This window comes from Lagopus muta, chromosome 2, assembly GCF_023343835.1.
Source record: "Lagopus muta isolate bLagMut1 chromosome 2, bLagMut1 primary, whole genome shotgun sequence".
Classification (NCBI taxonomy): Eukaryota; Metazoa; Chordata; class Aves; order Galliformes; family Phasianidae; genus Lagopus; species Lagopus muta.
This window is the reverse complement of record NC_064434.1, coordinates 46,267,679-46,339,767: the sequence shown is the minus strand read 5'-3', so window position 1 is coordinate 46,339,767 and position 72,089 is coordinate 46,267,679. Positions and strand designations below refer to the sequence as shown.

General features: G+C 36.0%; 1 long non-coding RNA gene across 1 annotated transcript; it reads right to left on the bottom strand.

Annotated features, from left to right (window-relative positions):
- Nucleotides 1-25,149: 25,149 nt before the first annotated feature.
- On the bottom strand, nucleotides 25,150-40,647 carry LOC125689333 (uncharacterized). The gene is made up of 3 exons (XR_007375206.1): nucleotides 40,490-40,647; nucleotides 26,343-26,426; nucleotides 25,150-25,168 (listed from the first exon to the last, which is right to left on the bottom strand). It is a non-coding gene; the product is annotated as an uncharacterized LOC125689333 (long non-coding RNA).
- Between the last annotated feature and the right edge of the window lie 31,442 nt (nucleotides 40,648-72,089).

The following is a 72,089-nucleotide window of genomic DNA, read 5'->3' as shown; positions in this document are numbered from 1 at the left end:
AGCATGTCAAATCTGACTGATTGCATGATCACTTTGTGAAGCTAACTTATTACTGTCACTTTACTAAATTCCCTCATACAGCACTGAAGATCAAGAGAAACATTTGGAAAAATATATATACTATTCTCTAAACAACTGATATGTATGCTTGATTTTGTAGAGCTGGGTTAGCATGTAAACTGACATTTCATGTATGGTAAGACCATTCCATATTTCTACCCAGCAGGCTGAAATAACTAGCTGTTGGCCATAGTTTTACATCTATGAACATTTTCTGCACACAGGTTTTGAAATGCTACACTGTGCTCATAACTAGAACAGTCACAGTGACAGAATCACAGCAATATGAATCGTAATGTTTCAGAAGAAAGGAGTTTAGGAAAATTGTCTGGTAAACCAGAAACACTTTTTAGAAATTTTGTCATAGTGCAAAATTAAATCATAGTAGTATCAATTTTCCAGCACTGCAAATCCCCAAACTATTCAAGAGGTGTCCTCTGCTGCCCTTTTGTGATTATTGTTGCCACTTTCTCCAGCCCCCCATTCACAATGGGCTAACACTCTAATGAAATCAACTTTCACAACCTTTCACAAGGCCAAGCCCTGCCCCTCCTTGAAGACAGATTCTCTCACTGATAGTGTATAGCTTCATTCATCATTAACATATCTGAGATCTGGTTTACATTCTTTAAATCACACCTCAGCTTCTATATAGACTCCCCAAAACAAAGAACTTTGCTGAGTTAAGTAGAAAAGATATTTTGTATTAAAAAAAAAATAAAAATAAAGGTGCTTTAATAAAAAAAAAAAGTGCATTAATTGAAAGACAGATTCACGTTGAGGTCAAAATTACTAATAGAAATAAAATGTATTTATAACTTCATAGAAATAACAAAACTCATCTTTTAGAATAATTAATAAGAACCCTCCTGAGTAGTTTCAGTGCTCTGGCTATTTTGATGTTAGTTAATTGACCTAATTAACAGTCACTTAAAATAGAAGAAGAGTATCAGCATACTTTTCTTCTGTCTTGCTAGCATTGCTTCTAGTTAAATATGAACAAAACTGATTTGGTTTATGCAAAGTTTGTGGATATCAGTACATAATAAGCATGGGCAAGTAAACATACCATACTGAACCTTTCTAAAAGAACCTAAGTAGGGAAGCACTGAGTTTGGGAGTGGAAAGAAGAAAGAAACGGGAATGCAGCTCCTCAGCCCTTCAAAAATGACAGATGGCCTTTTACAGTGGCACTTCTGTATGAACTTGGAGATAATTTTTTGTAAGATCTTAATCACTAAAGAGGATAGGCAATGAGGTGAAGTTTTCTCTTGGGCATTTAAAATCAGATTTATTTATGTGTATGTACTAGAAATTATATGATTGCATTAGCCAAAAAAAAAAAAAAAAAAAAAAAAAGTTAATTTCAGTTGCCTTCCTTCTACTGAATTGTGAAAACAGCGTTTTTGAGAAGAAAACTTGGTTTTCTGAATTCTGAACCAGAGTAGTTTTCTCACTTCATACTGCAGCCTATCAATACCTGAAGGGAACCTACACCCAGGAGGGGAGTAAACTCTTCAAAAGGGCTGACAATAGCAGGACTAGGGGAAATGGTTTTAAGTTGAAGGAGGGAAGATTTAGGTTGGATGAACCCGGGTGATTCTGTGATTCTGTGATTCTGTGATTATGTATAAGGCCTAAAGAGTTAACTAATTCCTTTGTTATGATTGAAACTCCATTCACACAAATGGTAAACTAATTTAAGCATGAGGAAACTTAAATTCTGTATGAATGTAGGTTTGGGTACACCAAGGTCACCAGTACTTTTTAGTCCACAAGGAGTTTTCTACCTCAGGATTCCTAAAGATTTAAGACAGAGCACAGAAGCAAGAAGAAATGGAAGCAGAATCCCTCTTATTCTATTAACATCAATCATGTTGCTTCTCATTCCCTTATCAGTAAATTGTTTTTGTCAGCATGAATGAATGCACTCAGGCATAAGAGAAATATGTTTTTATTGCATTCATTATGAATAGACAAGATTTCTGGCATGATACCATAACTGAGAAACATGTAATAAATACAAATGGCAATGCTTACTTAAGCTGAAAAGGCATTTGCTGATGCTGAATCCTAGCCCCTTTCTGTTTCTCACTTAAATGGTCTGTGAATTGCTCACTTTAACAGAGTTTTAGAAGTAATTCTTCAGAGAAATTTAAGACACAGGATTTCCACTGTACAAACCAACCAATTAAATTAAGAAACTAACTCAGAGCATTGCAATATTTAATTCAGAAAGGAAGATCTGAAACTCTTTTGGGCAGACGAAGGGCGTGCTACAAGGTTGCAGATAATCTGTCATTATCAAAGAAGCAATGAACAGCCCCCCAAACATGCAGAAGTACTACTTGTAGACAGTAGAATGTGTGTGGTTGATCAAAGCACACTGAACATTTTTAAATGAGCTCTGAGGTGTCAGAGTAATCAGGAGTGGCAAATAGAGACAGGAAATGTGGATTTGAGTTTATAATTATGTCCATAAAATTGTGTGGCCAATATGGAGCAGTTTCTGCTGAAGATGATGGGGTTTGTAAGGTGCTTTGTTCAGAACGTTTTCCAAATCTTGCGTAAAAGTTGAGCAGCAAAAAACATCTGGACACTTCTGTGCTGACATTTTCCATTTTAATATTTCTTACGCCAGACTATAACAGGTATCTTTTTCAAGAAACTGTTATTTTTTTTTTTTTTAATTATTCTCCTACTTGTCCCTGTAGTTCGCTATACCTTGACTCTGACAAGTTCTAATGATTTAAGTGATCTGCACTATTTTTACAAGTGCACATCAGAGTCTTAAACTACTTATGTTCAGCAGAAGTGACTTCTATCCTACTGAGCTTAATTAAAGAGGGAAAAATACATCATAAAACTTTCAATTGCTTTCAACTGAACAACAGTTTAAGAACCTAGGGATTAGCAGGACAATCCTTTAAAATCAAACAAAACAAAGCAGTGGAAAATCTATGAAAGTCAATTGCTGCAAATGCTGCAAGAGTAGAGCTACTCATTATGGTAATACATACTTAGCTTCTCTTAAAAAAAAAAAAATAAAGAAAGAAAGAAAGGAAGAAAGAAAAGAAAAAGAAAAAGAAAAAAAGAATGGGAGCAGAGAGGCAGTGTGAAACCATTCCTGTATTTGCTGATATCTACATCATCATATCTACATCATATCTATATCATACATATCTGTGCAGTTAAAGCAATATTCTTTGTGTAAAATAATTTAATAATTGTCTTTTATTCTCAGTAGGCTGGAAGCATAGATGTTAATTTCTTTCTTTCATGCATGGGATATTTATGGAATCTCAAGCTGTTTTATCAGTGCAATGTTCTCAACTGTGACTTCATATGGGCTGAAATCTTCCACTATATTCACATAAAAGTTTTTTGATTCTGTTACACGCAAATCCCATTGCACAAGACTTAGGTCCTGTTTCTAACATGCATAAATTGATAATGCAACTGAGAATCTGAAAAAGTGTCACATAAGTACCAAACTATTGAAACTGAACAGATTATCACAAAGAAGTTCTCTCACTTAGCAAGCTGAAGGAAGTTCATGATCAGTCCCCCAGCCCTGAGTAATCAATAAAAGAAGAAATAACTACATCAAATATATATTTAGATGTCCACACAGAATACTTAGAGTACAACAATAAAGTGATCAACAACACCTGGAAAATTATTTGCTATTGTTGACAAAATTTAAGATGTAGTATTTTTAAAGATAAAATCTCTTGTTACAGCAATTGTTGGGAAACCTGTCAACAGCAAAGTGTGCACTGTGCTTTTACACATTCAAGTGTGTACAGTAACATAACCTCAGCCATAGACCTGTCCCAATATAATTTAAGTCAAGGCCCAACAGATAGGTGTAATCACTAAGAAATTAAGGTAAAAGCAACAATTGGAATGTTATTAGACAGCCATCTTACAATATTTGGATCCGCTTTTTTCCTGTAGGCAAAGTTTTTTAGGCATGTTTTTGTATGACACTAATTTCTGTGTTTTTATGGTGGTGTTCAATGCATGCACTGATCATAGCATGTACTTATGTGATCTCTGTGGAAGTTTCTGTTTTATTTACCTGTGACGACCTCTGAGAATCTGCCACATAGGTAGAAAAACAATGTTACATGACTTCATAAGCTTAAACTAGTTTTAAGTAGGGAAAAGATTTTATCTCTGAAAAGTGGATTTTGTTTACTTACAGTGTAGAAATTAAAAAAAAATGCTAAGTTTGGTAGGAAGGAAGCATGAATGGAAACATACGGGTAAGCAGGAAAGGGAAAACAGAAAAAAGACTTAAAGGAATGGCTGGATGACAAGCAACACTCTTCCCAGGGCACTGATTTCATCAGTAAAATTGGGGAAGGCGGTTCTGATATCCAAAGCAAAGAGCCTGAAATCGGAAGAGCAGATGACTAACCAGAAAAAAAGACAGTGCCCTGGCACTGGCGTAATGGCAGCAAGGCTGAAGCATGTGATCTGTACCAGTTCTTTTCCCTGGATAGGATGTCACACATATTCTGAAAGAGAAAACCAGACAATGGGGAACAGCGTGTCTTAAGGTTTGTGTCATATGATGTAAGCAAGATCTGAAGCGAAGTTCTACCTCAAAATACCTGACAGCTCCTGAGGGATGTGAAAAGTCTGCTTAAAGACTTGTTTGTCATCAGCAGACAAGAGAAGCTCCAGCAACACAGTGAGGACTAGACAGATGGCATGTGTTTTCATCTGCATTACACAAAGTGATCTCGATCTGACCACTTGGGCACATGTGTATTGCTGCCTGTGGATATGTGAGTGAAAGAACATGAAAGAGTGAAAACAGAAAATGTTGAAAATTAATAACGTCTTTCTTATTCACAAGATCTTCCGTTGAGTTCAATTAAGCTAACACCACTACAATATAGTTTTCAATATCATGAGTAAAATCAACACACAGAAAAACAAGCAATATACTTGACCACATGTGCTCTGGCAATCAAATTTTGAATAATACTATAAAAGTATTTCTGTGGTAACTCTCAAACAAAAAGCAGGTTACCAGGTGGTTTTGAAGGGAAGGATCTTTTACTGAAGGCACCTGTTGGGAATTTTAATATCAAGCTTTCCAGCCTTTCTATTCCCCTAGGAAGAAGTGCATTGCACTATTTTCAGCAACTTATCACCACCATTTTCATCTTAAATCTGAAACACAGCACCATGCCAGCTACTACATATTAAGAAAACTAACTCTGTCCCAGTTAAAACCAGGACAGAACTGCACCAAGGAGTTTGTCCAAAGAGTTTGAAAAGTACAATATATTATTAGATGGATTCTAATTGAGAAACACCATAGACAACAGCCAAGTACTGTTAATGATGTTGGACCTGTTATAGTGGCTGAGCTGCTATACGATCACTTGAATTTGTAGCCCAGTACCTTAGTACACAAAGTATTGGTATTTCCAGTAAGAGGCCACTGCCTTTGTGCTAAATTTATGCAGTCTCAGGATTTAATCATGTCAGGTTTTCTTGTTCTGATCTTGTGCTGACTTGTCTGGAACTTTGTTTTAGTTCATTTGACTGTAAAAACAATGTTTCTAATGACCAAGTGACTATGCCTAACTTGTTTTATTTTTGCTTATCTTAGTGATTTCTAACAATATTTTCTATATAAAAAGTAGAAACAAGTGGTTATTCTGCGAAGTATAAATTTTTATGTCCTTAGCTTGATGATGTACTGTAGAGATTTCTGGTGTGATGGCAGAGACCTTGAAGCTGGGAATGCAAGATGCATTGTAGAAGAGTGGAAGGATGAGATGGAAAAGGACAAACATAACACTCAAGGTCTCAGGTCTATAAACAACTCAGTTCTGTTCAGGTTAAGAAATGCAAATCTTAGAGAAGAAAAGGGGTGGGAAATCAGAGATTGAAACCACATAATCATTGCAACATTTTGCACTCTTTAATTCCATTCTTTCCTCTAGTTTCTTTTCCTGTAATAATAACATTTGGAATAATAACATTTTTTGGAATATACTCTGAATATTTTATTACACTTCCAATACATTCTTAGCTTTAAAAGTTAGATGTGTTCTGTTTTTCCAGTGACAACTCTTTGAGCATAACAATATCTTCATTTGTTCCCAATTTGCATAGCATGTGTATTTATGCCAATTAAAACTGGATTTTCCTAAAAAGAAGACATGAAAGAGTGTGTTCACTCTACAATGTAAGTGAAATTTCATAAATTCTGCTCTGGGTGGTGGGATTTAATTTTTGGCTGTCTACACGTAAAAAAACCTAAAAATACTGGGCAAAGTTAAGTCTATAATAATTTAATTGAGCTATCTACTTCACTGAAAAACACTGGATTTAGACTGACAAAACAAGATCAGAAACTGTCTTGATAATTTAGCATTTCTATCTAAAGAATGATATCAGTGATAGTGAAAAGGTAAAGGGCAAAGAATATGTTTCTGATCTGTTTGTATGGATTAGCAAGGGTGAGACTGAGATCGAAGGGCTTAATTTTTCTCAGTACAGAACAGAATTGCCTCTTAGTCGTCAGATAGCATCCTGTAAATAAAAAGAGTTGAAGAGCATAGCTTAAAGAAAATCTTGTTCAAGTATTATTAATTTTCCTGTCTGATGTGGAAATTGATATTATATTCTACTTCAGTTGTATGCCTAGATTTTGCAGACTTCCTACAGAGGTTTGGAAGAGCAAGAAGGTTTCTACAAAATTCGCCTGAAATTGTCAGGAGTCTACATTTGTTTTTCAAAATAAAAAAGATTTTTCAGTGTATATTCTTTGGTATAGCCTGAGTTTCCAGCTTCTGATAATGCCTTCAACCACAAAAGCTTAAATACATCTGTTAAATCACTTATCTAAATACAAATCAAAGACTATTTTATGAAAATAAACTGTTCTCTATTTTAGTTGAAGCCATTATAATATTAAAAAAAAAACATTAAAGTATTTTTATTGCAATTTGTCTACTAGCAGTGCCAGCACACAATAGTAAGCTAACATTCAATATAGCTAAAGTGACTAGTATCCTCTCTGGACCGGAGCTTTTCATGGCAGAACTGTTCTGGCTCTTACATTAACACTTTCTTTGCTTTTCTTATGTGAAAAGTAGACTTGACTATAGACAATAAGTAATATTATATACAAAATAGTCTTGGTAATTCCTCCATGGGTTGCAGATGTACCTCTCTATATACACACTTCTCCCTCTGAGAATGCCTGCCTGACAGGATCAGTAGCCATCTCAGATTTCCTGGGTAGGTCTTTCTTCTTGCAGAGTTCTTCAATGATTTGGTTTGTTGTTGTTGTTTTCTGCTTTTTCCTTCCTGGAAAATTCCAGAGAAGCAGTGATTACAGACATCCTTCAACCTTCCAGAGGTCTGTGAAAAGTAAAACAGTCCCACTTCAATGATTTCTGCTAGATATATATACTCACTGTGAGACTTCAAACATGTGCATTTTTGTTTGTTCTTTGTTTTGCTCTTTTCTTGTGTGTGTCAAGAAGGATATTGTTTAACATATTCTGCTTCAATTTAAGAAGTGGTCACACATTAAAACTATGTAGTGTTTTATTTTCGTAAGTTTGCTGTTAGCAGTGACATAAGTACCATCTCTATCTCTGACAGATCATATCTCAAACATACTCACATGAAATAGAGGTTATTTAAGTATTAAAAGCTATCTTTTTGACACAGTGTAATTTGCTACACTACAATGTTGGTCAGCTCTAATCTAATGCATTTGACATTTCTTTTGCATATATCCCGGTCACCAAATTACTTGCAAATCTATCACTATTAAGCTTTTATTCAAGTCTAAAATATTTAAATTAAAAGTATCACTAACAGGTTAAAAAATACCATCTCCAGTATATGCACATGTTATGAAATTTGATGGAAAAGTATTGGACAGTAAAGAGTAATATGCAGACTCATTTTCAACTCTTTTTTTTCCTCAACAGGGATGTGGGTTCTAGAAATATTCAGCTGATTGAATGGCTAATGACAAACAGCTAAAACAGATAAAAATTAAGAAAACAATAATATATATTATATTTTTGTGAGAAAGTTAAATAAGTACAAATAATATGTCCTACTTTATCACATCACATAATAATATGAATTAAAGAAAACGCAATGTTAAAGAAAATTGTGTCAATACTGTAAGATTCATAAGAGCACCATGTTGGGTTTTCAGTATCAGAAACCTTCAATAAAATGTTTTAACTATAGAAGTGAAATAGCTGTCTTTGAATGCTTCCCGATGTTCCAACTACTCTTATCAATTCTATAATATATTCTCCATTTCTACTTTCAGAGACTTTAAACTTACCAAGACTTGTGTGCTTGCCACACCTGCAGCTGAAAGTAGTCCAACATACTCTCAGAGCTATAAACAATGGACAGCATCTACTTACAATAATCTACTAAAGATAATGAAGAAATGTGAAAAGAGCGTAAAAATTAGAATGAACAAGAAACTCGAGTTTTTAACTTCCTCAGTAATTGCCATTATGGAGTGCTGAGAACTGAACTCTTCTCTGAAGATTTTCACAAAAAAATGGATTTCACAAGATGGAACCCACCTGCTGGCTTGTGGCCGCCAGTTGTGTCCCAGACTTGCAAAGCTCAGGTTCTGACAACTTGATCGATTCCTCCCAAGCTACAGAAGCATTCCTCCTCATAAGTTCCTTACTTCTACTCACCAGTCAGGAAGTAAAACCTTTGACCCTTCCTGTTGAAGGGAATGGCAAGGGTAAACTGTCTTCCTGGGGTCAAATACTTTTATGGAGGAAGGAGAAGTGGCAAGGTTGAAGGAGTCAACAAAGCCCAGAGCCATTGGTTCTGAATGAGAACTCAAGGACATCATCTGTCAGTTAGGTGGGAAATGAAAATTTTATTAAAATATTCTAGGGAGCCCAGTTTAAGGTCTTCTCCCCACTTTTAAGAGTGCCAGTGATAAATGTCCGAGAAAGCACAGATTCAGAAACCGAGGGACCAGAATTTCACTCCATCAGCATAACAGCTACATATAGGCTAAATAGCATTCAGAAAAAGGAAGAGGGTTCCTTCAGTTTTCCTTCTCAGGACAGTAGTTCTGATACATTTAGTAGCAGAAAACTAGGCAGGAAAACCCCTTACATGTAATGAAGCCCCAATCTGAACTGCAAGCCAGCTGTTCAGTGCACTGCCCACAGCTATATTTAGTTCAGGGCTTTGTTGTACCAAGCCTTCCTGAGCCAATTAAACATGACATTTTGCTCACTCTCTAATTAAAATGGAAATTAAGAAATGATTTATGTTTAAAAAAAAAAACAAAACATTATGCAGGTTAATTAAGATGAAAACATACCTAGACCCCAAGTTTACTGTTAAGTGGATTTTAAACATAACCTGCTGACACTGCTGAATGTGGAGTCTGAACGCAGTAGGGTGCTTCAGTGGAAAGGCCTTTTATCTACAGCAAATGTTGGAAGGTCCCCAAGGGAGCTCTCTTATAATTATTAATCTGCTTTTAGAAGTTTGAGATAAATTAGCAAAGATGCAGGTTTCATTCCCGCCTTTAAAATTCTGTCTCATTCCTCTAATTCTAACACACACAATATCTCAAAGCAGCTGTCTACATACTGGTCCTGGAATAACAATTCATAGTAACTGTATTTGTTATAGCATCCAGTGTACCCATCCCATTTATAATTTTCAGTGCTGGTAATCAGAGCTGACTTACTGGACACTTGGGAGACTGCTCCTCAGAGTACTTACATGATCTCTCCTCCACAAAACAAAGGGGGAAAAAAAAATGAAGAAGAAAAAAAGGAGGTAAGCACATTAGAATCACCTTATCTATATGTACTTACCAATATATATGTATATACATACACTCATGGGAAAGTAGAGATGATATGAAGGTATATATTGAAAATTTGGAGAGGAATCAGGGAAGAATAACATTCGTGTGAAATAAAGTTTACTCAGCTCTTTTCCAAGGTAGAATTTTCCAGACTTTGAAGTAATCCGTTTATGAGCACTGTGTCATGTTTAATTTTTAAATGTGCGTTTGGAATTATAATGGTGTTTCTGATGTGCTCCCAGTAAGTAAATGAAATTAGACCTTTTTAAAACGAGTTGCAACAAAACCAGCACTCCAGAATTCATGCAAATGAACTTCCACTTCCTGTTTTGTGGGCGGAAAAGAAATAGAAGCTTAAAAAGGATTAGACAAGGCAGGGGGAAAAGTGCAGTTTGCAGGAAACTTTGAGAAAGGAATTCAGGGTTCCAGGAGGAAAGATCTGGTGAAATATTCCAGCACTTCAGCGTGTCTGAATGTTAGCTTGTTAGCTTTAATTGAGAAACTGTTCACAGATATCCTCATAAACAGACTGTTTGCTGAAGGGGCAATTCATGTACTTTTATTTGTTACATTAAAAAAAAAAAAAAAAAAAAAAAAAAAAAGTAGGAGAAGATCATTATTAAAATACCTGATTTAGAACATGATTCCTGGATTTTCTGCAGATTTAGTATATAAGTGGGACAAGCAATTCCTATGCAGATTTTTAATGCCAGTTAACATGCAGCTGTATTAATGCACAGACAGGTGCTTTTGAACACACAAAGGCACCATCTGCATCTTTAGGTTGTTAAATGCTTGAAAATCTGGCTCACCATTACACTGAGCTTCAGAACCATCTGTAAAATGGGAAATAATCAGTTTCCCTTTTTCCTAGCTTTTGTCCATTTAGATCTGTTCTTTTATTCGGCCTGCCTTTTCTGTATATATTTTTTTCTCTGGAATGAGAGTGATTTTATTTTAACTGTGGCAAGTAGTCACTGTGTAGAAAAATATATATTCTCAATGAGGATTCACAGAGGAAAATTGACTGTTACCTCACCCCATCATTCTAATATATTGCATAAAAAATTCAAAAGCACAGCCAAGTGATGTTCTTATATAATGAAAAAAATGAAAGGGAATAATGTGAATCTAATACTTCCTATTGACATTGCAGTTTCAGCCCAAACTCACTGGAAAAAAAGTGGTGTGGGAGCATAGGTCAATAATTAACAGTAATTAGATTTACTCATACCATTTATCCCGTAGATTACTTAGAAAAGTACTTCTTATTGAGCAAATAACTCCTTTAGCAAGGGAAAAGGAAGAGTTCTTAAATAAAGAGGAAAGCTATTTTTCACCTTCCCAGCAGCGTAGTTTAATAAGCAGAATTTAACTTTCTTTCAGTAACTTCTAATACTCTACTCTTCTGCAACAGTAAGAACTTAGACCACCAGTCTGAAAACTATTCTTACATTTGAAACAAAAACTTTTAGATATCATGGAGTTTCTATGCATATGTATATCTGTATATCTGCATATATGCATTTACGTATAGCTTAGTGATCTTTTATACATCTTTGTGGAGATTGTGTGTATGTCTTAGTGGTCTCTTTTCCAGCCTTGATGATTCTACGGTATGAGTATCTAAATCCTCTTAATTGTTTTCAGGCTAAAATTTCAAGAGCCACCACCAGGGATTCTCAATGTGTATTGGTTTTATGTAATAATTACAAATTACGCAACACAAAATATATAGGAAAACTCATTTGAATGGTTGAAGGAATCGAAAGACCATATTCCTTAAGAAAATTCAGATCAACTGTTGATAAAAATCAAAGGTATTTTATTTTTTTTTATTTGGAACTGCTTTGTATGTTTGCCATCTTACAACAGCTGCAGTTTCTTTTTTACCCACTGCTTGTATTTGGGTGCAGGGAGGGTGTGGCAAAGAAGGCCGAGTGCTACTAGCAAGAACATTTCTGAATAAAATGGCTGAAATTTGCAAGAAAATAGGTTTCCCCAAATTATTGGAGTTGAGAGTAGTACACACATAGGATGGTAAGGGGACTCGCATATTAACAAAGCAATCCAAATCTTATATGATATAAGAGAATGATAGGACAAAGTAGATCTTTAAGAACAAAGATCATCCAGAAGCCAGATAAAGGATGCCACTGAATATGGGGAACAAAGTCTATTTCATAATGCAATTTATATGAAGATATAGCTACCTATGCCTACAGTGGATATACATATAAAGTGAGAAAATAATTACTTAGCTAATGAGCACACTGGATTAAAAAATAAATATTTAAAGTGCTCCTAGATAAACTTATTCCTCAATTTAGGGCATTTATATTCAGGACAAGTATCATTTTCTAACATATTTTTCTTGGTAGATTTCAGAATGGCCTTTAAGTGATTTTAAGCTGGGATGCAACTTGTCTGTCATCAGAAAACTGCTTCAGTCCTCACCCCTGTATATTGTGGCATCTGTGATTCCACGATACATTTGAATTGCATCCTAAAGGGCACTCAATAATGGGCAGAAAATTGCAGTAAGATATCATTTGATATTTCCCGTTTCGCTTAGATCTGTATTTTTCTTACACTGCTTAATGTGAGAAACAATTGGCTTTGGATATTGTTTTGCAAACCACATTCATATTTTTTCAGCTGTTACATGTCACCAGATGATAAACTAGAGCTCCTGGAGGTCTGAAGAATAATAAGCAAAGCAGATTTTTTGTCTGAACTTCAGCTGGCAGAATTAATCCAAAATCTGAAGTTATAAAACGCATCAAGCAGATTACCACTGAGTGCTTGTAAATTAGAGTAGCATGCATGAGCTCAAAGGTAAATCACTGATCAGTTCAGCAATGCAAGTTGCAAGGCCTCTAGCAATCAGTTTTCTCAATAGGCTGCGCTTTCTGAGTAGCAGATAGATACTGGAGTTGTGTAAGAGCCAAAACAAGAATTTGCGATTTTTCAGGTAATTTAATATGATGGACTTTTGAAAACAACAAAATCTTCGTGTGTTGTATGGGAATTTGCTTGAATTCTGCTGGTGAAAGGCCAGCAGTAAAGCTGGAAGGCACTGTCCCAGCATGCTCACACAGTCTGAGGTACTCCTTACCAACAACCGCATGTTGCTGAACAAAGATTGCATCTTCTCAGATGTCTGTGCATTTTCTGCTGTCAGAGGGTATAATGTCTCTACTCTATCCAAACATTAATTCTGGGAAAAGGGAGCTGGGTTTACTGGCTTTCTTATTTTTTTCATTATTTGTGTTAATGAAAATAATAAGTAGACATTTTCTCAGGAGAAGTAAGCTTTGGTAAGTTTCTTCACTAGAAACATCCCATTAGATATGTTCTTCATTAATAAGAGCATAAATTGTAGGCAATTTGAAGACTCCTAATAAATCTGTGTATCACAGCACAAATAACATACAACAAATAACAATCCTAGTCACTAGGATTTTTCGTACAAATACAGCTTCCCAACAGCATCACCCTATTTCTAGATTCCATATTTCTCACAGAATCATAGAATCATAGAAGTGTTTGAGTTGGGAGGGACATTTAAAGGTCATATAGTCTAACTCCCCCGCAATGAACAGGGATGCCTGTGGCTAGATCAGGTTGCTCAGAGACCCCTCCAGCCTGAATGTCTCCAAGGATGAGTCTTCCACCACCTCCCTGGGCAACCTGTTCCAGTGCTTTACCACTCAAAAAACTTCTCCCCTACACCCAGTCTAAATCTTTTCTTCTTTACTTTAAAACCATTTCCCCTTGTCCTGTCACAGCAGATTCTACTAAAGACTGTCCCTTTCTTTCCTATAGTCCATCTTTAGATATTGAAGGATTGCTATCAGGACTCCTTGAAGCCTTCTCCTCTGCCCCAGATGCCTCATAGGGGAGGTGCTACATCCCGAGATTGGTCAGTACATTGACATGTTATTCCAGTCATTTCTAGCCAGTGCCGTATCAGACATACTAGAAGAATGTCTTTCATCAGGAAAATAATATTTGTGACTTTATTAATATTCTGGGTACTGCTGACGTAGTAAGAATAGGTTTCTGATAAGAACTGCAAGAAGATGACTGCATTAATAAATCCATTCAGAGCCAACACAGAGCCTGGCCCTGTGCTGTAATTAAATGTAAATCATCTCACAGTTCTTCAGAAGATTCACTTCTTCATGCTAAAATATTTTCTAACCATGTCCAGATTTTATTTTTGCTTCATTGAAAGCATGAAAAAAGGATACTTAATAGAAGAGAACAATCTATTAAATGATTATATTCAGTACAAGAAAATGATATGAATGTCAACCCACTAATAGTCTAGTTTGCAACAGAGACTCTCAGGTTTGTGGAAATCCTTTGTTCTGGAATTTTAGCAGTCATTAAGTGACTTTTGTCCACAGAATACACAGATATTTACCAACTGTTAGCACTTCATTAAGCTTGCTGGCTGGAAGGCCTATTTATTTCTCAGTTTCCTGCAGTCTTGCACAGTAATGACATATTACATGCAAATAAATCCAAGATCAAATATAAGTATATAATGCACACAGAAATGTTATACTAAAAGAACTAAAAGAAAAGAAAAAAAAAAAAGAAATGGAATTAAGGATACATATTCAAGATTTTATTCAGGCCTTCTTCCTTCTGAGACACAAATATAATTGATTTAGTTAAGATTTCATCAGTATGGGATGGACTCTCAGCTAATGACTAATGGATTCCTTTTTACAGTTGCCGTAGCAGTTGCTACGGCAGGGCACAATGTGTTCCCTGATTAACTGAGTCTGCTCATTAAGGAAGACCATATTCTGAAAGTTCTTAGCTCATGGAACTCTTCATAACTTCCTTTCCTTTCACTTGTATCTGGGAACCCGTAATTCTTTGCCAATGGTTTGTTTTTTATGTAAACATATATACAAGCATCTCCATCTTATTAAACAAGAAAATTCAAATTAAAAATTGTAATGCAAAGACTTACTTAAAAAAATCCATCAATCAAGTGATCAGTCAATGAACAAAAAAGAAAGCGAAAACCACACAGTGAAAGGAAATTCAAAACCACACTGATAAAGAGAGCAATTTTTGTTGAAGAAGGAATCTAATGTTTTCTGTATTCATCCTCATACAAAGGCCAGTAATAGTGAACCAGCCCTGAGAACTTGGATTAGAATGTGTCTGCACAGTAGAAAGAATCAGAAATTCTTACTGCTTATAGTCCTGCGTTGTAGTGAGCATACTTTTGCTACTTCTTGATATAGTAACTGTCCTCAGTACTAGCATTGCTGAACAACTAGAGAACATTAACATTCTTTATTTAGTATTACAACATTCACATGAAGAGGGACAATAATTTTTCTCCCACTTAATGGCACATATTAAAAGGAAAATAATCTCACATGAAGATAACATATTCACATTTGACACCTTAACCTAGTCATTAAATCTAGAAACGTCACCAATGTTATACATGAAGGCAGCTTATGATGGGACTTTACCCATGTGAGTACCTTAAAAAAAGTAGTTCCCACATGTTCTCAGATGATTGTTAAAAAGCCAGCACCTTCACACATTCACCATCCTTTCTTTCCCTAAAAAGACAGTCTGTACAGATTATACATTTAATTGGTGGTAAAAGAGGTACCCTATATTTAAACAATGTCACAAACATAATGACTAATTTGATGTCAGAGAGACTCTGAAAGTTTCTTTTTGATTTTCTAAGCCTCTTCACTTCTGTGGGAACCTCCAGTTCTACAGAAAAATGTATGTAGGGTAGTACTCCCTGGTCTGAAAGTACTATTGAAGAACTCATTGTACACTAATATATCAAGTGGCTTGGGAACATCAGTTGCAACATTCACAAATGCTGAATAGACAGAAATGAACCACATCTGTGACAGACTGTCAGTAAATATTGCATTGTATTTGAGTCAGCTTTGGGTTGACAAAGTCATGTAACACAACAAGAGTGGATGTAAACATGAACAAAAGCACATGCTTAAAAACCATTCCCCACACCTTCATTTTTTTTAATTTGCTGTACACTCTTAAAGCGTGGCTTACCTAATCAAAATGTAAGATTTAATAAAAGCTGCAGCTGAACAGAGCAAAATTACAGCACTCTCTAATATAGCAAACATAATTAACTTTGAATTATGTGAATTAACCATGCCTGACAAATTATCATTCAGCTCTGAAATTAAATTCTTTCTTACCATTAGATTTGTTTGTTGAGCTCAAGTAGGCAAAAGTAGTATTTAATAAAGTAATAACGATGCTTTGCTGAGAATGTTTTCGAGATATATGGATTTATCCAAAATAAATCATAGGAGTGTTATTATTAGTTCATTTGCAAATACTGTGTAATGCTACAATAGAATTACAGAAAAGTTTTATGTCACTACAGGTTACTCTATATGCATTAAAACTTTTTTCTAATTACTTCTAAGTTGATCTAGTAATATCATTATTGGCTGAATAATTCTCCAATAGATAACTGTTAGCAAAGATAAAGTGTAATTTTGCTTTTTTTTTTTCTTCTTCAATTACATCAACTGGCACCCATATTGAACCTTGGAAAACACCACTTTTGACTGGCCATCAAAATGATTTGCTTCCACTCACAATGATCCTTTGGAACCTGCCACCCAGCCAGTTTTTTACTGAGTGAAGAGTGCATCAATCCAAGCCATGAGTGGCTGGTTTCTCTGGGAGAATGCTATGGGAAACAGTATCAAATATTTTGCTAAAGTCCAAGGAAACAAAATCCACAGCCTTTCTCTCATTCAGCAAGCAGATCACTGTCATAGAAGGAGATGTGGTTAATCAAGCAGGACCTGCTTTTCATAATCCCATTCTAACTTCTGTTCACGTGATTGTATTGTACATGTTAAGTAATGGCACTCGATCTGTTCCATGACATCGAGGTCAGATTGACAGGCCTGTAATTCCCAGACCTTCCTTCTTACCCCACTTGCTGCATTTGCTAACCTCCAATCACTTTGGAGGTTAGCAAACTGGGACCTACCCTGTTAACCAGACTTCCAGAAAAGAGCTGCGTAGTTCCCAAAAGTTTCAGTAGGCTTTCTAAAATTCATGTATGGTAAATTTTTGGGGGGGGATATTTTGTGTACAAACAGGTACTAAAAGCTGAGAGTAGCGTTCAAAGCACTGGCCTTGTTTTCTCCTGTTGATGAGGCATTTCAGAATGAATGCACAATATTACACCTCAGAAGAATAGTAAGGGGTTAAACCTTCCTATCAGTTTGTAATCTGGAAATAGCAACTGTGAAGTCTGAAGCACATGGAGGAGGAACAACCTATTTTCACCCATTCAGATTTCTATTTTCAGAATTCAGTGGATTGGAAGAAATAAATATTCACCAACATCTTAGATAATGTAATACTTTAGTCGTAAATAACTGGAGTGTAATAGTAAGAACTTACCTATTTGGATGAATGCAAATAGAATGGCTTATATAGCAGAAAATATTGTTGTGCCTTTTAAAGTTTCACACTTGTTGGTTCTTCCTGAATGTAAGGACAGTTTATGCTCACAACAGCAAAATAACATATGCAACTTTTTTCTGCTCTTGCTCATTTCAAGTAAAACCCACATACACTAACACTCCCACTCCCATCTGAATTAAAAAAAAATAAGATATATGCTAGAAGGAAGATAGGGAACTATAATTTGGGATGATCATCCAATAAAACTAATACCAGTAGATTAAGTTAAAATGGCCAATACTGGGATTCTGAGATTTTGTTATTTGACTCAGTTTTTTTCTTATGGATAATATCAGTACTAAAATAACGTCAGTGTAAATCTAAGACATAGAATTTAAATCTGAAGAAGATCAATGGATTAAAGTCCTTACTAACTTAATGTGCTTTAGTGTCACGGTTTTATGATTTTTGGCTGTTGGTATTCCACCTCATAACATCATATAATGCACTGGGAGTTAAAGAGCTAATGCTCTAGTTCTGGGCACCTTTCTGGAAGAGAAAAAGAACTACATAACCAGGAAGACTTTGCATTCAAGAGAGAAGATATAACCCCTGGCAAGATCACGAGATCTTCCCTTCTTTTTCAGCTCTCCTCCCTGCTGCTCTTCCCAATCGCACACATCACTTAAGCACTAGTGTAAGGCCTACAGCTTTCAACTCTCTCATTATATTTGATTTATTAGTTTCAATTCTAATTATATTGTATTATAGTATGTTATTGTGCATTCTGATTCCATATTTTGTAAATTATTTTATTTCTGCTCAGATCATTGCTGCTGTTTTTAATTATTTGAGATCCCTTCTTTCCCTTTTCTGGAGGCGTGGATCTGCGGATCCCTCTGTCCCACTGGTCATGGAACCAAGCCAAACCAGTCCATATACCATTGGCATTTAGGTAAAAAAGGAAGAAAGATGACTACCTAGTTGAAGGAGTGTTGGCCAGTGTTACAACTGAAGGAAAACACTGATAGTGGAGTATCTCAGAGCACAGAGGTCAATAGAGGTATTTTCTGACTTCTACATAAGACAACCAATAACAAATCCATATGACATTTCAAAAAAAGCAGATTAATAGACTGTCCTATATCATAATATGAATTTACCTATTGCACACTTTTTTAATATCTTACTGGTAACTGGAAATATATTTCTAACATGAATATATAAATAGCACATGGGCTTTTTCTTATAGAGTAACAGAGGAATATCAACTTTTTATCTCTGTTTCTCAAACATTTCATTTAATTCTTTAAAAAAACTTCCTTGTGACTGGAAAAATGAAGATAGTTTGTAAAGTTTTATACAGAGAGCATAGAGCTTATATATTCTTAAAACAAAACAAAACAAAAAAACAGCAAGCAAGAACAAAATCTTTGTTAAACATGTTTTCCTACAACTACTTGCATCCTTAACATCTATTTCTTGGTAAACAAAAGAACAAACAAAATAACAAACCAAATACGGTCAAAAAATAGAATTCATGCATTGACTATGCAAAGATTACAACAGGGGGGTCGTGTGGAAATATTTTAGTATTTCCCTCTATAACCTCAGGAGTGAGTCAGGAATTTTTCAGGCATGCATCAAGCAATTTGATAATACTGGCCTGAAATTAATTGTTCACGAGGAATCCTTGTTATTTGTGAACTTTTTTTCCACTTCAAATTCTGTCATGGAAAACTCAGTTTCTTCAAGTTTTTCATGGTTAAAACACCAGCAGTTTCTGTGTAGAACAACTAATCTCTTTTGGAGGTGTTGGTGTAGAAGATTGAGAGACAAAAAAAAACAGTCTCTTCTGGTTGTTAGGATTAGTAGGCGGTTCCTTGCGAAAATGTATTTCCAGTCTTTTGAAATACAGACCTCATTTGCAATGAATGATAGAATCATAGAATCATTAAAGTTGGGAAAGACCTCTAAAATCATCTAGTCCAACTGTCCACTTACCACCAGTATTTCCTCACTAAACCATATTCCTTAGTACAACACCTAGATGTTTCTTGAACATCGCCAGGGATGGTGACTCTACCACCTACTTTGGCAGCCTGTTCAAGTGCCTGAACACTCTTTAGTGGATGAAATTTTTCCTAATATCCAACTTGAAACTCCCCTGGGGCAACTTGAGGCCATTCCCTCTAGTCCTAACAGTAATGATACAGGAAAAGAGGCTGACCTCCACCTTGCCACAACCTCTTTTCAGGTAGTTGTAGAGAGTAATAAGGTCTCTCTTAAGCCTTCTCTTCTCCAGACTAAACAATCCTAGCCTCCTCAGCTTCTCCCCATAAGACCCTTCACAGTTTCATTGCCCTTCTCTGGACACACTCCAGGGCCTCCATGTCTTCCTTGTAGTGAGGGGCCCAAAACTGAGTACAGTATTTAAGGTATGACCTCAACAGGTCTGAGTACAGACAGAATCACAAGGTTGGAAACGACCTGCAAGATCATCCAGTCCAAGACAGATGATCACCACCCTGGTCCTGCTGGCTGTGCTGTTTTTGAAACAAATGGGCCCAGCACAAGTACCATAAAACCATAATTGCTTGTGCCTGATGGTTTCTGGCCCACATACTCCACTGTGAGACTGGAGTACTTTTATTCACACCATGTTACGCACATGCGCTCTTCGGAAACTATTTTCCTGGGCAGAGAACGAAGACAAACTGGATTGTATTTTGGGAGCTGTGTAAACTTTGAATGTTTAACTTTAAAAAAAAAAAAAAAAAAAAAAAAAAAAAAAAAAAAAAGATAAATTTTACAAATAATATAACAAAAGCCAAATAATTAAACATCCTAAGGCTATAAAAAATTGAGATTAGAAAGACTTATTGGAATAATTCTGGAACATCTTAAAGGTTTCCAGTCAAAATTGACTCAATCAATGTGGTCTTGCAGAAGTGCTATAGATCTTCTCTTTTCTCACAAGAAATGGTTAAATCCAAAATTTTGAATCAGAGGTAGAGAGCATCTTGTAATTAATGGTGTACAAGTTGTGCTAAGCACACACGAGTTCAACTTGCATCTCACTGCTGAATGGCATTTTTTGAATACTTTCCTAGTTATATTCAGAGCAAGACAGTTCACAAAAAATGCTCAGATCAGAGAGCATTGACACAAATAAAGCAATAGCAAATTGGAGCCAATAGTCTATTAAACAGCAGCTAAACCCCATCCAAGACAAATTTTGAGTATTCTGTTCCGAATAGAGCTCGTCACACATAACTGGCATCTTGTTCAATGAGGGTTTATTTTTAAATTATCTTCCAAACAGTAGTGAGTCTTATATACGCCAGGCCACAAATCAGAACAAAACAGCATGTGCATGTGCATGCTAATGAACTATAATTACAAAATTATTAGTATTACGCAAAACAGAAAAGCAGATGTCTTTTTTCTTTTCTTTTTTTTTTAATAAGCATGCGTTTTGGAAAGCAACTATGATCTAACCTTGTATGAAATTTACAAGGCACCTCATACATAACTGCTTCCTGCAGAGCACAACTGAAAGGGCTGCTCTGCAAATAGATTTCTGAATTTTCTTTTAAGAAAAGTAATACATAAAGGAAACCTGTGCCTGGCTATGAAGTCTCAAACTCCATGTTTGAAAAAAAAGTTCAGAACTGAGGCAGGACACTGGTCCGTGAATCATGTTGCCATGAATGTAAGCACAAATGCTATTGAATGAGTTCTAAAAAAGTCTACAGAACTGAAAAATATGGTGTGATGGCATTTATCATAATAGAATATTTCAACTACAACCTTCTCTCAGTTGTCCAAACAGACAAAAATCTCTTCTCTTACCTCCTTACTATTTACTTTTATGAAATTTAGGTTCTACAGAACATCCTAAATCCATTCTTTTCAGGCTGAGCATTTTGTCATATTTTTGTAAGGATGTATCAGGGAAAATTAGACAAGAGAACTAAAAAGCTTGCATAGTTATTGATGTACTGGTCTTGAATGAAGTCTTGAGCAATCTTGAACATAAGAAGTCTTTTATTGTATATTACTTGATCTCCAATTTTTCTTATCACCTATTAGAGAATTTATAGGGTGATTTTTTGTTATATGTGGACATCTTGAATTTGCAATATAAGCAGATAAATATCACAGATCCACAACTTGTATAAATATCAAATATTTCACTATTGTTAAAGTAGCTGCACACATTAGGGCAAAGCAAGACTATTGTCACTGATTTTCTAATTTTTATGTAGACCTGAGAGATTAAATCCGAAGGCCTGACTATTCTAAGACTGCCTTTTTAATGTTCTCTCTTCATTTAAAAAATTAAGGTTTCCTATTTACAGATGATTTCAACTGTAAACAAACAGAGGTTTCCCAAAGGACTGCTTGTGCAGTATTTCAAATGTGAAGCATTATTTGGCCTAGCAATAATCACCATAACCATTATCAGTAATGTACTGTCTCATTGAATAATGTAAAAAATTCCAGTTTTATACATTTGCCTCATATTATTAAAATCTGCAGTCTTAGAAACCAAAAATAAAAAATGAATATTCATTTTTCCTCCAAAAGAGCATTTTAAACTTCTGGGAAATCATAAGCTCACACCAGAAGATATACATATTTATCTCAAAATAAATATGTCAGTATAAATCATACAGTTTGATATTAGAACAATAGTTGGAGAACAGAGCAGGGAGAGGATATTCTTTCTGTATTGCCTCAAATCACAGTGATTTTTATGAAAAATATTACATACAGGAATGTAACAGCACATCTAGATCACATTTAAGACGAAATGGTTTGAGAATCACCTTATAAATGTATCAAGTTCCGTGATCCAGTTAGTTATACACGAAAATGCCACATTTGCAATTATTATGGCCTACTCAAAAAATTACAAAATATGCAAAACTATATTTTAAAAATGTTAAAAAAAAAAGCTGTTTAGTGCTTAATATATGTACTTTTTAATGTTAACAATATTTAGAAGGCATGCCTGGAAAATCCTACTCCTTCCATCTTTTCAATTTCTCATGAATGTGTCTAATATGTCTTATTGTGCCTGAAATAAAAGATTAAAGAAGAAGGAAGAAGAGGGGCATCTTGGCTTTTTTTTTTTTTTTTTTTTAATTTGTCAACAAGTAAATGTCAGACCCCAGATGTCTGGGCTAATATTTATACACACTTCCCAGTCATTTAAAAAGTTAAAATCTTGAAGTGTTTCCATAATTTTTGATATAAAGGTCAAGACTAAATTAACATAATGCTTCACTTATGTCAAAAATCTAAAACTGGCATTCATGACTTCCTTCTAGTTTCCCTAATTGAAACTAACTGAAATTCATTCATTTCTTTTAAACATTTTACTAAACTCTAAAAGTAAATTAGTCCATCAACTAACTGATTAGTTGCATTAGAAAAAGTACTCCATACCCTTAATAAAGATATGGTAATATTTTAAGAGTATTTTTTTTTTCACTTAAATTACTTTTTTTAAATAAAGCTGAGATCTGTATTATTTCTTTTAAATGAGGCTCAGCTTTATTTTTGAATCAGATATGATTGTTTTCTAATGATAATTTTCTGCATTTTGTTACAGACAGTTCCTGCCCATGAATACCTATTAATAATTTGAGTATTATAACTTATATTGCCTAGCTTCACGTTGTTATTCCAGATGTGTCTGGTTCTCCCAGTGAACCTACTTGACCTCTCCCAGTTTCACATCAATGTCTCAGATATCCTAGAATGCCTCCAGTTGCTCTCTCTATCCATATTTGAGCCACTGAATCAAGGTTCTCCTGTTGGATAGTATGAGTTTACTGTATTTACTCTTCATTTTAACTGAGTTTATTTTCATGTAGCTAATTAACAGTTTGCTTTGTCTTTCATGCAAAGTAAAGTACAATAACAGTCAAAAGTTTAATTGCTTTTCCTGCTCAAAACTCATCCCTTCCAAATATTGATAGCTTTATTGTTTTCCAGTTCTCCTTTTGTCTTGGCATACAAAAATCAGAAGCAATAAAATAGTGTACTGCCTGATTTCTCTGAAAGTATAAGAAAATGCTAGATCCAGATTTAAGTCCTATTTGTTTGAAATTAGTATAGCTATGGAGAGATGTCTCAGTAAACAGAAAATGGAAACATATTATCTATTTAAAATGTCAGTCTGTCTGACTGATTTGTTCTTTTGTCTTTTCTACAGTCATGAAGATTGGGCAAACAACAATGCATTGCTAAATTAGGACATATTGTAATGGTCTTCTGTTTTCAGGAACTCTGTAAAAAACATTGATTTTTTGTTCTGGTACCATATACAGATTGTTTAATTTCTTTGCATTCATCCAGTTAACCGTACTCCATAGGGAAGTCACCCATTTATGATTCATACACTCTGTCTGTAGTAGTTTGTGCAGAGAGCCGACTTGTACGGGTTTAAGTGGAATTTACTGTATATAAATATGACTGCTACAATATATGGTAACACAGATAGTATCTATTAAGGATAACAATGTTATGCAAGAAACATATATTCATTAGTTACCTAAGGAAAGTTTTGTGCAAAATAGATTATTTATTTATGTTGCAAAAATGAAGACACAGCAATTATTTCAAATATTTATTCCCTTCTATAGTGGGAAGACTGAATTATATACTTGTATTCAAGATCAGTCAAATTATCTACAGCTGACATATAAAACAAATGAAAAACTGCCTCACAAATATATGATTTCTTGTTTACAACACATTACAAATGAATGGTGAAACCATCCACAAGTCTATGCACCAACATAAAACTAAGGAAAGGTGCAATTTTTTCTCCACCTCTACGGACACAGCATGAAATATAATTTAAAAGTAACATTCATAGCCCGATGTGCAAAATGCACACAAATTTTGTCTACACCTTTGCATTCTAAACTTGCCCCTTCCTTTCCTAGTTCTTTTTGGGCACAGCAAATCCCTCTTACCAGGGAAAATATAAAATAATCTTGCAGCACTCAAGACATCTGATATTAGTTGGAAGTATTAAGTTGTATACGAGGAAGGTTCAAGTGAGCAATAAAGAATGCATTTCCATTAAGAAAGGTATTTCTTCTACACAATGGCTTATTTTGGATAACAGGACAATTAATGTTTATAGATCCTTATTATAATAATGAAATGTGTGTGAAAAAGCCAAATCAAAGCACAAAATGTATGGAAAGATGTTATTTTTTTGCCTGTTTCAGCACAGGTACACGTACTAGGAATTCCATGCTGCCACCATTAAAGCATCCCTCAGATTTGTTATACTCCAGAACATAATTTTTTAACTAAAAAGGATGGAGACAACCTGTGTAAGAGTTCATTTGTCTTCTAGCTGTCAGTGTTAGATGAACTAACAGAATGGTCAATATTAAATTAATTAATAAGGAATAAAAGACAAAAATATAATTTATGTGATTGAAAAAGATCCTATCAAACTAAGCTTATGTCATTTTTTGAATAAATGATTTTTCTGCACATAAGTAATAGTTAGATTTAAATACCACATGACATGTTGATAAATAAAGTATCAAGATACACAACTTCAACACGGCACAAGATAATTCTACCTAGATGGTCCCTTGCAAGCAATTCCAAGTGATTCATCATGGCATGATTTATTAGAGACAGGTCTATGGAAGTTGAACATATTTATTTTCCATACACCATCTGTTTTTCCTTACCAATTCTCCACCTACCTCTTTCCCACCACCTTCTCTCTTACTAAAAAAAAAAAAGAAAAAGAAAAAAAGAAAAAGAAGTCAGTACTGCCCTTTTGCAAATAGTACAGACTAAGAACTTGTTGCAAATTTGAATAAGCATTACAGTGAGAAAGCAAATAATTTACTCAGGTTGATCACACCTAGAGGCAAAGCAGACTATTTCTTAATTAATTTGCTGCTGAAGACAGCATCACTCCTGCAGGAAATCAGTCATAACTCAGCTGAATGTCTACAACAAGGTCAGTTCTGTGCATGATTATCACATAGTGCCTCATCTTGGTTTTGTTTACACTACTGGGAAGCTCTGAACAAGTTCTCTGAATACATATTCTACAAGCTAGCACACACTGCAGTTGAGCAGAAAGAATGCAAGACATTGTTACAGGAATGTAATGTATTAGTCCGTTTTTCCTCAAATAAAAGTCATCAATCTGAAGACCAGACAAGGGGGCTAATCACCAGGTTGCAGTGGCACAACATTTTCCTTCCCTTCCTTGATTTCACTGTTTTGCAAATCCGATGTGAAGAAAAATATTTGAGAGAATTCAAAAACTCATGAGAACTACTAAATAAATTGAAAAGATACTTAAAATACTCAAAGAGATTAACCAGATGCATTGTTGATGGGGAAAGAACAGAGTGTTTTTACTCTCTTTAAATTTGGGAAATATCAATTCCATTGTAGGAAACAAAATCTAGGGATTGGAAATGGAAGGGAAATAAATTCCAATCAAAAGAGTGAGACCACCTAGAAAGTACATCATGTTTCACAATGAGTTTTCCATCACTTGTAATTTTAAAATCAGAAATGTTTGATGTTTTATTTTTTATGGGCACCTTTCCATCTGTTTTTCTGAGGACGAGAGATGATTGCAGTGATAGCTTAGAGTGAAAAATCTTTTAAAATTTTTTAGAATACTGTTTAATGCAGTACCATAAGCTAGCAAGACTTAGGAAAATATACATGGATAAAATGCAGAATTTTTTAAAAATATGAAAATTAGTACCCTTAAAATTCTTCTCAGAGAAGATACTGATTTACAGCTCTAAATCAGCTTCCAAGCAAAGGATATATTTAGTAGACAGGATTCTAAAAAATTCTCAGAAATAAAATGTGTGAATGTGTGTATTCACCACTGCAAAACTTCAGATTTTAAAAAGATCAAATTACTTACTCAGAATTTCTCTATGGAGATTCAGTATCCACTGCAAGGATTGAAGGAATGTTTGACATTTTCTTTCCTTCTGCATGAGTACATCTGAGAAGTAGGACAGAGATGGCACCTTTAAGTTGAGTTCAGTGACAAAACAGACTATGACAAGCTATAATAAAATTCTAATTTAGTGCTAACAAGGAATTTCAACTATTTTGGAAGACTATTCTTTCTACAAGTAGAATGAAAATGGGAAGGTTTTCATAAATCAGCAGACAATGTGTTTTAATAATTTATTCATATAATTTTATAATTTGTATTTATAAAATGTTGCTGTGCAAGTAAGATATTTAACATTAAAAACAAAATAATTCAGCGTGCCCTGCTGACTTTAACTTGGCATGACGGTGCATTAGGATTCATACATTTAAATTTGACTGAAAGATTTGATTTGATTTAAGAGTTTGGATATTTTTTTTCCCCCACTATAATTCAGGACTATGCTAACTGTTGAAAACTAAACAGTGAAGTAACAACAACATTAAATATATTTTGCCTGATTTTCACCTCAGAGGTGTTTGTAATAAAACTGTTCTCTCAACAAATAAATAAAGTGAAAAGATTAATTGTTACGTTGTTTTTAAAACCACTGTATCTGACCTCTGAAACACAAGAAATCCAGAGAAGGAAAAGCGTAATCATTTCAGCAATCGAATTATTTTTATAGCCGTCTCTAAAAATAAGCTAAAACATAAAATTACATCAATCATTCTTTTTCATGATCATAATTCACAGACTTTTACAGAATTCAGAATATGCCTTTACCCTGTAACAGGAGAACTGTGTGCTAATTAAGATTAATACATGATTCTTAAGGAAGGAAAAATCATAAAGAAGGTAGATTGAAACCTTATAAGAGGAGATGTGAATTTCAAAGACATCTAGTACAGTGAGGTAATATGGCAAGAAAGTCTTTTGCAATCAGTATTTCAGTTGGGTATTCTTTTTTAGTGAGTCTTAGACCATAGGTAATTTATATGAGAGTTGTAAACGAGGGATGAAGGCTACTGAAGTGGGTACATGAGGAAACAAAGCACTCCAGTTAATCAGGATGCACTTAACAGGGAAATTTGCTTAATTGAGATGTTTCCCAAGGAAGCAATTTAAGACTAATGATACCTAATAGCAATAACTGCTGTTTAATGGGGATGGTAATTTCACTTAATAGGGATACCATCAGGTAATTATGGCCAGGTCTAAACTACTGACTTCTGTTGGCAAAGCTGTACCTGTCAATCGTCTGAAGAGATTTGGTCCTTGATCAACAACCATGGGGAAGAGGAGACATAGGATATTACCTGGATTTATGCACACAATATATTATGATATGAACTCAAAGCAAACTTAAGTAAAAAAAGACTTCTATAGCTAAAGCTTTGTTCCAAGTCTGCTTTTTATTTTTATTTATTTATTTATTTATTTAATTCTTTGTTGATACAAACCTATTCCATGTTGGGAAAGGCTTTTAGTGCATTTGTTCAGCCAAAATCTATTGCTATACTCTGGTGCACAGGTTGGCTAAGCTGGGCTCTCCAAATTCTGTTCTTTACAGTCATAATGTAATTGACCAGCAGTGTGACAGCCTCACTATAACTTCCTGGAGAGCAACATTAGTCATGAGAATCCTCCCTGTACAGGAAGGTGTTACTGCGACATTGTGTTCTCATTAATGAAGCCTGAAGTGATTTACCATAGCTTATACACATTCTTCTTGAGTACTATTACATACAAATCAGTCTCCCTTTGCTAACTGCTTAGTCAGCTCAGGCTTCATATATTTCCCTTTCATTCTGTGCACCTACACTTGCTACTCTGTTGTGTGTCAGCCTCCCATAATGATAGATCAACAGCAGAGAGAGCAAGAAGTAGAAGTTTGTACCTACAGATCAGCATCTTTATGGCACATGAAAGCGTGAAAAAGATTAAACGAAAAACAGCAGTGAGAAACACGGGAGAAATCTGTAAAAATTGGTAAATATTTGTTATTTGCTTTGAGGTCACCAAAGATCACCAACAAACTTTTTGAGGTATTTTTCTTAACTGCAGTCTCCTCAGAGGTAAGTATCATTTGTCTAAGAAAAGGTGGAAGAATAGCTCTCTATGATGGAGGAATGCAGTCTTCCAGTGAGTTACATTGTTGCAGAGAATGTCAAACAGGTACACTGCAATATCTCAGGCTCCAAAAAACCACAAGTGAATAACAGAAGAAAGTAACTGCAAAGTCTTCTGTAAAACACTGACTGAAGGAAATGGGGTTAAGAAAATTTATACGTTAGTTCTCATCAACATAATCACAAAGTGGCTAAGATTTATACAGGCCAGTGAAGGAAGAGTTTAATAGGATATATTTCAATCCTTCATTGCTAGCAATGAGTTTCAGTAGTAGCTGTTTCTAATATTTCTACTCTAGTATGTAAGAATGCTGCACAGGCTCTCTAACTGAATAATTCCCACTCTCACAGCAGTTTTCAACATAGCTTTGTAAATTCAACATTAAACAGCCCTTAACATCTGTCTAGAGCTTCTCAGTGGTATTCTCCCAAATGTGCCTAAAGTGTACCACACATATGTAGCTATAGGACTGATTGCTTAGACATTACATTTGTTTAGACATTCAGCTGTGCTATCCTTTAGTCAGACACATCCCTAAAACTTTGCCTCTATGTGACAAATGACTTCAAATAACAAAAATTCAAAGAATGCATTTACAGTTAACATTTCAAAAGTACTTTTTAATATAGAATATGAAATTATGGGGAAAAGAAAGCATGATTTAATGAGCAGGAACACTGCAACACTGCTGTTGCTACTGTCTTTCAATTATACCCTGTGGCCTGCCATAGATGTGATCACTATTGAAACTGTATGGAGAGCTCATAAATGTTTAGAAACCTACACTGTTTTGCAGATCTTGGTTGAAAACTAAGAAATGATGTGTAACAACATATCTAAAACATGTAGGAGGCACATAAAGATTAGACAGATTAGAGGATACTCAGACAGTTAGAGGAAAATTAACACAGTGTTGTGGTTCTATGATTTTTGGTTGTTGGTATTCCACATCATACCATGTAGTGCACTGGGAGTTAAAGTGTTAATGCTCCAGTTCTGGGTACCTATCTGGAAGAGAAGAACTACATACCCCAGGGGGTTTTGCGGTCAGAGAGGAGATAGAACTCCTGGAATGGTCACCTGATGCCCCCATCTTCATCAAGCTCTGCTCCCCGCTGCTCAACTGGACTGCGCATCTCACCTCAGACAGTCTCTCTCATTAGATTTGATTTATTAGCTTCATTTCTAATTATATGGTATTGTAGTGTGTTGTCTTGCATTCTGATGGTATATTTAGTAAATTAGTTTCTTTCTCCTCAGATCATTGCAGCTGTTTTTAATTATTTTGGGATCCCCTCTTTCCCTTTTCCGGAGGCACAGATTTTGTGAAATCCCTCCTCCCCGCTGGTCACGGAACCAGCCCATAAACTGTGAATGGGAGTCCTGATCTTCAAGCTATTTTTACAAGTATTCCTTATATTTGCCTTCTCAAAGAGAGAGCCTAGGCTGTCCTGAAAAAAAGGTCTCAAGATTTCTGTTGTTTCAGAGAACAGTGGAAAAATATTCTACATAGAAGTGCTGAAATGTAAATTCCTTATCAAATTAAAAAATCAAGATGCAGATATCAGTAGATAGAGTGATATGCAATGTGTCATGGGACAGGAAAGATGAAATCCTTCTAGATTTCCTGGATCTTGGACCAGGAAACCATCAACTCTGACTCCGACATCAGTGACTCCTATGACTAAGCTGAAGGTTCAAAATTCAAAAAGCAAGCCAGAGAAGAAGACAAACTTTCTCTTGCAACGCAATAATGGCAGGCACCAGTTTGAAGAGTAGAGCACATTACCAAGTTTGGCTACACTGTGCTACTACACTCAAAATATAATTCGAATTTGGAATCTTCAAAATTCCTTCCATTCAGGCTGATGAAGAATGAACTGGGTGGGTGACATTTTTCCAGCAATAACACTGTCACACTGCCATAATAGATGTGAAACAGTGTAGCACCTCTTCTAGGGCAGATTTTTACTAGTACGACATGCAGGCTCTTTCTTTTTCATTGCTGGAAAAATGCATTGCTAATAGTGGATACTGCATTGAAATATAGTGCCTTTTAGCTGAGAATTCACTCTATAAATGGTGTTAGTGTGTTCTTAGTATCTATTGTAGTTTCCACTGAAATAAATAGGAGACATTATTTTCAGAGCAACTTATGTATATTATATTTTAATGACTTGGAGGAGGATGACTGGTAACCAAGGTCTTATTAGGTGGGAAAGGGATAATACACTTATATAAGCCTTATACATATTGAGTGTCTAGCAGTCACCAGTCTAAACAGCTGAAAGGGTGATAAAGTCTTCAGTGCCACCCAATATGTCTGATAATTAACAAATATTTTCACAGCAGGGAGGAATTTATTTTTTTTTTTATTCTATAGGAATCAAATGTCCCAAGAATTAACAATAAAACAATGGTACCTGCACTCCTTTCACAATATTGTATCAGTTCAGAACTAGTATGAAAGTAAAATATATAATAAAATTAATACTTAATTACATATAGACATATAATGTTCTTAACAACATTGCTTTCACTCCTCAGTTTTTTCCTACTGATTCATGTTAGATAGTAATAAACACATAGGCAATTAATTTTCTTCTTAGTTTTGATATATTAACATGGTTTATCAAATATTACATGGCAATTTAAAAGATTAAAATCACACCTACTTCTGTACTAAATTCTCAGCCATTACACTTACTACAGAAGAATATGGACTAACAGATTCTTTACTAGTTTACAACACTAAATTTAGGAACTGAAGCATCAAAAAAGAAAATTATTCCTGGAAGACTGGAAACAACCAATCAAAATAAAGCATTAACTTATAAAAAACCTAAGGATATGAGTTTATACATTAGATTACCTCTAGGCACATTACAGCAGTAGGCATAATGCTGTTCCAAAGCATATCAATATATTATCAAGCATAAGATGCAAAACAGAATATCCTAGCTGCCATCAATTCTCATTTGTGTGCAATTACCTGTAAAATATCGAGATAAGTTTGAATCATTCAAGCCACTGGTGTTCTCCATGACCAACTGCTTCTAATAAACATATGTGATCAGTAAGTTCTGTGGTTTTTGGTTTTTTTTTTTCCCTTTTTTTCTTTTTTAACAGTAAGCTCACAGAATTATCTGCTCAGACAAAAGCAGTAATAGGAGAATGAAGTACGCCCTGTGGGGTTTTACAAGGAAGTACATTCATTAAGCAGTTCTTATGATGCCATAAATGCTCTAGCCATAAGAACCAAACATAAAATCTCAGACTTTGTAATATTCCAGTAGGGACTACTTTGCTTTTTGCAATATACAGTTCTTCTTCTAAAGAAAAAAAAAAAAAAAAAAAAAAAGCAACCCAACCAGTAGGATGGTTCCTTTCTAGAGCAATTGATATTTTCTTTGGAACAGGCTCAAAATATAGAATTTTATGCATTTTTTAATAAAATTTTATACATTGGTCTAACACTACGTGATATTTAAATCATTGACCTTACTAAAGCTACGCTAAAAGAAAAGAATCTCATGACATAATAAAGGATAAATTTTGAAAGGCTTAATGAAATTGCAACGATGTAACTGTTAAGGCTTGTACTCTGTATTATGCTGTACGGAATTACACTGCTCTCATTTTTTAAAAAGACAACGAGAAAAATATCCCAGCCTGCAAGTGTAAATGGGAAGACACTGTTGACTCAAAAAAAAAAAAAAAAAAAAAAAAAAAAGTTTAAACAACAGTCAAGCAGTAACTGAAAAGGTAATAAATATGTGTGTCCTGACTAGTCCTTAAGAAGTAAACACAATGGACCATGCTTGCATAGATGGCTCAGCTAACACACATTTGTTTCACACATAATGTTGTAGTCTAAAAGAAACAGTTGGAGGTTTGCTTCCACACTGTAAACTCTGGATTAACTGCTACACGTGATGTTTCTAATGCTCCCAGAAACTGTATGTTTAGATGTTATTCAGTTTCTAGTTAAAACAAACAAACAAATGAAAATGGCTGATGAATCTGTATGGATTAGAAGAGTGTAGAACTTATAAAAAAGGAAATAAAATTTAATGTATATAAAAATATATAAAATACATATTAACACACACAGAGATTTAGCATTGTGTTCTCCCTCAAAATTCAAAAGCTTAAACCATCAGTCTTAACACTTATTTTAGAAACTTGGTAGGAATCAAATAATCTAAGCAATCAATACTTCAGTTCTCAGATGAACAGCTGATTACTTATTAATTATAGTGAAAACTGATATGTGTATATTATCTATGGCCTCAACCCTATGCAAGTTTTGGAATCGGTGCATAAAATGTATCTCTACACAACCCTGAGCTCCAGAAGTAAGATGCATAAGATTTTGTAAACTCTAAGCCTAAATATTTGAATACTTGCACGTCAGATGGAAATAAAATTTAAATTACATAAAAAATAGGAAGCTTTTTGGAATCATTATTCCTAAAACAGAATGGAACCACCAAAAATTTTACTTCTAGAACCATAAAATAAAACGTATAGGTCAATTATTGGCAGAGTGCTTACCATACATGTAAAGTTGAAATGGCATTCAGATTTATCCAGAAACAACTACCTAAATCATTTTTTTTCCTTCAGAAGTCATCTACATAGAATAAACATTTACTGTATTTTCTGTTTTTTGTTTTGTTTTGTTTGGTTCTGTTTTGGTAACTTTTCTCTCCATCTTCTTTTCTAGTCCTAGCTGTCATTTCTTTGGACTTTTAGTTCCCTACAATGCCATCTTCCAATCTAATTTCACAAAGAATTTATAAATACATTCAACTGTCTCCTCCTCTTACATACTTGGAGTTTTAGATGAGTTATCTTGCTGTACAACTTCTTGTGCATAGAATTACTGAACATAACCAAGGATTGCTCTTCTTCCCATTGTAAGGAAAGACAAAGACACAAGATAAAGCCCATCTATTGCAGCCACACATATTTGAACATATACAACACTTAACTACAGAGCTCTTCACAAGAAAATTCAACAGCAAATAGCCATATTCAAACTGAAATCACACCTGTCACAGAGGAGTGCAATAGGATAAAATTCAGAAAAACAAAACAAAACAAAACAAAAAAACAACAAAAACAAAGAAACAACCCACACCTTTTCAAGCTCATGAGAACTACTTGAAACACAGAGTTACATTTTAGCAAAATGGTGAGTCTGAGGCTTGTATTCTATAATCTTTAACAGAGGAGGTAAGCAAAATGAAGTCTTTCCTTACAAATCTTTGTGGTGACTAGTTAGTATATTTTCTAGTCATTCCTCTGATGTCTTGAAATCTCATAGATAAATGACATGGATAAATATCTCATGACAAATGTCATATACATGAAAAATACCTGTTACAAACTTCAATGCTTAGCATAAAATATTGAAAATAGAAAAGCAGAATTAGCAGAAAAAGCATATTAAATCAATTTATAACCAGGTTAAAATATAAGGTTGGAGTATTTTTTTCTCTTTAAGATGAAATAATTTTCTTTCCTTTTAAGTCATTTTCCACTGGGTGCTAATATTTAATTCCACTCCTGCCATTGATCTTACAGTTTTTTATTGGCTTGGAAAACCTAGAAAGCTCTGTAGTTCCAGGTATACAAACGTATATTTGAACTGTAAAGTAACAACAAGAGAACTATGGGCAAAGCTAAGGTTAATCTAATCAGTATTCCAAGAACTGTTATTTTCTCTTTTGCTCTTGAAGAGATGAGAATTTGTGGGCTGTTTTTCTGCAAAAAAAAATTGTGCTCCTCCACAGTTGTTGAGAATTCTGGGGCATGTGTTTGGAATAGCTATCTACTGAACTTTGGTCCAGATTTTGCCTCTACAGAGAGTGCTGTAAATACACAGATGGTGTAAATGGTCAAGAAAAAGTGCAGAGCATGTGCTTTATCATAAAGCTATTGTGTTTGTTAGTGCTTTCAATCATATCAGGGAGATTGTTCTGTGGAGTATTTTTATTTGACCTTATATCTATCTTTGCATTTGCTCTTAGACTTACAGTTGCAAATAATTTTTCTCTTTAGCTGATGAGAAATAGATTACAATAAAACATATGTTAATGAATATATGATTACCTACATACATATCTACACATGCACACTGTTTTCAGTCAGTTTTCCATGGCCGTTATTCTTAGAATGAAGGACACAGCCTATTTTTCTGTCTTAGCTTCAGCTGGGATTGGAATCATTTTCTTCTGAATGCCTGACACGATGCTATGTTTTGATTCTAGGAGGAAAACAATGTGAATAACACATCATTGTTTATAGCTGGGCATTGTATAGTGGGTGGTGAGCAATTGCTTGTGCATCGCTTGTTATATCCATTCATATATATATGCTTCTTATACTTATTTTCCTTTTCTCTATCTTAGTAAAAAAATTGTCTCAACCCGCAAGTTCTGCTTTGTTTTTTTTCTCCTTTTGATTCTTTCCCCTATCCCACTAGGAAGGGGGGAGAGAGATTAACTGTGTGATGCTTGGCCACCCAATTATTAACCAGGATGTTCACCTGTTAATCGGGTTAAACTAACAACAGTAATTTTTTTGCCAGCTGGCCTCCTCAAGCAGTGGAAGAGCAAGATGAACTCCCACCCCCTTTGAAACTCCTTCCACCTGATGTCATAGGGTATGGAATATCCTGTCAGCCAGTTTAAGTCAGCTATCCTATTTCTGTTCCCTCCTAGCTCCTTGAGTCCTTTAGAATGCCCTTGGCTCTGTATAACACTTTCTTAGCAGCAACTATAAACATTGGTGTTTTATCAACACAATTTTCCTTCTAGAATCAAAACATATAATCATACCAGACACTCTGAAAAAAACAATTCAGTTCCAGCTAAACCTAAGGTATTTTTTTTATGACCATTTAAACTGAAAAAAATAATAGAAAATGGTTCCTATGGTTGATATGGTTGAACCTGTATTTGAAGGGTTTTTTCTATCTTCAGTGATTATTTCCGTTTAGCAAGTGCCTGTAGAGCCAGTAATAATTGAGGCATCTATTCATCTGCACCTAAACTAATGTGATAAAACACTTAATAGTTCTTTTTTTTGCCTTTGGAACTTTTTTTTTTTTTTTTTTTTTTTTTGGTGTGTGTGTGTGTGTGTGTGGTTTTTACCACTTAGGTGCCTGAGAAACGGTCAGATACAGTCAATGTTTGTGTAGATTATGAAGAAAAGAATCTCATATTCCTATTAATAAATTAGTTTCTCCTATTTCCTCTTCATTCCCCTCCATTCTACTGGTGGGAGGAAAGGTTATCTCATGATTAACTCTTCAACCTGTGATGTCATTGAACTTGGTTAATTTTACCTGAATGCACTGAAATTGCAAGAAATTCTTGCTGCATCTGGAAATTATGGTATAGAAAACAATAAGAGAACCAAAGTGAGAAATAAAGACATCACCATTGGTGGACATTTTTTTTTATGAAAATAAAATTAAAAATTTAAATCACAGTACAAGATAAGATGATCAGTGATGAAATGGGAAAAGAAAAATATATCATAACTTGCGCCAAAGAGATAACAAAGGTAGAATTTGGAATGATATCAGACTACCAAGACAAGGAAAATATAACAGCTACATTTCCACAAACTAATCAAGACATTACTGGCATGTGTCCACTATGAAATTAGAGATAAATGAGTGGAAGCAATAGAATCTCAAAATGTCACATAGCAATTGATTGCAAATAGAATTGTGGAATAGTATTGTAAACCAAATTGGAAATGCCTCCTCTATTCCATATCTTTATGTTTAGCATGCAGTTTTCAACTTTTATAAACCATACTGCAATTAACTATTCTTGTCTAATTTCCCAACCCAGGTGTCTGCCCCAAGGCAGTTTTAGTTTATGAGTTTTCCAGAAGCACACTTTCACTATTTCTGAGAATCCGAAATAGGAGAAACATGTTCTTCTCCCATTGATAACAAATTCTTAGAATTATTTAATCGAAGAAAAAGAAGTTTAATTAATTTAAATTTATATATATTACTGGTCTCCATCTCCATGAAAGTTAGCTTTCTGGAGCAGTGCCAATATCACTGGAACACACAGTCAAAAGTAGTAAATAATAACATTGAGCACTTTCTAAATCTGAAAGTCTGTCCATTTAAGAATGATAAAAGATAAGTTTTTTTTTTTTTTTAAAAAAAAAAAGTCTATTAATAATTCATAAACTAAACAAGAATAAAAAAAGTTTTATATTAACCTCAGTTATGGTTTGGTGGCTTCTATTTAACTAAAATTGAAGAAATTGAAATAATTTGTCTTTTAGACTCCAGGCTGAGTATGCACTATTTATGTGAAAAGATTAATAATTAAAATGGAAAAATGAGCAAGAGAAGAACACAATTTTCCTCCCTTCCTTTGAAACACAGAGTAGTCTTAAGCTGTAAATTTTGGGGTCAGAAATTAACTTGGAGCCCCCAAAATGCTCTTTCTCACAAAATCACTTTTTAGATTGGGATTATAATTCAAGTAACCCATATTGGAAGTGCTTCCACAGTGACATAAAAATGAATAATGTCAAAATAAATGGAAAAGCTGAAGTTCACCTTTGGAGCAGAGTCCCTGGGAGGGTAGGCATGCCATGTATTTAGACATACCTCCACAACAGAAGTGAATGTTTAAAACCTTCAACAGCTACATCTTAAGAAAAAATGGGCCTAAATTTCACAGTGTTCAAAAAGAGCAACTATGTAGCACACACTGCAACGAGCCAATCAGCTTTTGACTTTCCTTTGCCTACCTCTATCTTCTATCACCGCCTACTGATGTCAGTTTCAGGTTTCAAATTAATGATTCCGTTTAGACTTCAAAAAACTGAATAGATGTCCACTGTGACCCACTAAGAGAATTCTGATTTCCAGAGGCAGATCTCCAAATGAATCTTTTTAAAATATTTGTAAAATTACTAGAATCTGATACTTCTTGAAAGACAAGTGACAGCAGGCACTGAGCCTGAAAGTGATGTTGCAAACATGTCAGCTCACTGTGGTGAAATAATTCAAGCTTATAATTAAATTCTATCTTTAAATTTCCATCAGTAATGCTCAGTTGGGTGACTCTGACAGGGTGGAGCTATGAGGAAAGGGATTTTCTGTTGTGAAGGTTTGCAATACTGTTTGCATATTTATCATAAATACAGAAGCTAAGATAAAATGATACAGAAAATAAAAAGGAAGAAAAACCTTTACAGACATGTACAGTTAAAGAAATAACAGTATTAGTATTTCTTATAAAAATTACTTGATATTACTAGTTCAGAAATCACCTGAGTGTTCCAAGTCAATGGAAAGCAGGTTGTGACTTTCAGTTCAGAAGTACAGAAAGAATACATAAACAAATTACTATAAATGCTGTTTCAGGGATCTCCTTTGTGAATCAAGGCTTGAGTGAGATGATTCTCAAAGAGCAGGCAAATGTAATGGCAGATGCAGAATTTTAATTTAAGCTAAAAGGAATCTCCTGTACAATTTTCATTTGAAAGCAACTTTCTCCCAAGCTTTTCTGACAACATGGAAAAGTGCTGAATATATCTCACTAACAGAATAATTCAGCAAAGAGTAGGAAAATTCATGTACTTATATATTTGTCTGTATGTGATTATATGCATACATAAAAATACATAAAAGAATCTGCCTTTCTCTTAAAAAAAAAAAAAAACCCACACACATACAAACTTGTGTGTGTTTAGAGGTCCCTCTTTTTTTTTTTTTTTTTTTTTTGTTTGTTTGTTTGTTTTGTTTTGTTTGTTTGTTTGTTTGTTTGAATTCTGAAGACTTGGGGAAATAGTTCAGGTTTTCCATAACTTTAACTTGCTATGTCCAATGAACTACTGTCATGAGTGAAGTGCAGAGTCCGAAAGAGGATTACAAAGTCCTTCAATCTTGCTCTTGTTTTTGAAGCACCTATGTGGTCTTTTACAGTCCCTCAATTACAAGAGAGGTTTCAGAATTGCATTAATGATGGCAATTTCAAACACAAAAACTATTGCTGAAGACAGAAATTAATGAGGTATAGGATGATCCAACTTTGTGATTGTAGTCTTCCCTCAGAGAGGGCTCTTCTCTAAGCCAGTAGAAGCTTTCTCCAGTACCTAATGTGAACAGAGAATGGAAGTATCATGCTTCATACAATGTAACTTTATTGAGTCTATAAACAAATAAGTGTCCACCCTAGGAAAAAGTGAGGTTTTAGGTATTACTGCTAATTTGTATCCATTGTATACAAAGGAAATTTGCACTGAGACAAATGTCTCAGCTCTGAGACAAATGTGGTAGAAATACATTTGGAAAATTTTGAAGATTAAGCCTCAGATCACAGAATTGTTTCCAGTTACTTTGTCATATGTACCTTCCTTACTATTACTTATTTAAATGAGTAAAAGAACTGTGGTTACTTGCCTCTGCTGCTCTATTGGAAGGTTGTTTCAGAAAGTCATTATCTATTACTACCTCGGTCTATTCACAACCAATAAATACCCATGCAGTGTATTCTTCAGCACCATCTACTGGTATTTGTTCATCCAAAATACCCGCACCTGTGCAGTCATAAAGCCTGCTTGTAATATCTTCTCTCAAGTGAATAATGTGATATTGTCACCATGGTGGAGTAATGCAGTGTTTATGGAAGCGATCTGGCCCAGTTCTGAAAAGAATGCTAATTTTGGCTAAGGAAGATAGATAATATATCTTTACACAACTGTTAAAAGAGAAAAGCTGAAAATTAGTGTCTCTCTATCTCCTGGCATGTAAGAAAATTCATCACATATTTTCCACTACCTATGTAGCCAAGAAGCTGCAATTAAGGACCACAGTATAAAGGACACCTCAGCTTTAATTTCAGTACATACAGTTTATTTCAGAGAAACAAATATGAAATACTTGCCAACTGTGAAGGAAATTATTATGCCAGCTTTATAGCTAGAGAAGTAATGTCCTTGTAAAAAATACAGATCTCAACCTGTTGACAAGTTTATTTAAAATGTGCTCATAGTATAACAGCCAGTGCTGCTCCAGAAGACCTTCATTTGTAATTTATGCATCCCTATTTCAAAAGAGGAGGCAGTTCATGTTGAGAAAGAAATAGCACACTTTTTAATATTCTGTCTCAGGGTTTCTAGCAAGAACTTTGATTTATTAAAACTGAAATAAATTCAAGCAGCTAATTTGAAGTCCTCAGCATCTGTACAATGTGTTACTTTCATTTCAGAAGCCTATGACATTGAAACTAAGTTGGTTGTTCTGTTATCCCTACAGCTCTCTTCTCACAACAAAAGTGTAAGAGTACAAAGCCTGGGTGACAAATTCTTTGTGATGACATTTTTGGAAAACTGCTTCCATGCTACTGAGCACAGCTAAGCAGAATACAGCCCATTTTTCAAGCTTCCTAGCCACGTCATCCACTGTTGGTCTTTTGTTATCTTTCTTGTTCATTCCAGCCAGGGTGCTGGCATACCATAAGGGTGTATTTCGTACAATTCTCTGCCACATAGATATCATATCATCTAGATCTTGGAACTGGTATTATAATCCAAGTTAATACTATACATCACCTCTACCACAAATAGTTCCCTCAAATACTAGATACCCTTCTCCACAGTGGTTCAATACCACAGTGGTGAGTTTGCCTGGATTCAACACCACGTTTTCCATGAAGGGATATCTTTCCCTCGCAGCTGGCAAGTGTCGTACCTACTACTGGTACATCCTATTTTGGAATCACCCATTGGTGGGAGCAGCAGACATTTTGTATCTGTCATTTTCTTTCCTTAGCCCTATTATATACCATTATCATAATGAGAAAGAGCACAGCCAGATACTGAATAAAATGAATTTAACAAACATAAATTTCAACATATAGCAATTAAATAAGCATTTCCAAACACAAAGTGTAAATAAATTATACAAGTAACTCTATAAAACAAGAACATCCTGAACTTACATAATCTCCTTCATACATCAGGCATCAGCTTTTTTCACCCTTTTCTCTGTTTGATGAGCTCAGAAAAGGTTTTCCCTGTATAGGCATTCAGTAGTGTTTTATTCTGTCTTCTTAGGCAGACTTTGGAAATTGGCTTCTAGTGGTTTATTTTTTTAAGCTTCAAAGTGACTAATTCTTTTATGACATAGGTAAAAACTGGGCAGCTGTTGTCTTTATTTAAAAGCATCTGTTTTGTTCAGCTACAGTACACTTGCTTTGTTTTTTTATAGTATATAAATAACTTATTTGCAGACTATTTCTTGACAGATGGCCTTTCACTGCTCTAGCTGAAGCATTGTTTATTCTGGGAGATGAGAGGTGGGGAAGGCAATCAATGAATTGATTAAAATTATAACTATTGTAGAAATCTATGTTTCTGTACAGGCTTACCCATGCCCCTCTCCCATTCCAACTTTGTGCACTATTTATTTCTCTTTAAAACTACCCTGCAAGTACGGATTTGAGATTTTTGTCTCTTTATGCCAGCTCTTTCAAGTAACTTACTTTCTACATCCTGATGTATGAGTGTTTCAGTGTCATCTCAGATTTTCATGGTCTTATTCCCCAGTTAGTGTAACAATATGATTAGAAGAATGTGACTGCGTTACCTTAAAGTTGCATTCACTTTTATAATGCTTTAGCTTTTTAGATCCTGTGGGACCTGGTAGTGATTACAGTCTATTTCTAGTGAAAGTACAGCTAGGAACTGAAGTGGTTTGAATAAGTGAATTGACCTTATTATGACAGAAGTGTCAATAGAGATGTGCATTAGAATACACTAGATTCCGTTTTTGAAATAAAGGAGATCTGTGTATATGCATTCACATTTCTGAATAGACTAAGCAAATAGAGTTCCAGAAATTAGGAAAAAAAAAAAAAAAATCTCAAAGCCAGTAAGTCTTCCTTATCTCTGTTTTTTCTATAGCACCTTACAGATAGTATTATGTGGTCAAAATAAGATTTTTTTTCCTTTAGAGGGTAAGAAGTTGTAAGACTTAAGCAGTATGGTTACTTTCTTGTGAGCATCTGAACCTTCATATCTAAAAAAAATAATAGTTTCATTTGTTTGCAATGGATTAAAAAAAAATAAAGTTTTCCATTCTTTCTATTTTGGGTTAAGATAGAAAAATAGTAACAGCTTTCACTTCTTCCTTTTTCTGCTTTTCTGTTAAAAGCAGGCCAGACCTCAGGGGAACACAAACAGAACCATATTTGCATGATTCACATGTTTACAGAAAACAGTTTCCATATTTTTAAAATGCTGGAGTTATTTCAGTTAGTATAAATTAACTCTGGCATAGATAAATCCAAGAAGGAAAAGAGGGAAAAAAAAAATCATAGAAGCTGCACTTCAGAAGGATCCAGGAGAAAGGCCATTGCGCTTAGTGACAGCTAAATAGTCTGAAAAGGAGTGTGTTTAACCCAGCATGGACATGAAGCCAGAACTGGGGGTTTTGTGAGGCAGGAAGATAAATGTTGTTTTCAAGACAGACCACACCGTTTCAGGTTGAAGGTTTTTCTAATCTCTTGGCCTGATAATGGCTAACGTTGTTTCCAGGAAAACTGCATAAAAATGAAAGTAAGGAAAGACCAATTTCGTTGCTGGCACATCTTGAAAGTTTCCTGCAAGTATTTTATCACTGATAAATCTGTAATAGCCATCAGTATATAAAGATATAGATTATATTTGAATATTCTATATATTTCTGGAATCTCCCTCAAAACTTTATTATGGAATTATAGAATCAGAATGGCTTGGGTTGGAAGGGACGTCAAGGATCATCAAGCTCCAATCGCCTTGCCTGTGGCAGGGTTGCCAACTTCCATATGTAATGCTGGACCAGGCTGCCTCTGTGTTGCACAAAACCCCGCTGAAATCTTAGTAGAGAGCCACGTGCTCTGCTGGGGACATGGACTACCTGGTGGCATCACAAGCACTGTGCTTGGGGCCCTGGCTGCCACCAGTGAGTGCCACAGTGGGGAGCACTGCTCAAGAATGTGGACACGCTGTGTCAGCCCTCGTCCCAGCTGGTAGTGATAGTGGTGGTGGCTGATGGGTGCTGCCCACTCTCACTGACAGTGTTGCTCAGCCATTGGGCTGGTGTGTTAGCTGGAAGGGAGTACTGCAGCTGTGTCTGGGTAAGCCAGAAATGTAGGTTTGTCAAGCATGTAAGTCATACCAGTGCATCCATTGCAGCTGCAGCAAGAGTAGATGATGAAGGGAGTCTTTTTCATGTCAGGAACACAAAATGTGTGCTTCAAGGTATATAGCTGTTGATGAGAGGAGGACAGTACTTGCAGGAGATGTTGTGGCAGTTAGGCACAAGTTGGATATAGAGTTGGCACGGTTCTTTCAATCACCTGCTTCCAAGATACTGCCCTCCTCAAGAGTCTAAATTGCATAAAAAGAAAGCTGGGAAAATGCTTATTCCTCATTATTCTCTTGTTGATACTTTCCATAGGGTTCCTGTTTGATAGGACATTTTGAGAATCCAAGCAGTCCAAGAGTGCAATTGTCTCGTTTCTAAGAGCAGGGTATTCCTTTGGAGACAACCAAACTTACTCTAAGTAGTTCCCCATGTCTCAGTGAGGAGATGGCTGCTACTTCTATTTCTACTCTTTCTGTTTTAAGGTATGGTTAGGTTTCTTTTGCCTGGATTTTCTTTCTTTTCCTCACTTTTAAGAGAAAGGGGTGGAACAGAGAGAGACCTACTGGTAATGTGTTACCTTCATAACCAGTGGGATTCTGCTAACAACATGGGATAATAGCATGGACATGTTTCAGGCTGAACCCTTATTTTTCTGTATGGCTTCCTTTTGCTTGCAGGGAGACAGTCGTCTCTTCTGCCACTGTGAAGTGGCTCTGGGGAGTGAACAAGTCTGCTGACTGTGGATGGAGGATGGCTGTTTCAGGAGCAACTGCAAGTTCAGGCACATGGTAGTTGATGTGAGTGTTTGCCTAAAGGTGTGCTCTCCAACTTAGTCCACAAAACCACTTTTCATTACTGTTGGTGGGCTGAGTGCACTTCTGATGCATTCACATACATTTGCTGTGAAAATCTTACTGGTTTCTGTTTCTAGAGTGGACTGGGAGAAGGTATGGGGAAGAGAATTCGATGCTGTAGGTATATCTTAGTGAGAGATGCATTAGGTGCCAAAGACATTTTCTCTGAGATTGCTCTGTGGTGTGAAGTATTTTGTCCATTAATGCTGCAAAACACCCAAGGTCACTTGTAACCTTCAAGAGAATGCTTTCTTCAGAAGTGCTGTAGTTCTTTATTTGGGTTTACGCTCAGCAGTGCTGAGGGAAGGGAGGAAGAGTCTTCAAAGATATCTAGAGTTCCCCCCATCCTTCCTGCTGTGGCCAGGATTGCCAGCCATGATATCCAACTGCCTGGAAATCCATCCAGCTTGGCCTTGAATGCATCCACAACTTCTCTGAGAAAAGCAGTTACTTAGGAATGTTTTACCTGTGCTTCATACACACTGTCTTGTTTATTCCTAGGCAATTGTTGCTTCAGTCCCGCCTGAATACACCTTGGTCAGCGTTGAAGTCATAAAACTTCCAAGCAAGTGATGACCATAACTTGTTCTTCATCAGTATCATTTTTCCATTAAACATAAGTTCTTTCATGTCTGGGGAAAAATTGGATGTTTGAGATGTGTCATGGCATAATCCAACAAAGGAAGAGGTCATCTGAAATAATTTAAATTGCTTACTAAAAATCTCTAAGTATGTCATGGGAGAAGTAACTCAGTCAGTAAACAAGTTTTTGCAGAGGATGACTTCTTGACATATTTACAGTCAAAGTAATGTGTTTCTGCTACAAAACCTGGCCCTTGTTTTCTAGACTCAAACTACTCTATCTGTACAGATAAATTTGCCTTCAGCATCAAGGGCACAGAGCAATTCTTTGGGCACAGGAAAGATGTCCATCTGCAAGGCTGAAACTGAAACTTCTTCCTTCCTCCCCCCTTGGCAAAACTCTGCACTGTGCTCATGTGGAAAGTCTGGTGTTCTGATTCCTTGGACAATGCCTGTGTCAACTGCAGTGCTGCTACCCCCACCTCCCGCATTTTCCCCCTTCTCTCAGGTCTCTTGGTGCAATTCTTCTCCTTGAACAAAAGGTGGAGACCCAGTGCAACCAGTATACTCCTTCCCTTGCCTAGCCCCTGCTTGCCTGCGGGTAGCAAGGGGAAGTGTCTTGGAGAGGTAGGGCAATGCTTTATTGGATCTGACTCCAGCTTCTCATCCCATTGCCCAAGAACAATCGTGGAGTCACTCATCTCCTGACAGCCTAGTGTACCTGTACTGGATTGTGGCCAAAGGGGTAGTACTGAATTTGTAAGTCCAGCAATTTGAGTTTTGTGCTGCTGGTGGTAAGTACCAGAAAACTTCACCTTCCCAGGGAGCTGCTCCGTACAAGTACCTGGCAAAAACTGGGTTGGGACACCTCTCCTCAGGGCTGTCCATCAACGGAAGCTGGGGCAAAGTCCTCCCACTCGAGTCAGCTTCAGTTATCATCTTTCAAACACCTTCAGAGTTTTTGGAGACGGCCATACATTTCCAAATGTGCACACGCCCAAACACTGTCACGATCACCTACGAGGTATTTAAGATGGGAGCGCACCGCTCCGAGCAAGAGGATGTCCTCAGCAGGAAGGCCTTTCAGAACAGGAAGCAGAACATCCTCAGGCAGACTTAGCAATGTCAGGACTCTGGGCTGTTTTCTTCTCCTTCACTTGGAAGGGAAAGAGAAACATCTGGAGCAGTGGCAGTGAACCATGCCAACCTTCACTGCAACACTCCTTGCAGACCGAGCACATGCAGTGACTGCTGCACCCGGACCAGCTCCCTGTTTGTTATCCTGTTTGTTCTCAGCATTGCTGAGCAGCAAGTTTCGCAATGTAATTATCGCTTCTTTCACTGTGCTACAAAGAATATCATCAGGTTCCGTTGTATTCCTCCTCAATTCTTTCTTTCCTGAATTGAAGAGGAACCACTTGATGAACTCCTTTTATGGAAACCATTTGTACCGCTGCTTATAAGCCTCTGCTTTTTCTGCTGTATTCTTCCACAGTTGTAAGGAGCCAAACTGTCACGTTCTGAAGGTCTCTTCAGCACAGTAGAGCCTTAATGTTTTCTGCTTTCTAAAGGGGTTGCTGAAAAAGGTCATGGAAACCCAAGATAAGTGTGTAGATATTTGAAGAGACATCAGCTGAAAAAGAAGAATCAGTAATAAGATGTATTAAGATATGATGCATGAAGGAAAACAAATATTTTTCTCTGTGTTTAGTTACAAGCATTTCATTATTAAAATAAGGTAATTTAAGTAATTTTATAACCTTTTATTTAATATTACTTGGAGTCTGGCTGGGTATCAGTCAGCAGGTATTGAAAAAGTGTCTTGTGCGCATTTATTTTTAAGTATATTTATGAGACAGTGGATGTGAGCACAGTGAGCTGATGGGTGGTGCATTTCACCATTGTGCTATTTCTGTCTGTTGTGGTTTCTATGAACATAGAAAGGAGGTGTTACTTTTGGAATGTCCTATGCAGCATACTTCTTTATTCTTTAATTCTTGAATAATACATAACGTTTTGTTTGGTTTATCCGTTTACTTTAACTCACTGATTTCATTATTTATTATTTCAAAGAGAGTCATGGCTTTTTAAATTTTTTCAGCCTGATCTCCCTCATACATACTGCTTCACATGTCCTACTGGTACCTATATTTCTATATCCTATATTTCTGAGTGCTTATCATTTTATGTAACTGTTTCAGAGCACTCAAAAGACTGCAAAGTGAATGAGGGCTACAGTAGGCAAATCATCTGTTCACTGAACATTTTTATATTCATGTGTCCACAAATCCTGTTATTTCATTGGCTGCACTGTGAAGTGCTGCCTTTCTCCAGACAAAGGCCTGTGAAATTTCTAAGACTGCTGGTGGTAACTGGATTAGCTGAGAATCGTTTTTTTATCTGTATTTTTCACGACCCACCGACCTCTACCTCTTTTTTAGCTTATTACTTTTTTTTTTTTTTTAACTTTTTGTCCTTCCTGTTTTCAAAAGGACTCTACACCAAGGATATCTGTATTTCCCTTAAGTATTCCTAATGCTTGCCTCAAAGTGCTTATTAAATTCTTAAACAAAAGAAATACAGTTTTATAAGAATATATAAATGTAACAAAAGAAGCAGCTGTTTTAAAATGTATCTCATAAATGCAGCTCTGTTGAGATGCGGAGGAGGGAGGAATGAAAGGAATCAGTACATCAGCCCTGGGGAAAAAGTGGACTGAATTAAAAAGGCAATTAAGAAATGCTGAACCTCCGCTGTGTCAATGAGTTTCTATAGTAGATAAAACTGTGATGATGAAGAACATGCTCACACCTATTGTTTCAGAACAATGATGTGTGTCCTGCTAGTAATGCTGTTGTTCTGAGTGTATCTCGTAGAGTTTTTATTCTTCTGTCTGAGCTCAACAAACATAGATGATAGACAAAACATTCTGTCAGAGGGACAGAAGACACTTTGCTTCAGCTAGTAACAAATTGCTTTCATTACAAACAAATGGTCTTGAAGCATTTTTCTGCTGTATAATGTCCACAAGATGTCAAGCACAAATGGAAACCCAATGTGTTCTCTAAACAATGAAGTAAAATGTAGATGTAGGCAAATATAGTTTACGATTAATTGTTTCTAAGTGGCTCACTGTTAGATGAATTTAGTCTTAGTGTGGATGGGTAAAAGAACCTCCAGTCTGCATACTATAAATAACTTGATATGATTAGACTTCAACTTTTACAGTAATTGGTTTGGACTTGAATTAACACTGACAATTTTAATAGATATACATAATTAATAGAACATAATTAGAATGGCAATTTGCTTAGAATGCAACGTCATTTAGCAGTATCCTGATTCCCCCTCCTAATGGGGTTTAAATGATTTCTTTGAAGATATTATCAATGTGTTATGCAGCAGCATTTGATTGTCCTGAGGTAAGATGTCTGTCAACATTCTTGGCAAATCTATATTTTGAAAAGTGGACACTGCTGTTCTTTCAAAATTATATTGCCTCCCCTTCCGCATGAAAGAAGCACTTGGTTGATATGTAAACTCCATTACTGATAGTTAAAGTGAACAGTTTGTGACTGAACAGTTAGAAAATACAAACTTTTCTTCTTTTTGACTGTTTGTTGCTTATCTTTTTTTTTTTTTTTTTTTTTTTTTAATTTGCAGTAAAGATCTTTTTGCTCAGAAATGAAACACTGTCATGTTATAGAATATGAAATGTGGCTCTTGGATATTTCAATTTAGAAATAAGTGCAGTGTGCCATTTAATATTTGAAAAATTGGTCTTGATCATGTGTTCTATCCTATATTATTTGTGAATTTTATTACCACATTAAATCTTGACTATGCTTTAGTAAATCTTTATTTTGAAAGTTCAATATCTTTGCTCTATAAAATCACGTTAGCTTTCCATTCCATATGCAAATGGTGTCTGAAAAATCCAATAAAAATTGGTCAAGCAAAGGTACTTAAAATTCTCATTGGTTCTGCAACATGGGTCTAAACAAAAACACTCGGAAGAAGAAAAAAAGAAACATAAAAAGGAGATTGAATATTAGAGACGGAAAAAACAGACAGGAAAAATTAAGCAGCATCGAAGACCATGTTCTCTTTCTGCCAACGCCAGATCTGTAGAGTAAATTAGGAAGGAAAAATGTGGTATATCATGCACTCAAGTATGCCTTCTGTGCTTTCACTCGCAACCTAACTGATGTATATTACATAGCCTAAGGTTAAGTCTGGAGGTTTTCCAAGTAAATGCTATTCCTGTGTTTATCATTTTCCACGTTCCTCTGTAATAGCATATTTCATAATTGCATTATTAATGACCCAGAGAAAAACAAAAATAATCAATCATATTGTCAGAATAATAGGAAACGACTCTTCATGAAGAGTAAGGAAAAAAAATAAAAAAATTTGTAATACATTCAATCTCCATTGCAACGTTAATGTAAAAGTATAGGGAAAGAAGCCTGCTGTATTATTTTAATGACAGTCAGTGATGCTATGCCTCATCTGTTGAAAAGGTAAAAGCTGTATCTCTTTTTAAAATACAGAGCTCAACAGAAATTTATATGAAAATACATGAACTCCGGAATATACAAATGTTAATGAAATTTCAACCCCTAGAAAAACTTCAAAGGACAACCCAAATATTGCAGATGATATGAAAAAACTCTTTAGCAGGGTCTGTGGTGACCGGACAAGGGGAAATTGTTCCAAGCTTAAAGAGGATGGGTTTAGGTTGGGTGGAAGGAAAAGGTCTTTTACAGTGAAGGTGGCGAAGCTCTGGAACAGGTTGCCCAGAGAGATGGTGAATACCCCATCCTTGGAGATATTCAAGGCCAGGCTGGACCAGGCTCTGAACACACTGATCTAGCTGTAGGTGGCCCTGTTCATTGCAGGGTAGTTGGACTAGATGACTGTAAGAGACTATTCTTTTACATAATTGTCTCAAAACTTGATGGGGACACAGATGAACAAGTCCAAGCAAGTCCTGGGCAAGGGTTGTGAAATCCTTTGTCTGAGGGACAGAGATGGATGAGGCCAGGGGCAATGAGAGAGAGATAAGCTGCAGATTAATGGCTAAGAAACAGTCTTTTGTGTGGGCTTATCTTGAGGAAGATGGCCATCTCAAGAGGTGCTGCATGTGACTCTTACCCAAGCGCCCAGGAATGCCACACTGGCAGAAGAAGGATAAAAAGGGGACCTACAACCATAAAGTTACGGTTTCTGGTAACAGATTCCTCATTAAGAAGAGGGTTTTGGATACAAGAAGCCCAATGTCCTGCCCCTCTCCCTCCTGGGCCTACTCTGTCGCTGCACCTCCTTGCTGCCTAAGGCTGGCCATGCTGCTGCTGCTCTCCCCTGAAAGGTTTTCTGACAACAGATTCCTCACAACGGGTATCAGCCATCAGATTCCTCACTATGAAATGCCTGCATGTTGATGGACTCTCTTGGGCCTGCTGCCTGAGTCCTGCTGCTTCCTCCCGGATTGGCTCTGCAACTTCTTCCTGCTGCCTGCTTACTGCCCAAGGCTGGCCATGCTGCTGCTGCTCTCCCCCTGTGCTTTTGTCTTGGATGATTGGGATGGCGTGCAACAGGACTGCTGGTGACTATCCCTGCTTTACACTGTTCTTGCTTATTTCCTATCTTTTGTATCGCCCTCCTTCCCTTCTCCATCACCCTAATTCATAATAGTCACCGTCCTCCCTTCCCCATCTCCCTGATTAGGATTTATAATGAAGTGGTTGGATCAACATTTGAACCATTGTTTTGTAATCTCATGCCAGGTATACAGATATCAAAGAAGGTCCTCTCCCTCCTATAAATTGGAGTGAGACAATGACCTTTAAAGGTCTCTTTGAAATACAAAGATAAAAAAACTACAAACAAAAAAAACAATGAATGACATGTATCTCTAAGATAACAGAAACTTATAAATTAAAATATAATAAAGACCCTGGAAGCAGAATATAATACTGTGTTACTTTCAGAGCTTCTGGAGAACTGTCTTTTACCAAAAGGAAGCTAAAAAAAAAAGGATGGAAGTCTCAGTCAGAAACTTGGACACCCCAAAAGCATCAAAGGCAATGACACTTCTTCTGCAAACTCAGCTTGAAATGGGTACATTTTTTCAGACAGAAAAGGGGAAAGTATCTTTTTCTTTTATTTTTTTTTCTTTTTTACTAGAGAGGAGCTGGTAAGTCTGCAGGATTACAATGCAACGTGACATCCACTGTAACATTTTTATGGTATAGCAACTAGAGGTAACATAGCTTCATGCAAACAGTTTGTGAAATACAGCTTTTGTGATGTCCTTAATGTCTCAAAGTACACAAAGTCAAACTCAGCGTCTGTGACTGGTATCACATTTCTCAGAGATAAGGGAGTCTTCAAAGTCATCAAAACACAAGCCTATCTTTCACATGAAAGTGCCTGAGGAGAACAGTGACTGAAGAACTGCAGAGATTTTTTGCTTTCCTGAACAGAAGTTAGAGCAGAAGAATTTTCCCAAGAGAACTGCTGCTTCCAAAATACTAAGGCTAATAAGAAAAGATAAGAGAAAAGCCAAATTGTTGAAATTAAAGAAAATTTTACAACTGAGAAAAAAAATAGGCAGCAAAACAAGAGCTGAGTGATGTGAGGTGTAGGCTCAAGAATATTTTTATGGCTCAAAAAATCAGCTTGATACTGGAATGGAGATCCAAAGTAGGCCATGAAGCTAGAAAGGGAACAAATAAAAAATCTTGACAAAAGCAATGAAATCTGGTCAGTGTTGATCTATTGGCATGGCTTAACTCTAATGTTTATTTTCCTCAGTGTGTTATGTGTGTTGACATGCTAAATAGACAATATTATATTATGGTAAAAATCCTGTACAAAATCTATCATACTCGTATGAAGAACAGTCACTCAAAATATCTGTGGTACTGAAGTCAAGAAATTATCTCAGGTTTGTTTGTTTGTTTGTTTGTTTGTTTTTTGACACTTGAGAATTTTGGAGTGATTGAATTATTTCATTAGGGGAAATTTGGTTGGTAAAGTCAAGCTCTCTTTGCAATTTTGCCAATACATCTTAAATTGAAGGTGATGCTTAGAGTCTGCTTGGTTTCAGAAAGCCAAAAAGGCATAGTTATGTACTGAGATAAAATCTCAAGCCCCAGGTGACTTTCCAGGCAAAGAGAATTTTGCCTTTATCCCATATTTTCAGTAGAGGGGACAATCATTTTCCTTACTAGTCTATCCAAGTGTTTCCTGCTGCCAAGGAGTGTAGCTTTTGTTCAGTTCAGTCGCTTTATAGGAATTAAACTTAATTCAATTACCCAGAATACTATCTGTTGCCAAAATGGAAAAATAATGAAAATATTTTCCCCCATTTCATTCCTTGACCTAAAGAGTAATTTCTGGTATTAAAAGTTAGTGGTATTTGTTGTATTGGCCCATTACTGTATTTCTAAGATGTGGAACCTAGCCAGCAGAAATCTAAGAAATTAGAAAATAATTGATATTGACTTGCCATTATATCATTAAGAAATGACTGGAGAAAAGGTAGATGTTTGCTTAGATCAAGTATTTCCAAGAGAAATATGATCAATACTTTGGAAATTCACTGGGAATTTGTCTCTTTGATAGGAGCACCCAGAGTAATAATATTCCACTGCATTTTTTTTTCTACCTAGAAATATTTGTACAGTTCTGGAATATGTGTTTAATGTGTGTCATCCATTAAACATTACTTCAAGCTTAGGAGTGTAAATTCTGTAGAAGAAATCATGCTGAGAATGAAAGGTAATCATGCTTTTCTGTACTGCTTATTGGAAACTATGCCCTGAATACCTTAAACAAAACTCAGAACATGAACACTGACTTATGGTAGTGTCAGTGTTACTCAGAATTACAGTCAGGATTACTGAACTTTTTCTCTTAGTCTTTTGCATTTGGCTAACATTTTAAATTCTTCCAGACTCCCCGGATTTCTCTTTCTAAAATAAGAGTTGAAGGAGGAGTGCATTGCTGTCTCACAGCATTTTTCGCTTGTTCCATTATGCAAAGTAAATTGCACTGATCTTCATTCATAATCATCTTCCTTGATCTTGCTGAATGTTCAGAATAGTTAAATATATATATATTCCAAAGCAGTGATAGAATTTCAATGGCCATTTTATTCAGAAAATCACTTCTAGCGGCTTAAAATATATGCTTTTAGGTGTTTCACTGGATATCAAAACATGCAAAAACTGTTGAACTGCACCAATTACCCCTATTTACAAAATACATGTGTGCATCTCTCCCTCTCTCTCCCTATGACATCTTGGCTTTAAATAATAGGAAGGTAGTATGGGAAGTGCCAGTTGATCTGTGTTATTTTCCTGAATATATAGCAAGGTATTTCCTTTCATCCTGAAAATATTTAAGGTGCTAGGTCATCATCTGGAACATTATCATCCTATGATTCCCGTAGAAAGAAAATGAGAGATGAGCAAAGTTCTACTAAAAGTACAGAATCATCACTCTACAGCACAATAACTTATATGTGCAAACCAAGATCAGTGGCTGATAAATTTTTTGTTATCATAAGCTTCAAATGGAACACTGAGTTTTCTGAAAGCAGAGGCTACAAATATCAGTCAGCAGAAGGAAGTTTGAGGAAAAGAGGTTATCTGCCCTCATGCCTGAAACATTTGTTGTATTTTCAAGACTCATAAAAGATTTCCCACTGCAAAGTGAGGATGAAACAGTGAAAAGACATGCCAGAAGGGATCCTAGCTTGCCTTGGCACTGGAGATGGGCAGCAGTCTCCAAATGGTAAGTAGCACTCTAACTCCCAGAGCTGTGTGTGGTCATGAATTACAAAGACAACCTTGATAGGAGCTGAAAGCTCTGGCTTCCTACCTCCCCTCCACCCCCTTCCCTCCCCCCCCCCATCCAACCTGCTGGCAAATTTTTGGCATATTACAGAATAAAAACCTTGCTTTAAATAGGGTGAAATCAGTGAAGCATTTAAGTTCAAATTTCTGTTAATATTATGACTTCACTGAGGATATGTCAAGGATGAATCTAATTCACTGACAACTAAGTAAACACTAAGAATTATTATTGATTATAGAACAGCACAATCAAAATTTTTTAACAGCAAGTAGCTTTCCAGAATAACTACTTTTGTTCAGATATTGAAGCCTAATTTTAAGGTCCTAACTATGTTCCATATTCTATGTCAGGTAATTCTTTCAACTAACAGTAGTTGAAAAATTACAATCTTAAAGAAAATACAACAACATTATCACTTTTCTGCAAAAGTTAAGCTGAAATTTTAAGAAAATATGAGATGGAATAAATGAAGGCTTTTACTGATATATTTTTTAGTATTTAGATAGTACATAAATACAATGAAAGGCACAAAATTCTTCAAGTGTCAGTGTAGTTTTGCTTTTTGCTGCTGACTTCATAGTGATTATTCTGCAGTAGATGGAACACCTATTTCTGAGAGTTCTTGACTCAGTAGAATCAAAATCTTAGTCAGACACCAGAGAATATTTTTTAATTTACATTTTAATACATGTATACATGTATTCAAACAGATTCATACAGAACATATTATTAACTCCTCTTGCTGACTACATGTGTTTTTGTCCTCCAAAAGTCATATTTTATGTGCAAATCTACCTATGGTGTGTCCAGCCCCCTCGTGTTTGACCCACTTGTGCTTATGATCCTTTCAGTGAGCTGTGCAGTGCAGGTTCCTGCATGCCTACTTCTGCAGTTTTCCCACCAGCCAGGGCAGCTCGTATCTGCAAACTGATGGATTTTGACAGCAAATCTCCCATGCCTGTGTGCAAAGATTAAATAACATTATCTGGAGCAGGATAAATGGATCCATAAAGACCCACTACTATTTTGTCACAGGCAGCGTGAGGAAATGTAAGTACATAAGCACACATAAGTACATAAGCACATAAGTAAAGTGCTACTAAAGTCAGGCTCATGCAAAGACAATGATAATCAGAAAGACGTAGATGTGATGCAATTGTTATTAGAGCATAGGTGTGCTACCTATGTGCTGCATAAATATGAAAAGCCATTATATTCTGTTACCCAGCAGACTTCCTGTACTGTAAGGAGCAGATAAAATGAATCTTCACATGCCACAGAATTAAGAAAAACAATGCTTGTTATGGATTTTTTTGGTTTGTTATTCCTTAAAGAGATTAACAGATTTCAAAGGAGTCACACTAAAGAGGACAGTTTCTGTATCAGGCTTTTTTTGTGGTATATGTTCCCAGTCTGTGTGACAGATATTTGAGGTTCAATTAGCTCAGATTTTTCTGGAGTCTTCTGGTATACTCCCTCCAGAAGTCTCTAAAATTAGGTTTTATGATTACTTGAAGTGAACTAATAGTTTAACTAAAAATGGAACTAAGCAACAACAAAACACAAATTAAATTATATATATATATAAAAAGAAAATAAATCTTATATTTCTGACCACAGTTAGATGCCTCTGCAGAGGAATTCCTGTTCTCCAAACTTATCTTTCAGTCAAACACTTTTCAGTGGTTGCCTGAATTCAGCTTCCCACTGTGTCCTAAAGAAAGTCTTTTCCTATGGGGATCAGCAAAATCTCATTCTTTTCACCACTTCTGAGGACTGGCTACAGAGGCATTCTCTGGTACTCGTGCTTCCCTTAAGCCTCCAATGACCTTTCCATCTTCAGTCCTACAGTCTTTCTGCTTTCCACATTAATCCTTCTCTGCTGTCCTTCTATATCCGAGGCATTTCTCCAAAATGGAGCGGGTTCAGTTGTTCTCAGAAAAGGAGCAACAGCACTGAGTGTGTAATCAGACCAGAATGCAATAGAAAACAAACCTATTAAACAGTTGCACCTTTTATCATTCATACATGGGAAAAGTTGTCATCACCCAGTTTGGTTTCCATTATACCGAGGTGCCCTACACAAACATGAAATCATACACAGTTATTTATATTCTATGTGGTATCACCATTCTTTATTGCCAATTACAATTACCAGAGAGCCAAGAGCCAGAAGCCTCTGGTTTTGCTATGCTACATTGCAAGATTAGAAATCTAGGCATATTTTCATGTCTTCTGTATTTCAGGTGAGAAATACAAAATTTTTTTGAACATTACTTCTCCTTTATGAAGAATCTCAAGTATAGTCTTTCATATCTGAGGATGTGTAAAACTGTATGACTAATCTTTCTAGAATTCTCTATTTTATTACACTGATTGACCATTCACACTGATGCACAACAATCCGCGTACGTTAGCTTTTCAAGTAAATAGGTTAGCAGTGCTCAAATCCCGGATCTCCTGGAAAGAGTCCAGCGGAGGGCCACAAAGATGGTGAAGGGCCTGGAGCATCTCCCCTATGAGGAAAGGCTGAGTGAACTGGGTCTGTTCAGCCTTGAGAAAAGAAGACTGAGAGGGGACCTGATCCAGGTCTATAAATATCTAAGGTGTGGGGGGCAGAATGGTGAGGCCAGACTGTTTTCAGTGGTGAGTGGAGACAGGACAAGGGGAAACGGCTGGAAACTGCAGCATAGGAAGTTCCGCACAAACATGCGCAAGAACTTCTTTACGGTGAGGGTGACGGAGCACTGGAACAGGCTGCCCAGGGAGGTGGTGGAGTCTCCTTCTCTGGAGATGTTCAAGACCTGCCTGGATGCCTACCTGTGCGACCTGCTGTAGGGAACCTGCTTTGGCAGGGGGTTGGACTCGATGATCTCTGGAGGTCCCTTCCAACCCCTACAATTCTGTGATTCTGTGTAATTATCTGATCTACAGTAGATAACAGAGACCAACGAAAAATATTGGTAAGATTCAGAATTTTTTTTACTTAGGAATAGTTTCTCCCTGATTGTATGGTGTCCAAAGCTCTTTGGGCACCGTAAACTCTATTCCCAGGGCTGACTCAGAGATTATAATGTTTATAACCTGTATTTATGATCTATCTAGCACGTAGATTATTTTAACATTTTATGACTATTGTTTACTTTACGATTGTATAATCAATGGATATCAAGATGTTACAATCACAAAATAAACAAGAGAGTTAGGCGAAGTGGACTATGATAACAAGAGAGAATAAATGGAAGGCTTATCCTTATGCTGGGCTCACCACAAAACACCAGAAGGAGGGATCTCCAGACGAGATCCTTCCCCCACTGGTAGCCAGCTCTTAAATAGGTCTAGGAGGGGTGCAGCCAGGCTCCACCCCTTCTGGCAGCACAGGTGAATTGCCTTCACCTGTGCTCCTCTGGCTGACTCATGGCTCACCTCAGGTGATCAATCAGAGGTTCAGGCCGTGACTCAGCGGTTCCCATACAACAACGTTCATGAAATAATTTCTTCTTTACTGCACTGCATAACATGTTGAAATGAGTTCCCTCTTTTGATCAGTAATAATTTATTCTTGATCAGTAAAAAATACAAAAGGTGAAGTTTTCTTACATAAGTACTTGTTCAGCTATACCTTGTTGACTTTAAATAGTAAATGCAGCGTATCAGGTGATTTTTAGTATTCCTCTTTTTTAGTTTTTGTACACTTCTACATACGTCCAGATGTAAAAGGCAGTATGCAAGACATAACTTCCTGAAGATTAAATGTATATATATAATCAACTTTTACATTTAATCTTCCTCCTCTTTTTCACTTACATACAACTCAGACTGAGAACAGAGTACAGAAATGTTGATGACTTCTATAAAGGAGTTCTGATGTCAGTTTTGAACTTGTCTTTCCCTCATATTGGAATTGCACAAGATTCTCTTTTTATCAATTTATATTCCCTCATTTTTTAATACTAAATTAATAACTAGAAAAAAGTAAAATAAAATCTATCCTGTTGTTATCACCATTACATTTTTGTTTCATATCCCTAACAAGATCTTTATATTCAGGCCTATTGAAACAGAAATCATTAAAAGCTTCCTCACTCATACTAGATCACTATAGCCAGATAGGCACATAATAGGAAATTAACCTTCTTTGCAAGCTATATCTTTCATTGCATTTCACACACACACACACACACACACACAAAAGCCATGTAGTGGGCAACTGGATTAATGAAAAAATCATTTCCTCTCTTCTTTCTGTAGCTGCTATTAGATCAGTGGAGTTCTGGTAGATTGGCAACAACTGTTGGTACCTCCTTGCGTGCAAGCTTTTTCATTAGTTTGCAGCTTTTTCTGCGGGGTCCTCTTTGGGACATCATCCACTTACCAGTCTCATTTGAGTGTTTTCACTTCACACTTCAAGCCTGCCCACTTGTGATACTGTGAGACTGGTCTTGATATCTCCTATAGCATAGCAGTTATGCAGATTTTTTGTCTTCCTGTCTGAATTCCGTGTCTTTTAATGTTCTGCTTTAATGATCTGTTCATAAAACAGATGGTTTCTTTGCCAGCGAAGCACCTTGTTATATGCAGAATGGTCTTGTAAAAGTTCTCTGTCCAGCTTCTACGTGTCTTGTCTATTTTGCAAGAAACAGGTTATATCTACAGCACAAGAGCATGAGGATTATCAGAGGGCTGGAGCAACGCCCCTATGAGGATAGGCTGATTGAGCAGGGGTTATTCAGCTTGGAGAAGAGGAGGCCTCTGGGGGATCTTGTAGCAGCCTTTCATACCTGAAGGGGGTTTATATGAAAGCTGGGGAGGGACTTTTTAGAAGAGCATGTAGGACAAGGGAAACTGTATTAAACTGGAAGAGGGTTTAGACTAGATATTAGGAAGAAATTCTTTACTGTGAGGGTGGTGAGACACTGGAACAGACTGCCTGTGGAGGTTGTGAATGCCCCCTCTTTGGAAGCATTTAACACCAGGCTGGATGGGGCTTTGAGCAACCTGGTCTAGTGGCAGGTGTCCCTGCCTGTAGAAAGGGGTTGGAACTAGATGATCTTAAAGGCCCCTTTCAAACCAAACCATTTAATTATGCTATGAGTCTATACAGTTTTTTTAATAATTATTCTCCAGATGTGCATATCATTGTAAAAATTGCATTTCAGCTAAGAAATGTAAGAATAAGAAAGAAGGAAGTTTTTCGACTCTCATCAGTAGTAGAGGTCATCACAGTCTTGAATTTGGAGTTAAAAAAAAACATTAATTCACATTTTTAGAAAGGCTGTGATTTTATTTAATGGTCAGCACTTCAGAAATTTTTTGTCAACAGTGAAGTGATAGATAGGCTCAAAACTGCTGAATGCCTTTTTACAATTCAGTAAATAAATCATTTTAAAATTAATTGGACTCTTTTGTCAACACTCATTTACTATTTATGTTTTTCTATCTCTAGCACTGTCTTCTTCCCTCCACTTCCTTACCCTCTCAGCACACACAGTGAGAAACAAACAGGACTTGCAACATACTGCAGTGGATGGTTCGCTGTGCAGTTCTGAATGGAATAAATCCTCCCAATTTTATATCTGTGTCTCAAAAGCCTGTTTTTCCTCCAACATGCAATTAAATACTGACTTCATATTAAAACTAAATGCAGAATCTTTCTACAGATGAGGTTAATGTATTTTGAGAGAAAAAAAGTAAAACAGTACAGACATTCGTTTAGGAGAAAAACCAATATTAAAAAAACCACCAAATTAGTTCAAATGTGTTGAAAAGAAAACTTTGTTTAGAACAAAAGTCAAGTAAAAAAATTTTTCTTTCCACTTTTTCAGCAACTTGCTCTGACAACGGAAATGTCATCGAATGCCATCGTCCTTGAAATTCATAGGGTTGCAAGGATATTACATCACCTAGCAACAGAAACATCTATTTTGGATAAAAGGATCAAATGAATTCTTTCAATGTGTTGTAGATCCCCTAGGATATATACAAATAAACTGCCATAGAAATCCACATGGTTTGCAAGGCAATCTGCTTGTTTGTCCTTGATGTATCAGTGCTTCTCATTAGGAAGACTGACCTTTTGCTAGCGAAATTGATAATAGTCTCCTTGTTATTTCATGTGTATGTTTATTTTCAGGCTGAAAATCTGAGCTTAGAGATTTACTTTCTGTTCTTGGCAGCAGTGAGGGACTGACACACATATTACATTACAGATCATGCCAACCAGCCCATTCTTTCTTCTCCAAAGTGAGAATTTCTTGCATTTTGTAACTTTGTATGTCAGTAACTACAGCAGAGCGAACAGCAGGATTTCCAGGTTGTAGAAAAATCTCTTTCTTAATTTTAAAACAGTACTGAAATTTCCAGTAAATAGAAACTCTCTCCTCAGTGTCTGTTCAAGCAAACTGAAATGCTTGAGGGCCTTTCAACCAACACCAGTTCTCTCACTGGTAGTTCTAAGACACTCTCTGGGCCTCTGCAATCAGGCCCTTCAGGCTCATTCACCCCATGGCTATGGTTCCCATAACCTCTGATGCTAAGCTTTGCCTCACCAATGATGCAAAGAGACATTAAGATGATCAGCCAAAGCAATGAAATTATTACGTGTAACATTATTGATAAATCTGAACAGATTGCAGAAATCCATGGAAGATCCTTTTTAGATAGAGATATAAAAAAGGAAAAATTTGACAACTGCTCTGGTTTTGTCTCTCATTCTTTGCAGTCTTCATAAGATTCTGTCTTGCAGAGTACCACAGTAATACGAGATAAATTCATCTAACACTCATCTAACTCAATCTGAGTAACATGTCAAGCTGTTATTAATCTAATCAAGCTGGCAGACATGTATATTGGACAGAACAAGCTGTTTTTTGTATGATGTTTAATGACTCAGAAGTGAGTTCTGGCTGCTATGTGATTCTCTGAGTCTTCCCTTTTTTCTTGAGTTTCTAGCCTGGAAAATAAATAGTAGTAATTCATTTACCTCTTGACTTCTTTAGGGACAGATCTTCAAAGGAGTTAAACACCTTTGGAAATATTCCCGTAAACAGTGAAGTTTTAAGTTCAAAATCTTTTCCCTAAGTTTAGCCTACATCTCATTTTTTTTTTTCCTCATTGATAATCTGATTGTCTGATCAAAAGCTAACGTGTAGATTAAAAGTGTACTGAAGTGTGATTTGACTGGAAGGACTAAAAGATATGCAATTATACAGTGATCCATGAAATCATCACTGAAGTACAAGCTGTGTTGTGTGTCCTGAACTTCTTGTCCTGCAAATCCATGTGATTGTGCAGCTGTAGAAAGAAGATTCAACAGGCAGAGGACTTATTACTGTAGGGGATTCTGATACCCCTCAGAGCAGCGATTCCTGTAGAATAAACAAATGTTTTATTCAGCAGAAAGAAAAATATAATCTAGCCTAAGAATTTCCTGTAATTTATCTTGTTATTTGTGATGCTTCTCAAATGTGATGAAAATTACATAGTAAAGCACTTAAAACAAAGTTATATTAAAGGAATTAAAAGCCTTGTTGATTAGATACTGGTAGACTTTGTCTCTCAGATGTCAAAAGTCATATTCAGATTGGGAAATCCGATTATTCTACCCTTCTCACATCCATTTAATAATGATAAAATAAAGCTGTAAATTCAGTTTATGTGTAGGATCACATTGCAGTCTAGCCACATGTTTGGTAAATATGTCAAAAGTAAGAGTGGTTTTCCTAGTAAAACACATAAATGTTACTACAGGCTAATATCCTTGCAAGACTGATATACACAAATCCTTTGGAGAGACAACTAGCTGGTATGTAAAAGATTTCTTAAAGACTGATTAGCAGTGCACCAAAGCAATATAAATTTAGTAAACAATCAGAAGACATTAGAAAAAGGCAGTTTTATGGATATTCCAGGCCTGTTATTCATATGATAGAAGTCAAGGCAAGTATCTACCACATCATATTTTCTTGCATTGCATCAATGCTTTCTGTGAGGGTTATAGCAGGCCCACTTATCTCTTTTGCGTATCTTATTTAAAATAACTCAGATTAATGGAGACCTGTCTATTTTACTCTTGTAGGGGATGATAAATACTACAAATTATTATTGAAGCCATTCAGCTGCTCATTAATAATGCATTAGTAAATATCATATGATTAGATTTCATTGAAGTATGTTACTTTTACACCAGCTTGCAGCTGAGCCAAATGCTGCCTTAAATATCAGCAGTATTTCATTCATGAAGGGGAAGGGTTCTGCAAGCTTCTACAAGTATATAGGATGTGGAGGGGAAAAAAAAAAAAAAAAAAAAAAAAAAAAGGGGGGGGGGGGGTACCAGAAGACTTAAAGTCCTGAAATCCTATTGTATCAAAGCTTAGGCTGCATGGAGAATATTTCTCAAACAGACAGAGAGCAGAGCACTGGAAAAAGTACAATGGCTCTTCTCATTTTCTTCAAAGCCCAGTGAGCCAACATTTTACACTGCTTAAATGGCCCAGATCAATTCTGCACCATGCAACAGAGACTTCTTCAAAATACAGGGTTTTCTTTCCATTTCTTTCTGGGCAAGATTAAAAATAATAATTTAAACCCTCTGGCAAGGAGTATCATTTTGTTCTCATTCTCTGGGGGCTGTCAAATTGCCTTGGGCATCTTAAAAAAGATTACATCCTTCCTCAGAGTTTCTTTTCTAGAAGACTCTGTGTTTTTGTTGTTGTTGTTCTTTTTTTTTTTTTTTTTTTTTTTTTTTTAATGTATATAATTTCTTAGGAGATGAAGACATTTTTATTTTTTTCCCCTGACAAGTCTGACAGTCTGTTTTCTAAGTAGTGATTGTGCTTCCTTAGGTTTAGACTTAGTCTGCTTATGATCATAGTCAGCTTTCAAGTTCATACATAATTTTTGTACCAGTGAGTGTAGGAAACGTCTCTCTATATATAGTAATAGTGAGCAAATTTGAAAGAAAGCTGTTTCTTATTCTCACATTCCACAGGAATAGGACTAAAATTATTATTATTATTATTATTATTATTATTATTATTATTATTATTATTATCCCCTTCTAGTCAGGTAATTATTTGTTTAAATTTCGTATTTTTTCTTTCTTGTTTTGACAAGCATACTCTTCTAGGTTATGATATAGCAGGAGAAGTCCTGTAGTAATTAACGGAGTATTTGAAATCTGGATTCCTTTGCAAAACGTTCAAGCAAACAAAAACAGCAGCAACAACAGCAATAACAACAACAAAAAAAGAAAAACATGGAACTGTCACACAATGCTTCTGTCTATCAGAAGGGGCCCTGAAATGGAGGATTCTTCCTCTAAAGTGAGAAAAATTGTGGTACTTAAGCTACAGGATGAAGAGCAGGATAATACAATTTGCTAATGACCTACAAACACTGGAGTCTGGGAGGGCTAAGCATGTTGTGTGAAGCTCAAAATTTTGTTTTCCATTAAAAAATAAAATAAAATAAAGAAAATTGGAAACCAGACCATGATGATTTCTGTTAAAAATTTGGGGTGGTTCTTGGTCAGAGAAGATACCTTCCACTTTCTTGCATTTACAGAACTCATCTACTGCCTCAGGGAGCAAAGGATAATGGCAGCTTGTAACTTACGTTGGTCTTCACATTCAAAGACAAAACTTTATTGCTGAGAAAAATACCAATAGATATTTAAAACTATATGCAAAAACATGGTGTTTTCAAATTTCTTTGCTAGAAGATCAAAATTAAGACATCAAATAATATATCATTTCAAACACTTATTATAGCAATTGATAATTTACCTAGAAAAAAATAACAAAAAACTTGCAGTTATGATAAGAGTTACAAGTGTAGTCTGATTGCTTTCCCTATCAATATGAAATTAACCATTAATCTGTTGTTATTGTTTATATGCTGTCATATCACAGAATTGTAGGGGCTGGAAGGGACCTCTAGAGATCATCTAGTCCAACCCCCCTGCCAAAGCAGGCTCCCTAGAAAAAGGTTGCACAAGTAGGTGTCCAGGTGGGTCTTGAATATTTCCAGAGAAGGAGACTCCACAACAAAATATTAGAAAATAGAAAACTTTAGAAAATAGAAAATAAAAAACTAAAAAGAATTTACAGACTTGGCATAAATCTCAAGTCTGGATAATTCACAGAATCACAGAATCACAGAATCACAGAATCACAGAATTGTAGGGGTTGGAAGGGACCTCCAGAGATCATCGAGTCCAACCCCCCTGCCAAAGCAGGTTCCCTACAGCAGGTCGCACAGGTAGGCATCCAGGCAGGTCTTGAACATCTCCAGAGAAGGAGACTCCACCACCTCCCTGGGCAGCCTGTTCCAGTGCTCCGTCACCCTCACTGTAAAGAAGTTCTTGCGCATGTTTGTGCGGAACTTCCTATGCTGCAGTTTCCAGCCATTTCCCCTTGTCCTGTCTCCACTCACCACTGAAAAGAGTCCGGCCTCGCCATTCTGCCCCCCACACCTTAGATATTTATAGACCTGGATCAGGTCCCCTCTCAGTCTCCTTTTCTCAAGGCTGAACAGACCCATTTCACTCAGCCTTTCCTCATAGGGGAGATGCTCCAGGCCCTTCACCATCTTCGTGGCCCTCCGCTGGACTCTTTCCAAGAGATCCCTGTCTTTTTTGTACTGGGGAGCCCAGAACTGGACGCAGTACTCCAGATGAGGTCTTACCAGGGCAGAGTAGAGGGGGAGGATCACCTCCTTTGACCTGCTGGCCACGCTCTTTTTAATGCACCCCAGTAAGCCATTGGCCTTTTTGGCCACAAGGGCACACTGCTGGCTCATGGCCAACCTGTCGTCCACCATAATTAATGATCAGGAAACCATAATGACAAATTGGATTTTAGGATATCAGAATTACCTCATTTGTTTGTCTTATGAAAGAAATTCTGTGAAATGTTGTAAATAAAAAATAAATATTCTGTGTGTGTTGATCTTAGTTTTGTATGTTCCCCAGAGTACTTTTAGTTATCCTTACTTTGAAATGTCTTTGAAATTAACCAATGTTTTGCTTGTTTAACTTCCCCTGAAGTGAGTATTGATACTTTGTAATGAAATGACAACTTAGCAACCATAATTGTTTCTGTAACATTTGTCATAAGTGACAGGGTGTTAGTGCATCTGCGGAAACTCTTCTAATAATTCACACTGATTGATTAGAAACCACTATTTCATCCACTGCCCCTCAATATTCCTTCATTCATATAAACAGCAGTAGTAACTAACACATGCGGTATCTCACTGCCATGTGATCAAAGACTAGCTTTTAAGACAATAAATAAATGGAGGTTTAATCTTTCTAGTGCTTTTTAGAGGTACTTAACATTAGTCTACAAAGAACATTAAATGAAAAGAATTAGTAATGGAAGAGACTTACTAAGTCATTTGTTCATTCCCCTGCCAAAACAGAGGAATGTATATCTTGTATATTATATACTACATTTTTAAGAGCAATGTCCAGTTCAGCCTTTATTAGCTGATTTGTTGCTTGTTTCCATTGTATCCTTAAACTTATCAGGTCTATTTTGTGAAGTAGTTCAGATTTTACTTTGGTTTTTTATTTTTTATTTTTATTTTTCCCACTTCATTGTAATAATGAATGATATTAGCAACATAGGAATTTTTTCCTTCCCTTGCACATGTACCTCTCAGATGCTTGCTAAATTATTGCTAAATTGCCACGCTACACCAAGATGATCATTTTTCATAACCACTCAGGCTATGAAATATTTTATCCTTGCCTGCAAAATCACCATATTTAAACTTTTTAATTTACTATCAAATTCAAAAACATTTTTATGTTCATACAATCTCTCATAGAATTATAGAATGGTTTGAGATGGAAGGGACATTTACAATCATTTAGTTCCAACCCCTACCATTGGCATTGATACCTCCCTGTAGACCAGGTTGCTCGAAGTCCCATCCATGGTATTGTATTTTTCTATGAAGAATTATTTCTATACGTGCTATTTAAGTCATATTTGCAAACCTGTACACTTAACGCAAGGAAGTTTTTTTCCAAGGTGGCCACTTGCTTTACTTGTACTGAGTTCAGTTCAACTTCAATTTTTTTGAACTCTCTACACTAAGAAATAGGATCTTCTTGGTTCCATAAGTGATACATTGATACATTTTCTGAAATCCTATGAAATTGAAGGAAAGTATCCAAGGAAATTACATGGAGGAGAAGAGCTATTAGAATGTGGGTGCTGTAAGCAGAACATTTCTCCTTCTTAAGCCATCCTGGAAAGCGCTATGAGGAAATGTGGCTTGAAGAACTCTAATATTTTATTCTCTCTGTAGATCTGACAAGCCAGTTTAGAAAGAGAGAGGAGGCAGGACGATGAGACAAAATGCCAGACTTCTTCCAGACATCATGCCCTGGAGAGGCTGCACCTTCATATCTGTTACAGAAAGACATTTGTAAAGTACCAATACAGGAAAGGTACAAAGCATGGTTCCATTACTAACCTACAGCATTCCCAATCGCCAGAATCAGTATTTCTTAACAGGTACATAATGGAGAAAACTAACAACTACAGATTTTTCTCTTCTTGGATAATTCTCTACAGTGTTTATTAGAACAAAAATTCTTCTCAATATTGAAAAATTTACCATCAGTTGTGATGTTCAGCATATGTGGAATATTAACGAGGACCAAATCACACAAAGAGGACAGAAATCTTTCTTAAAAGCACATTGCTCTTCAATAATAAGCAATTTTATAAATAGAATTTTTGGCCCTCCTCTTTTCACTAAAAATGCAGAATTCTAGATACCATTTACACACAGCAGCATTAGGGCAGTTTAACAAAATCAATTTACCTTGTTGGTTCAGTGATTTGAGCTATTTTCCAAATTCCCTGTCTAAGAGATTTTTCATATCAGCTACATCACCTCTTATAATTCTCCTAACAATAACTTTTTTTTTAATTATTGTTTTTTTTTAAAGCTGCAGACTGAATACAGTCTCCAGTCAGTGCAATTGAGAGTCCTACATGGCATCTATCTCGTAACTGTGTATTCAGGTTACACATAATTAGTATGGAGAAGTAACATAAGAGAGTTCATTCTCTAGTAGCTTAAAGCAACAGATTTACATTGATTTACACCATCTGAAGGTCTGATCCAGCACTTGAACAAGTAAATTTAGTGGGGAGGAAAAAAAATGGAAACAGAAAATACTTATCCATCTTTCATTATTTGATACTGATAAGAAAAACATTGAAACAAAATATTTGGCTATTCTACAGCACTCAACTTCAACACTCTCTCAGCTCTTAGGGAAACAGGAAAAAATTATCACAGTGAGGAACGGTGAGCAGAAGAGTAGAGAGATTACTTCTTTGGGAATATCTGGACTTTGGAGAATACCGTTTTTCTATTACTTTGGCCTTGACAATCTATATTCCTTTGGCCTAAAACAGGATTTTAGGGACTGCAGTTGATAAATCTTTCAGTCAAGTCACTGGTGATGACCTCTGATTTCTTTGTGCTCGGGAGAGAATACATACAGTGTTTGCCATTATATTCCTGCTATACTATATTTCCCTGATATATGCATCCTGAGGCTTCAAATGTTTTTTTTACTTCCTAAAATGCCCACTTCCAGCAGGGAAAAACCTTCCTATCATTAAGCAGATCAGCACTCCTGCCCATCTTGATGCTGTCTACGAAGTTACTCTTGCACTCAATTCCCTTGTAAATATTATGAAACAATGCCAGTTAAACATAACAGATGCCAACACTGTGGAACAACAACTAAACCATCCGACAGCTAGATTTAACTTTGTTCATAACAACCTTTTTTGCCCAGAGTGTTTTTTTACGCAGTGGACAGTACGTCTATGCCATGAGCAGACAGTTTCCCCCAGGAGAAATCTGTGGGTAACATTGTCAGATCAATTGCTAAACTCCAAGTAAATAACATCCATAGCCTTTCCAAACAACCTTTCCAAACAATTTTCAAAATACTACTACAGGGATTTTTAAATGAGTAAATAAATCACAGTGGAATAAATAAAAGGGAATATATCCAAATCAGGAATGTTACTCACTTTTAATTCTGACTATTGAAAAGAAACCTAAATATAACCTGTATTCAGACCTCTAAACTTGGGTGGAGGTGATGATGCAGGAGAAAAAGAGCAAAGAGTAAGACCATCTCTATTTACTTATAACATAGTATGTTCTCTATTTTTGAAAAAAATATTCATGGTCAAATAGATCTGTTTGGGCTAATAATAATTTGTTGTACAACTCCAATTTACAGCCTTGTAAAGAACCCAAGCCCTGGATCAGCAGCAAAATATTCTCTCTTCTGTGGAATTGCTATCCAGAATACAAGATCTGTTTTGTTTATAGGTTTTGTCTTTCCTTCTTTTTTTTGTTTTGTTTTGTTTTGTTTTGTTTTCCCAGTGTGGCTCCATAGCTTTCCAGCAGGAATTATTTAATGCTGAGAAATGTACCACGAAGAGAAGTGTGGCACAAGTCCACTTCCTAATTCGTGCTTTGTCTTACACGATGCCAAGTGTTTTTGAAATCTGAACAACAATTAGCTCAGCTGGTAGCAGTTCTAGCTTTCTGTAAATGTTCTCTGTAGTAGGTAGGAAATAGAAAACATTAGGCAGATGATGGATGCTGTAGGATCCTGTACAGGGCAATGTGTATTGAGGAATGTGACTGGGGAGCAAAGAGGAATGAAATACAATGTGAAAACAGCAGCACTATAGAGAGGAATGAGGCAGAACATAACATTATTAAGCTAATAGTCTGAAGAGATAGAATACTAAATTCACTGTGGATGGAGGTAGTACAATATACACAGTAGGAAATAGGACATTATAATAAATGCAGAGGAAGAAGAATACATTTCTCTGAAAGATTAGGTTATTTGTTTAGAACAGTGTATTGCATTATTTTATTACATTCTCAAGCATAGAAATGCCATTTATCTTTACATACATAATGTGTACATATATCTACTTATTTATGCACGTATGTATAACATACACAGTGACTTTAGTCAATTTTGACTCCAGAATGAAGAGATATCATGGGTATGTTTCTGGGACATAGATACAATCAACACTATTTTTCTGGAAATAATAAATTATCAAAAATACTTAACATGGTTCCCAGAGTGGTACACTCTGAGTTAAAGTTCCTTAGTTCTCCCTCCTTAGCACTAAGCACGTACTTTAAATAAAGAAATCACATTCCAGACTCTAAATACAATTTGCCAACTTTCCTTCCAGGAAGCGTGAAAGCAGCAAAAAATGAGAGTCATTTTTTCACTGTCTGTTTGGCAGCTCACCTCCTTAACACATGAAAGTGCAGAACATGCAAAGTTTAGTAAGTTTTCAGTGATGAGCTTGTAGCAGTGAAGACAGAGGATTATTAACTGTATTAACATATCCTAACTGAGAATTTATGTGCCTCAGACCTTAAAAAGTTGGCTAGCAATGTCATTCATCTCTTCCTATTACATGTTATTTTCACCAACCTATGTAAATTTTATGCTAATACTTACAAAAGTTATTTCAAATTATGGCAGCTGAGTGATTCGAGATGATTTTTGTAATAGGATTAAGAAGTGAGAGAGAGGAGAACATCATACAGGAAAAAAGGGTCACTCATAAAAGATAATGAATATCAGCCAGGTTTTTAAAATATTCCTCCATGCAAACTAGGTTAGTTCTTAATCCAAATGTTTTCATCCTTAATCTGTGTATACATACCTAGAGAGGTATGTATAGTGGTATGAGGTATGTATAGAGGTATGTATATCTACAAGTAATTGCTGTTGAGTTCTGATTTCTTGATGAAATTTCTACATATTGACACCAATGTGAGTGGTTGAGTTGATACAGCAGAAGTAAGGGATGACATCAGGAAGGACATTGACAAACTCAAAAGTTGGGCCCTTGTGAACTTAATGAGGTTCAACAAAGCAAAGTGCAAGGTTTTGTGCTTGGGTTGAGGTAATCCCAGATATGTATAAGGACTGGGAGAAGAATTCCTTGAAAGTAGCCCTGCAGAGAAGGACTAAGGTGTCCTGGTTGGTGAACAACTAAACATGAGCCAACAGCGTACATCCAATCCAATACATTCTATGATTCTATTATATTATCCTTATAAATACATAATATTTTTGATCTTTTATAAAAGTGGAATTATTTGTACTGACAAAAGAATGAACAACACACAAATTAAATTAAAAGCTTCTTGGTTTGCAGTATTCTGTATTCAAGTGAAACCGAGTAGGAAACAACATACAAGATTCACAAATCCTTATAAAAGCACAAAGAATGCCTTGTTGAAAATATTGCATTATTATTATATGAAAATATTGCATTATTATTATATGAAAAAATAAGCTCCTGCAAATGAAGGAATATGTCTTCCCAACCTAGACTGAATAATAAAACAGATTTTTATCAGACAGTATAACGTGCATCATATTTACATAAACTGGTGGCTTTCTTCTTGTGGTGCCACACTTTCTGCAGAAAGAGAAATATGAAATGAGAACTTAAATACCATGCACTCAGGCCTGATCTGCAGTAATGAAATATATCCATGTGAGATGTCAAAATCTGAAAATGGTTTATTAGGTAACAACAATGTGAAGGTTAATAGGTGTCATCACTCTACCTTTATGATGTTCAGATTAACAGATCAATGTGAGTGCAAATCAATGAGTAGACAGGGTCCTTTTCGGCACTAGCTACCTGGTTACTTTGTCCATGTGGTAGCTTCTTTAATACTGCTAGGATTTTTAGACTGTTCTTTATGATTAAAGCAATATCTTTGCTTTCTGATAGGAATACCAACTTCTACATCAGTTCTTAGTAGGTCATCTTTGCTGTCTGCTCTCAAATGGTGAAGACGAAGAGGCACTGCTGAGGGTGCCTTGATGGGAGTCAGGTAGAACAGATGGGTTCATTTTGCAGCTAACTAAGCTGGACCAGATCCTGGACTGCCACATAAGAAGTGTTGCCAATTTTATTGGGCTTGCTTGTAAAGCATAATCAATATTATCAGGACTTGAAATCTGTCTTACTGTAACATTGTGAACTTTGAATCCTTGGTGAGAAAATAAGACAGCAAAGCAGCACTCACTTGCAGGTGGACTCTCTATGAAGCATCCCACACATTTGTCCGGCTTCTAAGAGAAAACAGTGTGTTACTTGACTCGCTATTTGTTTCTGCTTTTTAACAGTAGCTAAAAGAGGAATGTAAATCATGTTTATCCTCAGTTACTGCCAAACAGCGCTACTGCTCTGGGAAGTAGTCTAACATGTCTCCTAATAAAGACCACGGAACAGACAGTTCTAGAGCAGGGAGCTGCCAAGTCTCTGCCATCTCCCAGTGCTCTTCTAATTGTGATATGGCAGGCAGTGCCTACTAAGCCTTGAGGCTGCTTACCAGCATCCAGACACAGCAAGTTCATATCCTGTCAGAATACAATCTTGACCTGAAAAATAATTAAAAAAAATCTGCAAATATTCTCCAAAACACCAGAAATGCAAGTCATTATATAAGGATTTTTAGGTAAGTTAAATGCAGCAAAATTTTCATGAAAATTCTCTTGATAAAGCCCTTTCTGTAACCTGTCTAATAAGGATTTGTGACTGTGCTCCTTTGAGTCTAACAAATTATAAGGCAGCTACATGCAGAGCTTCTGGCCCTGGCAAAAGGGAAATTCAACAGCATTTTCAACTGTTCTACAAGAAGCATAGCCAGTATACTGAGGGAAGAAATTGTAACACTTTACTCACTGGTAAATTGAGTCAGATCAGGGGATCTAACAACAGCCTTTCAACACCAGTGAGGAAAGTGTCTAAACAACAAAGGCAGCTCTTCTCAGCAGTACATGGTGAGGGGAGGAGAGATGGGAGGAGAGATGGGTGGGGAGGGCAAGAAAGGACAAGAGAAGGAAGAGGAGGCTGCATTCCAGTACCAATTGCCTTTTGATTGCTATAGTTTTAATTTCATCCCTCAAAAGAATAATTTAATTCTGCTGATCAGTAAATGGAAATATACTTTTCATTCAATTATAAACTGAATAAAGCAAAAGTAAATTCTAAAAGTTAAAAAATCAGGACAAGGTCCAGAGCAAGGTCTTGAGGGAGAGACTTGATTCACTGCTGAGCTCATGACTTTTACAAGTCATTTACAGAGAGATTCAATTATGTATCTACTACAAATTCACTCCTCCTCCAGTTTTAGTCAATGCATATAAATTTGCAGTGTGTAAGCCAATAACACCTTTCTCATAAGTAAGAAGTTACATTTCTGGACTAATAGCAAAAAATAAAAAGACAAAACTATATTAAAGAAGTATGTTTATTTCTCCATGTTCCCTTTATTAAACAGTAACTTTTCATTGCTTGGAGACTTTACCCTGAAGTCCAGTAAACATAATCAAGCCCTAATTAAATGTTAATGTAGAGTCAGCATATTAAAAATTCATAAGCAGTGAGCAGATGCTATACTGTTGCCAGGATGATCTAATTGACAGGATCAGATCCCAGCTGTGGAAATTCTCTCAACTGACAAACTGCCAAGGCAGTGCCTGTTGGTTGTACATTTTCAACCACTTGTATGGTTGTCAGCATACTAGCTTAGGACACAAAGGCAAGGGTAGAACTATTTCCAATCCATAGGCTATTTCCTACTCACAGTCAACCATACTACTAGGAGCTGAAGCAATACTGCAAAAAACCCCCAACAAAACAGTTGATGATCTGTGCCAACCACCATACAACACAGCTGCTTGTATTGTGTTTTTTAAAAGTCATATTTCAGTCTTACATTTTAACAACTGATTTGAAGTTCAAATATTGGAAATTTAAAAAAAAATGTTAAAAAAAACTGTGCTATATTTCTACTTGACATAATGCTCATGATTTCATGTAATATTTTTATAGAGGAAAAAAAGATTTGTGATTAAAAATGTAATTTTGCAACTTTCAATAAAAGAACACTAGAAGAAGAATGATCAGATTTTTCTGTGATAAAAACTAATGATGAAATAACAAGAAAAAAGACTACAAAACTAAGTGTGTGCAAAAGCTTTCATTG